Source organism: Phoenix dactylifera, chromosome 18, assembly GCF_051530095.1.
Source record: "Phoenix dactylifera cultivar Ajwa chromosome 18, Ajwa_hap1_PhDact_Kaust_v1.1, whole genome shotgun sequence".
NCBI lineage: Eukaryota > Viridiplantae > Streptophyta > Magnoliopsida > Arecales > Arecaceae > Phoenix > Phoenix dactylifera.
The window spans coordinates 1872520-1944608 of NC_143207.1; the positions used below are offsets into that span (position 1 = coordinate 1872520).

At 42.7% G+C, this 72089-nt stretch overlaps 1 protein-coding gene and 1 pseudogene across 2 annotated transcripts; both read left to right on the forward strand.

Annotated features, from left to right (window-relative positions):
* The first annotated feature begins 18937 nt into the window (after positions 1 to 18937).
* LOC103723605 (TATA-binding related factor (TRF) of subunit 20 of Mediator complex) lies at positions 18938 to 30882 on the forward strand. The gene is made up of 4 exons (XM_008814563.5): positions 18938 to 19295; positions 19493 to 19817; positions 26056 to 26145; positions 30443 to 30882. Exons 1-4 carry the CDS (start codon positions 19282 to 19284, stop codon positions 30665 to 30667), a joined length of 654 nt encoding a protein of 217 aa, XP_008812785.3. The 5' UTR covers positions 18938 to 19281; the 3' UTR covers positions 30668 to 30882.
* A 469-nt stretch (positions 30883 to 31351) lies between these two features.
* On the forward strand, positions 31352 to 54801 carry LOC149750867 (putative ubiquitin-conjugating enzyme E2 16; annotated as a pseudogene). The gene is made up of 8 exons (XR_016399033.1): positions 31352 to 34704; positions 34786 to 34889; positions 34997 to 35100; positions 35326 to 35389; positions 50333 to 50463; positions 50740 to 50794; positions 54352 to 54440; positions 54538 to 54801. The product of XR_016399033.1 is annotated as a putative ubiquitin-conjugating enzyme E2 16 (transcript).
* The last annotated feature ends 17288 nt before the right edge of the window (positions 54802 to 72089 follow it).

A 72089-nucleotide genomic window follows, 5' to 3' on the forward strand; every position in this document is an offset into this window, starting at 1 on the left:
GCATTGCTTGATGAATGATATCCAAAGAAATATCTTTATCTGATTTGGCATTATTTTCAAAAGATTATATCAAGCATAGCATATACTACTGAAAAATATGAAAGATATGCAATAGATCATTTTTTATTTTTCAGAAGATCAAATGGAGTTTTCATCAAAAAATAGATCTAATAGAAACCATATATATGACAAGCAATGATGATAGCTTTTAAAAAAAAATCATTTAAGTAGATAACTATCATACAACATTGCCTTTTTCATTTCATCAAGGATTCTATTAATCCTATTTTACTTATGGTGTTCTTGGTGCAGAAACAATTGTATTCAATATTATTTTCACAGCAAAATTGGTTTTCAAAACTATGCCATGATACTTCTTTATTTTTATAGTTTGCAAACCTTTTTCATCTGAACCCTTTTTGTGAGTTTGTGCCAATGTAAAAAATATTTTAATTTGAGTGCCAAGAACAAAACTAATGTAAGCTTTTGAAAATTTAGTAATGGAAACAACATCTTTAGATTTATAAATCGATTTTTGTTTGTTTCCTTAGTTAACATGCATAGTAAACTTTGACCTTTCAGAAGATACTCTAAGTAAGCCAATGGCAAGGTCTTTTGAGATTAAATACATACTAGCATGAGTTGATTTTATATGCCAAAGATGGTTTCTTTAATCTTGGTATTCATAGTGCATATATTCAAAGGTATACCAAGTACACATTTTCATATCTATGATCGATAAACAATAATGCCATGGATAAAAAACTCTTAATCAAGCATATAGAGAATTCATAGATTTATTGATTAATCATTTAGCAACTTATCCAATAGTGAGTAAGTATACTATAAAATGAAGTGATTTGATTATATTCCCAAAAGTATTTTCTATATCACAAAATTGATCAATACTTGCAATTCATATTTTAATCAAATACTAAAGCAAAAATAATGATGAGATGCAAGGGTTACTGATTTCATTATTATTATTTTTTAATTACTTTTCATAAGTATATTTCAAGTTTCATTTTTTGACGTGTGTCTAGAACACCCATTTGTACGAAAGTTCTATTTGTTCCATAGGTATCTTGGCACACCTACATCTACATCCTCATATTTTCATTTTGGGTACCCAAGCTTGCTTGGGTCCTTGAGAGTTAGGACATATGGTTCCTTTTGGAACCCAAATTTGTTTAATTGTAATAACTTTACCACTTGATTTAATTATGTTAGAACGATAGGTAAAGTTGTTATGCCCATTCTTTTCATGTTTGAAATAAGTTATCTTATTTAATGGTTTGCTTGGTGAATTGATAACCTTTTTCTCTAGAGATTTATTGTTAAGTAAAGGAGTCAAGCCAAGTTTTGATTTATCATAAGCAACATATTGGCTTTCAAACATCGTTTTTAATCTTTCTGAACTTACAATGAATTTGTTAATAAAAGATTTTAATTGGTTAATTTTTTTACTTAAGTTTTGATTTTCTTTAATTAAACTCTGATTTTTTTGAATCAATTGTTCTAAATTTAACCTTAAGCTTTCATTTTCAGAATTTAGATTATCTTGTATCTCATCACTAGAATTTCTTTCTTTTAAAATTTTCAGATTTAGTTTCTTAAGATTTTTATTCTTTATAGCTAATTTTCTACATTCACCATACAAATCATGAAAAGCATTTAATAATTCAACATAAGGAAATTCTTCTTGAGAATCATTTGATGTAAAAGTAGATTCAGATTTTACCTTATCTTCTTGTGCCATAAAGCACAAGTTAGTTACCTTTTGTAGTTTTTTGGAGCTGAACTGCCTCGGAGTTGACTCGGATCGTTTTGGAGTCGACTCGGCTGACTTGGGAGTCGACTCTAGAGCGCTTGGAGTCGACTCGGCTCTCAGAGTCTCCGAAGTTGGTTCTTTGCCTTTTAGTCTTGCTTTCTTCTGAGAGTCGACTCGGACGTAACTAAGAGTCGACTCGCCAACCTTCGGAGTCGACTCGTAACCTTCTGGAGTCGACTCGGTTGCAGGGTCTGAAATACATCGTTCTGTCTTTCTTCTGTCACCCTTAGGAGTCGACTCGGAAATGTCGGGAGTCGACTCGGCAACCATCGGAGTCGACTCGAACCTTTCTGGAGTCGACTCGCTGACAGGGTCTGAAAATCTGAGTCTTTGCCTTTCAGACTGTTTTCCTCTAGGAGTCGACACGGACAAACTGGGAGTCGACTCGGCTGATAAGGGAGATTCTGCAGTCTCACTGTTAGTATGTAATTGAAGCACATGTGAGCTAATCTGAGATTTATCATAAATATTTTTTAAAGTATTCCAGATTTCTTTAGCAGATAAGCATGCAGAAATCTTATTAAATATAGTTTCATGGATAGCACAATATAGTATGTTCATAGCATTATCATTCAATTGTGCTAAGTCTTTTTCATTAACAGTTTGAGAGAGTGTGTGAAGGTCATTTATTATGATATTCCATAAATAATAGTTTTGTGATTGAATAAAAATGCGCATGCGTGCTTTCCAATATGTGTAGTCTATGCCATTAAATAGTGGAGGTCTATCAATTAATTGTCCCTCTTCTAGAAAACTATCTATTTGAGTTGTCATGATCTTTGGCTCTGGATCGTGAGATCAACAATTAACTTTAGAGCACCTGCTCTGATACCACTTGTTGCCCAAGATGACAACCCAAGAGGGGGTTGAATTGGGTTTTCTAAAAATTGTGTTTCCTAATTTTTTACTTTAAATTGAATGTAGCGGAATGATAAGATGTTACTTACTTAAGCTCTAGGTAATTATAAGTAATGCAGTGACAAACTAAGCTAGAGCAATTATACTATGGCTTTAGAACGCAATTGATCCTAAATTAACTTATAGTTGTATGATCAATTTAATCTATGTAAATTGTAAGAATAGAGTGAAAGCTAAGAAAGTTCTAAACAATCTCTTATACTCAATTAGAAAATAAAGCTAGAGATATTACACAGTCAAGTATGTATGTAAGGCATGAAATGCAAGAAATAAGGCATCACAAACACAAAGATATATAGTGGTTCGGTGCACCCCAGCACCTACATCCACTCCCCAAGACCTCTTGGGAATTTCACTATAATCCCTCAGATTACAGTCGGTTGTTTTACAAGCTCACAACCCAACTTGTTGTTTTGCGAGATCACAACGAACTCGGTCGGTTTTCACAGGCTCACCGACTAGAACCAACCGATTGTTTTCACGGGCTCACAATCCAACCCAGTTGGTTTTCCCAAAGGCTCACCAACCACAACCTTACAACGATTGTTTTCCGGGTTCACAATCAACCCAGTTGGTTTTCTCAAAGGCTCACCAACCACAACCTTACAACGTTGGTTTTTTTCTTTGGCTCACCAACAAACCTTAACCCCTTGATTCAATCCCTTGATTGAATCAAGTTACAAGATATTTAGAGCAAGAGTTTAAATCAAGTACAAGCTTCTCAAATAAGCGAATATAGCAAATATAAACAAGTAAAGTAAAGGGAAGAAGCCCTCAAACAAATTTGTAGATGGAGGAACTCGGCTTCTTCTTTACTTGACCCTCTTCTGATTTTGCACGAAGTAGAGGATCACCGAGGCAGCATGATGAGAGCACAAAAGTGCGATCTACACGCAGCTTAAATTAATATTATTGCTAATAAATAATGATAAAAGTGTTGCATTAATATTATATTTTTGTGGGGTGCAGGTGATCGTAAATCAAAGAAAAAAATACGCATTAGGTCCAAAAAGATGCATCACCGCAGGTGACTAGCCAACTGTATGGGTCAATCCCAGTTGCACGCTAGAAGAAGGCTGAGTTCAGCCGTCCAATTCACTGCAACCGATATTTAGTAATCTGTGCATCTCATTTCGATGGAGCCCGCACCCAACCCATCCTCCCGCAAGTGAGTCAGCGTCTCTCACACGTCCGCCCGCCTCCTCCACGGGTAGTTCTATATACACCCCCCTATTGCTCAGGACACCCCCCAAAAACCAAAAAAAAAATACCCAAACTAACCTTTAGTGTAATTACCATATTGCCCTTGAAATTTTCTCATACACCCCCCCTTCCTCCTCCTCCGTTTCGTTTTGAAAAGAAAAAAAAAAACACCCCTCAAACCCCCCTTAAACCCCTCCTCCCCCGTTCCCCCTTCTCCCTCTCGTCGCCGGCATTCTCCCGATCTCCGACCACCTCGCCGGCTTCTCCCGGAACCACCTCGCCGGCTTCTCCCGAAATTTTTTTTTTTTCACGGTTCGTGCTCCGTTCGGCACTGGATCGCCGAACAAAAGGCTTCTGTTCGGCTGAACAGTGCCGAACAGAAGCCTTCTGTTCGGCAACCCTCAACCGAACAGATCTGTTCGGCTGCACAGTGCCGAACAGAAGGCTTCTGTCCGGCACTGTTCAGCCGAACAGAAGCCTTTTGTTCGGCGATCCAGTGCCGAACGGAGCACGAACCGTGAAAAAAAAAAATTTCGGGAGAAGCCGGCGAGGTGGTTCCGGGAGAAGCCGGCGAGGTGGTCGGAGATCGGGAGAATGCCGGCGACGAGAGGGAGAAGGGGGAACGGGGGGGTTTTGGGCGTTGGCGAGGTGTTTTGGAGGGGAAGAGCGGGGTGGGGGGGGGGGGGTTTGGGGGGTGTAGAGAGCAATTTAGGTGAGGGGGTGGGGAGGGTGGGGGGTAATTTAGGAATTTTTAATTTTTTAGGGGTGTCCTTAGCAAATGGGGGGGTGTAGAGAGTATTTAATTTTTTTTTAATTTTGGGGGGGTGTCCTGAGCAATAGGGGGGGTGTATATAGAACCACCCCTCCTCCACTGATTCCTCACATCCCAGCAACCCGTTTCAAGCATCTTCCCACGCGTCTGCCCGCTTCCTCCACAGCGTTCGCGAAGCTATTCTTCCGTGATCAAAGCTCCTTCTTCTTCAGCCGTCCGTGCGATCACCGCCTCCTCCACAGCGTCCGCGGCTTCATTTCTCCATCATCCCAGCCGTGATCAGCGCCCTCCTCCTCCACAGCATCCGTGTGCAGCCTATCCTCCTGCGAGCCACCCGTGAAGCCCCCAGCGATCAGCGCCTCCCAGCAGCCCGCGATCGCCTCCAAGCTTCATCCCCAGCGATCTCCCGGATTTCCAGCATCCGCACGTCGTCCGCATCCCGTGAATCTTCCCAGCGGTCGTCCGGAAGAGATCGCGCTCCCCCACCTATTCCGCTTCACCTCCAATCCGTTCACAAGCCTCCTCCATCGCGTCCGTTCTCAGCCCGGATCCAGCCGCGATTACCTCCCAGCCCCATTCATCCCGATCGTCCGCTCATCCCAGCACTCGTCCACGCCCCATCTCATGCGTTCGATCCAGTGATCCGAATCCAAGCGCCAGCAGTCCAAGCTTCATCTTCAGCTCTCACGCGCTTCCGAATCTTCCTCCCCACCAGCGCATCATCCGAGTCCCAGCGATTTTCGCAGCATCTGAGTCCCAGATTCCAGCGTCCGTTTTGATTTGCTTGAAAGATCATTCAAAATTTGGGGAGGTTTTCATTGTATAAAAAGGAACAGGGGGGATCGGTTCATGTGGCTCATTTTGGGGGGGATCGAAGGAAAGAAAACAGGGGCGTCGGGCTGCTGCAGGGGAAGAAAACAAGAAAGAAGAAGTGAAAAGGAAACAGGGGATGCCCTGTTTCCGAAAATAAAAATAAGAAAAAAAATAGAGAGAGAGAAAAGGGAGGGATGTTGATGTTTGTAATGTCTTGCTAAATCCTTTAGCAAAGGGTGATGGATGAATCCTTGTCATGTTGCTTTCATCAAGTACACTTTGAACTTTAAATCCAATTGTTTTATATCCATTTGTATGTTTTGGGTTCTTGAATATTTATTTTTTTGATAGATCTTGTATGGTTTATATATATTGATGCATGGATTATTTCGATGCTTGATTTGTCGTAGACGTAACCGGCACGATAAATACTTGGATATTTAATTCATGTTTTCAGATTGTATACTCCATGATTAGAACTACTCTATCTTATTAATCTTTAATCAAGAATCACCGAGTTTATTTATTGAAAGTAATATTGTTAAGGAGGATTCCGGATCCCTAGCCTTCTCTATATTCTTGAACTTTGTTTAATTATTTATTAATCCTCTGCTTTTAAATTTTGAAAATTAACTAAAAATTAGATCTACAAATTACGCTAATAATCTATAGATCGTTCCCTGAGGAATCGACCTCGGACTCCCGAGTTATATTACTTGTGCGATTCTCCTGCACTTGGGAGAACAGTTTTATTTTTGCATCACAGCACACGGATGGAGAGGAAGCTTTGGGATTCACTTGGATGCTCTTCTTCTCTCTATTTTACTTTGAATGGCCCTTTTGTGCTTATGGGAGATTTTCCGTGTAATCTCTTTGAAATCTTTTCCCTAAATGTTCTCTCCCACTTCCATACCTTATTCCCTAGCTCTCCCCTTGATTTTATAGCTTTAGAGGGAGTGAGAACAAAAATCTAGCCGTTAGAGACAAAAATAGAGCCGTTGGAATCAAGAAAAAAACTAGCTGTTATGGGGGAATTGAGCCGCCATGCCCCACGTGATCGGCACGCGTATCCAGGAAAGCTACAGCTGCCCTATGATCCAGCACTCCGACCCCGAGTCGGACCTCCTCGGCTCCGCAGCCCGACCCCGGGTCGGCTGCCCTATGATCCAGCACTCCGACCCCGAGTCGGACCTCCTCGGCTCCGCAGCCCGACCCCGGGTCGGCTGCCCTATGATCCAGCACTCCGACCCCGAGTCGGACCTCCTCGGCTCCGCAGCCCGACCCCGGGTCGGCTGCCCTATGATCCAGCACTCCGACCCCGAGTCGGACCTCCTCGGCTTCGCAGCCCGACCCCGGGTCGGCTGCCCTATGATCCAGCATTCCGACCCCGAGTCGGAGATCTTTTGATAACGACAGGCTATTCTCCAGAGGCACGCCGCGGCCTCCTGCTCCACTACTCCCTGCAACGGCTGTACCCGATGCTGCCCACGATCTCCTGTATCAACCGTACAAAGCGGAGCTCCACTACGCCCTGCCATGACCGTACCCAGCGCTGCTCCACGACGCCCCGTAACGGCCATGTCAGTGGCCATTCTATCGTGCCCCACGACGACAAACCCCCCTGAGAGACCTCCCAGCCAGGTATATATGCGGCTGGGGGGAGAAGGGGGGGGGGTAAGCAATACCTCCCAGAGCACTCTCTCCCACTTGTGATTATCATCTCTCCTCCTCCAATCTCCTCTGACTTGACCGTCGGAGGGCCATCACCACCCTGGTGGTGGTGCAAGGCTTGTTTGCAGGTTCCTTGGTGGAAGGTGGAGCGCAACCAGCACCAACCAAGACAACTCAGGCGGAACCCCGTTCACACCGTCGTGTCAATCGTTCTCGGTTTGGACCACCCGCAACAGTTGGCGCTAGAAGGAGGGCCGAATCTCAGAACGATCGTAATGGCACGGCGAGGTGGTCGCGGAGCTTCCAATGCTTCCGGTCGCGGAGCCTCTCGCGCCTCTGGCCGGGAGGCTGCTGCGTCCCCAACACACTCTCAGCAGCATTCCACCGCTTCTCCTCCCATTCAGACGGTCGAACCTGCTCAGTTCGACCAGCTAGCCCAGCAGGTTCGCACCCTCGCGGAGGCAGTGCAGAATCTGCAGGGTGTGATCTCTCGGGTGCCGCAGCGGGCTCAGGAGCCGCTGCTCCCCGAGCACTCGCCTCTTCCTCACAACCCGCGCTCCTTCCTCTCCCATGGAGAGGAGCGCCGGCGCGGGGAGGATTCTCGAGTGCGGTCCATTCTGCCAGGACCTTCTCATCGGAGCTGCGCGGGGTACGAGAGGCGGACCCGGGCGCGTTCTCAGACACCCCAGTCCTCGAGGGGCCCGCACTCCAGTCGGTCCCCCTCGCGCCGCTCCTTGTCTCCCACCCACCGGTCGCGCTCCCTGGACCGGCGGGTGGACGATCTCCACAGACAGCTCCAGGTCCTGAAGGGCCACTCCAAAGATCCCTTCGCCGACTTGGAAATCTCCTCCCAGCCGGCGCTTGCCTCAAGGATCCTGCGAACCCTAAACCCGCCGGGGTTCAAAATGCCGGCGATCGAACCCTACGACGGGGCGGCGGACCCACGGGACCACGTGGAGAGTTTCAGGACTCTTATGCTCCTCCATGGAGCATCGGATCCTCTCCTCTGCAAGGCCTTCCCGGCGACCCTCCGCGGCCCGGCAAGGGCGTGGTTCGCCGGCCTGGAGGCTAATTCCATCCAGTCCTTCCACCAGTTCACCCGTCTCTTCATCAGCCATTTCGCCGTCAGTAGCCGGCGAAGACTGGTCTCCGACTCCCTCTTCGATGTCCGGCAGAACGAGGGAGAGAGCCTGCGGGATTATCTCACCCGCTTCAACAAGGCAACACTGGAGGTCCGGAATTTGAGCCAGGAGGTGGCTCTCTCAGCCCTGAAGCGAGGCTTCCGGAAGGGCAGACTCACCTTCTCCCTGGACAAACGCCTGCCGCGGAGCTTCCCGGAGCTGTTGTCTCGGGCAAACCAATATGCAGACGCCGAGGAGGCAGCCTCCCACCGGAACAAGGAGGCCGCCGAGGCTCCTCTAAAGCCCGGGAAGAAAAGGCGAAAAGAGGCACCCCAGAGGAGGAGCCCGACGCCTCAACGCCGGCGCAGAAGCCCGTCACCAGCAAGGAACCACGGCGCCACACGCCCTCGTTCTCCGCACCGACGCTTCAACCGGTACACCCCACTCCTGGCCCCCCGGGCCCAGATCCTCATGGAGGTCAAGGGGCGGGAGGACCTCCCGGTCCCGAGGCAGATGAAGAAGATCCCTGGGAGGAAGCCTTCTCGGGCGTACTGTGAGTACCACCGAGACCACGGCCACGATACCGAAGACTGCTTCCAGCTTCGGGACGAGATCGAGGCTCTCATTCGCCGAGGGCGTCTCGGTCGATATGTAAACGACCGACGTCCCCCCGCAGACCCGCGTCCAGCCGACCCGGCCCCTCAGGAGCCTCGGGAGCAGAATCGACCCGTTGCGGGAGTGATCCACACCATCACTGGGGGCTGCTCTCGGCCCGTGAGGAACGCAGGGGGCTCGGCGGAAGTATCAGGAGTGGCCGTCGCGAAGAGGCAGCGAGTCGGAAATGTAATCACTTTTTGTGATGAAGATGTAAAGGGGGTTCAGACTCCCCACGATGACGCCATGGTGATCTCTCTCACTATGGCGGACTATGATGTAAGGCGTGTTCTTGTGGATAGTGGAAGCTCAGCTGATATTTTGTATTACGAGGCCTTCCAAAAGATGGGCTTTTCCCGACAATTGTTGCACAAAACATCCACCCCCCTCATAGGATTCACTGGAGACGCTATCTCGGCCGAAGGTGTCATCGAGCTGCCTGTGACTGCGGGCATTGCACCCGCAGAAGCCACGGTGCGGCTCGGGTTCTTGGTCGTCCGTGTCCCCTCGGCCTACAACGCTATCCTCGGACGACCCGGACTGAACGCCCTTCGCGCGGTGGTTTCTACCTACCATTTGCTCATGCGGTTCCCCACAGCGGCCGGGATTGGAGAGGTCCGAGGTGACCAGCCGACCGCACGGCAGTGTTTCCTAGCAACTCTCAAAGGGAAGAAGCCCATGGAGGCCCTAAGCGTCGAGTCACTTGACGCCAGAGACGAAGTGGCCTTGCGGCACGGGGAGCCGGCCGAGGGCGTAATCGAAGTTCCCCTCGAAGAAGGCCGCCCGGACCGCACGGTCCGGGTCGGTGCCAACCTCGACTTGGAAGCTCGGCTCCGGTTAGTGGAATTCCTCCGAGCCAATGCAGATGTGTTTGCCTGGTCGGCGGCCGATGTACCTGGGATCGACCCGGAGGTCGTTTCTCACGCCCTCAACGTCGACCCGACCCACCGACCAGTAAAGCAAAAGAAGAGACACTGTGCCCCGGATCGGATCCGGGTGGTCGACCAGGAGGTAGACAAACTCTTGGAGGCAGGTTTCATAAGAGAGGTGAGCTACCCCGAGTGGCTGGCAAACGTCGTACTTGTCCGGAAGGCGAGCGGGAAGTGGAGGATGTGCGTCGACTACACCGACCTGAACAAGGCGTGCCCCAAGGATAGCTTTCCGCTTCCACGGATAGACCAACTGGTCGACGCGACTTCCGGATATCAGCTACTGTCTTTTATGGACGCCTTCTCCGGCTACAACCAAATAATGATGGCTCCACAGGACGAGGAGAAAACTGCCTTCATAACAGACCGGGGGCTGTACTGTTACAAGGTAATGCCCTTCGGTCTGAAGAACGCTGGCGCCACTTACCAGCGCCTCGTCAATAAAATCTTCAAGGAGCAGATCGGCCGGAATATGGAGGTGTACGTGGACGATATGCTGGTAAAAAGCCGCCATGCAGACCAGCACATTGCAGATCTGGAGGAGACTTTCACCACCTTGCGAAAGTTTCGCATGAAGCTAAACCCAGCGAAGTGCGCTTTTGGTGCTTCGGCCGGGAGGTTCCTCGGTTTCATTGTCAACCAGCGCGGGATCGAGGCCAACCCGGACAAGATCAAAGCCATCCAAGATATGTCCCCTCCGACCAAAGTGAAGGAGGTTCAGGAGCTCGCTGGAAGGGTCGCCGCGCTCGGACGATTTGTGGCAAAGTCGGCCGAACGCTGCCAACCATTCTTCAAGGTGTTGAAGCGCCCAAAAGACTTCCTCTGGACGGCCGAATGTCATGCGGCGTTCGACCAGCTCAAGGAGTACATGGCGTCTCCTCCCCTGCTGTCCAAGCCGCAAGAGGGGGAGATGCTCTACCTTTACCTGGCGGTCTCCCCAACCGCAGTCAGCGCAGTACTGGTTCGGGAAGAGGCAAGACTTCAGAAGCCTGTATACTACATCAGCCGAGTCCTCCGGGATGCCGAGACGCGGTACACGAAGGCTGAGAAGATCGCCTTCGCGCTGCTGACTGCGACCAGGAGGCTTCGCCCCTATTTCCAGGCTCATTCTGTCACCCTTTTGACCGATCAACCACTGCGGCAGATTCTCAGCAATCCAGAGAATGCGGGACGGCTGGTGAAGTGGGCAGTAGAACTTGGTGAGTTCGACATCCGCTACCAGCCCCGACCAGCCATCAAGGCCCAGGTGCTCGCGGACTTTCTCGCTGAGTGCACTGTGCAGGAGGCGGAACCTAAGCCGCCGGAGACACCCAGCCTCGATCTCCCGATCTGGACGCTCCACATTGACGGGTCGTCGAACCCTGAAGGTGGAGGGGCTGGGCTGGTCCTCACCAATCCCGATGGAGTGATAGCCGAGTATGCCTTGAGGTTCGGATTTCCAGTGACCAACAATGAGGCGGAGTACGAGGCCCTAGTCGCGGGACTCAAACTCGCCAAGGAGCTCGGCATCCGGCGTCTGAAAGTCTTCACCGACTCCCAGCTGGTGGTCGGGCAGGTTCGAGGGGAGTTCGAGGCGCGGAGCCCGACCATGCAGAGCTACGTCCGGAAGGTGCAAACACTCATTCCCGACCTCGGCAGTGTTGACATTCAGCAGGTCCCGAGGAGCGAAAATGCCAGGGCCGACAGGTTGTCCCGCCTAGTGGACGCAGACGCGCACAACTTGTCGAGGGCAATCTACCTGGAGACCCTGGATGCCCCGAGCATTGACGGGGCTGGAGCGGTGATGGCAATTGATCCGGAGCCGTCTTGGATGGACCCGCTCGTCGCCTACCTCGCCGAAGGAATCCTCCCTGAAGACGAAGATCAGGCCCGGCGGCTTGTAAAGAAGTCCGCCCACTACGTACTTTATGAAGGGAGGCTGTATCGGACCTCGTTTACCGCCCCCCTCTTAAGGTGCCTCCGCCCCGCGGAAGCGGCCTACGCCCTCGGCGAAGTCCACGAAGGCATCTGCGGATCGCACTTGGGGGCTAGGTCCTTGGCGCATAAGATCATGAGGCAAGGCTACTATTGGCCGACCTTGTTGGAGGACTCGAAGGACCACGTGCGGAAATGCGACGCCTGCCAGCGCCACGCCAACGTCCAGAGAGTCCCCTCTGTCCCCTTGGCGCCAATCACCGCGCCCTGGCCCTTCGCACAGTGGGGAATGGATATCCTCGGACCATTCCCCGTCGCTTCGGCCCAGCGGAAATTTTTGATTGTCGCCATCGACTACTTCACCAAGTGGGTGGAGGCAGAGCCACTGGCCACCATCACGGAGGCACAAGTCCGGAAGTTCGTGAAGAAGAACATCATTGTCCGATTTGGAGTACCTCGGGTCCTCATCTCGGATAACGGTCGACAGTTTGATAACAAGCACTTCCGGGACTTCTGCGAGGAATTCGGGATCGAGCATCGGTTCACATCCGTGTCGCATCCCCAAACCAACGGCGAGGCCGAGGTCACAAATCGGACAATCCTCCAAGGTATCAAAGCGCGGATCGGCCGGACGGGGCAAGCTTGGGTCGAGGAACTCGAGAATGTCCTTTGGGCGTATCGGACCACACAACGGACTCCTACTGGAGAGACGCCTTTCAGCCTAACCTATGGCACGGAAGCCGTTGCCCCCGTGGAGCTCGGACTCCCCTCGCCTCGGGTGGCCGCGCACCGACCCGAGGCCAATTCAGAGCAACTCCGAGGGAACTTGGATCTCTTGGAAGAGGCAAGGGAAATGGCTCAGGTACGGATGGCAATGTATCAGCAGAGGGTGGCCCGATATTACAACTCCAAAGTCCGACCGAAGCTTTTCAGAATTGGAGATCTGGTGCTGAGGCGAGCTAAGGCATCTCAACCTACGGAAGGTGGGAAGCTAGCGCCAAATTGGGAAGGCCCGTATAAAGTTCGTTGGGTAAACCGACCTGGCTCCTACCAGTTGGAAGCCCTAGATGGCCGAGAAATTCCAAGGGGCTGGAATTCCGCTAACCTGCGGATGTATTACCAGTAGAACAACAAGGCCAGAAAGACAATTTAAAAAGGTGCAATACTTTTCATTTCAATAATTTCTGGTTACAGTGGCGTGCTCGTGTGATTACAAGGAATTCCCAGAGGGGAATTAGGGAGTAAAGAAAGTAAAGAAGAGGTGGGGACCCAAACCCTCAACCCAGGGCGGCTGCAGTCCCACCAGAAGTGGGTGCTTCTAACCGGAGGCGCCATCCAGCACCTCACCAAAAAGAGGAGGAGCCGCCGCAGAAGAAGCTCCCGCTGCCCCCAGGGGAACGCCGCCTCCAAAGGATATTCCCATCTTCCCCAGTGGTAGGGAAGAGAAGGGATTCAAGGGGGAAGAGTATATGGAGGCGCGGTCCCGGATTGAGCGTCCGGCGCAGAGCTCAACCGGGAGGCTGAACTTCAAGGAGGGGAGATGTGATCCCGGATGAAACGCCTAGAGCGGAGTTCCGCCGGGGAGACCCTCCTTGTTGATCCCAGATGAAACGGCTAGTTGGCTGAAGTTGTAAGGGGAGCGCCTCCCCTTTCCTTCGACAGGAGTCTCTCAGTCATATGCCAAGGAGGAGGTCCGCGATCCATGGCAACCTGCAGCTCCGGCTTGGCAAATTCCATCGTACCTGCACCTGTATTTATAGCCAAGCTGCGGCTCCCTGGTAGTTCCGATACGGGTGGCTCCAATAAATGCAGGCGCACTGAATCCGGAGCCGTTCCGGCTCCCGAGGCGTATCTCCCCGCGATTTCCTAAGCGTCATTCTCCTTAAATCGCATTCTTTGTGCAGGACGATCCGGGTGACGTATACCCCTAGGTCCACGTGTCTCCGCTCGCGCCCAGGCCGCATCCTCCTCGAAGAACCCGCGTATCGCGGCCGCTCAACTAACACTCCTCACCAGCAGCAACTGGCGATCCGATTTCCCAGGTAACGCATTAATTAGCGTTTAATACCCTTCTCGTGTTCCCCCCAGGCAACGCTTGGAGGAGAGGAGAAACACGGTCGCGGCTGGGCACAGAGAAACCCCGATGGGCGGCGAGCGACAAGTGGCCGACCAACGAGTGGAATGTCCCGAGGCTCGGCCCTCGGATGCCTGGCTAACCCGATGATCATCCCGGGAGCAGACTAGCCGGAAGCCCCGACCGGTCGCCTCGGCTTGCGCCAGCCTTGGCCGACCAACGAGCGGAATTTCCCTGAGGCTTGACAACCCTCAGATGCCTGGCTAACCCGATGATCATCCCGGGAGCAGACTAGCCGGAAGCCCCGACCGGTCGCCTCGGCTTGCGCCAGCCTTGGCCGACCAACGAGCGGAATTTCCCTGAGGCTTGACAACCCTCAGATGCCTGGCTAACCCGATGATCATCCCGGGAGCAGACTAGCCGGAAGCCCCGACCGGTCGCCTCGGCTTGCGCCAGCCTTGGCCGACCAACGAGCGGAATTTCCCTGAGGCTTGACAACCCTCAGATGCCTGGCTAACCCGATGATCATCCCGGGAGCAGACTAGCCGGAAGCCCCGACCGGTCGCCTCGGCTTGCGCCAGCCTAGGCCGACCAACGAGTGGAATCTCCCGAGGCTCGGCCCTCGGATGCCTGGCTAACCCGATGATCATCCCGGGAGCAGACTAGCCGGAAGCCCCGACCGGTCGCCTCGGCTTGCGCCAGCCTTGGCCGACCAACGAGCGGAATTTTCCTGAGGCTTGATAACCCTCAGATGCCTGGCTAACCCGATGATCATCCCGGGAGCAGACTAGCCGGAAGCCCCGACCGGTCGCTTCGGCTTGCGCCAGCCTTGGCCGACCAGCGAGCGGAAGAATTTCCTGAGGCCTAACCCTCGGATGCCTGGCTTAGCGCCGGAAGAATTTCCTGAGGCCTAACCCTCGGATGCCTGGCTTAGCGCCGGAAGAATTTCCTGAGGCCTAACCCTCGGATGCCTGGCTTAGCGCCGGAAGAATTTTCTGAGGCCTAACCCTCGGATGCCTGGCCTAACGCCGGAAGAATTTCTTGAGGCCTAACCCTCGGATGCCTGGCTTAGCGCCGGAAGAATTTCCTGAGGCCTAACCCTCGGATGCCTGGCTTAGCGCCGGAAGAATTTCCTGAGGCCTAACCCTCGGATGCCTGGCTTAGCGCCGGAAGAATTTCCTGAGGCCTAACCCTCGGATGCCTGGCCTAGCGCCGGAAGAATTTCCTGAGGCCTAACCCTCGGATGCCTGGCTTAGCGCCGGAAGAATTTCCTGAGGACTAACCCTCGGATGCCTGGCTTAGCGCCGGAAGAATTTCCTGAGGCCTAACCCTCGGATGCCTGGCCTAGCGCCGGAAGAATTTCCTGAGGCCTAACCCTCGGATGCCTGGCTTAGCGCCGGAAGAATTTCCTGAGGCCTAACCCTCGGATGCCTGGCTTAGCGCCGGAAGAGTTTCCTGAGGCCTAACCCTCGGATGCCTGGCCTAGCGCCGGAAGAGTTTCCTGAGGCCTAACCCTCGGATGCCTGGCTCAGCGCCGGAAGAGTTTCCTGAGGCCTAACCCTCGGATGCCTGGCTTAGCGCCGGAAGAATTTCCTGAGGCCTAACCCTCGGATGCCTGGCTTAGCGCCGGAAGAATTTCCTGAGGCCTAACCCTCGGATGCCTGGCTTAGCGCCGGAAGAATTTCCTGAGGCCTAACCCTCGGATGCCTGGCTTAGCGCCGGAAGAGTTTCCTGAGGTTTAACCCTCGGATGCCTGGCCTAGCGCCGGAAGAACTTCGGGAATCAAAAGTCAGCAAGAAGCAACCAAGAGCTAAAAAAAAAAAAAAAAAAAAATAAAAGGAGGAAGAACGGCTCCGAGAGCGTCAAAGGAAAAGCAAGCGAACGTTTCGGCGGCAACAATGGTAGCGCAAAGGAGAAACTCGAAAATGTCCGTAAAGAAGAAGACGGACGGGGGAGGGCCCCCGATTAAATAGGCGAAAGGGCAAGTGACACCTCGATGACGCCAGAAGACGCCTGGCCGCCGAAGGGTCGCTCGCACCCCAAAGGCGAATCGACACCATTAAGGAAGGATGTCCGCCGAAATCCTCAGGTTGCCAGGTCAGCAGCAACCGCCATACGCCATAAAGAAGGCGGGAAGCTTGAAGCGCGCGCGCCTCTCCGAAGGATGGCGGCAATCTCGAAACATCACTCCCTTCACCTGTTCCCCTTCTGGTTCCAGGCTCGGAAGTGGGGGGCTACTGTTATGGGGGAATTGAGCCGCCATGCCCCACGTGATCGGCACGCGTATCCAGGAAAGCTACAGCTGCCCTATGATCCAGCACTCCGACCCCGAGTCGGACCTCCTCGGCTCCGCAGCCCAACCCCGGGTCGGCTGCCCTATGATCCAGCACTCCGACCCCGAGTCGGACCTCCTCGGCTCCGCAGCCCGACCCCGGGTCGGCTGCCCTATGATCCAGCACTCCGACCCCGAGTCGGACCTCCTCGGCTCCGCAGCCCGACCCCGAGTCGGCTGCCCTATGATCCAGCACTCCGACCCCGAGTCGGACCTCCTCGGCTTCGCAGCCCGACCCCGGGTCGGCTGCCCTATGATCCAGCATTCCGACCCCGAGTCGGAGATCTTTTGATAACGACAGGCTATTCTCCAGAGGCACGCCGCGGCCTCCTGCTCCACTACTCCCTGCAACGGCTGTACCCGATGCTGCCCACGATCTCCTGTATCAACCGTACAAAGCGGAGCTCCACTACGCCCTGCCATGACCGTACCCAGCGCTGCTCCACGACGCCCCGTAACGGCCATGTCAGTGGCCATTCTATCGTGCCCCACGACGACAAACCCCCCTGAGAGACCTCCCAGCCAGGTATATATGCGGCTGGGGGGAGAAGGGGGGGGGGTAAGCAATACCTCCCAGAGCACTCTCTCCCACTTGTGATTATCATCTCTCCTCCTCCAATCTCCTCTGACTTGACCGTCGGAGGGCCATCACCACCCTGGTGGTGGTGCAAGGCTTGTTTGCAGGTTCCTTGGCGGAAGGTGGAGCGCAACCAGCACCAACCAAGACAACTCAGGCGGAACCCCGTTCACACCGTCGTGTCAATCGTTCTCGGTTTGGACCACCAGCAACACTAGCCGTTATGCCTCCCAGCGTGCTGGAGTCGACTCGGCTGAAGTAGGAGTCGACTCGGCTGAAACAGGAGTCACTTGTGAATAGTAGTCTGTCGGCACTGTAGCTGGGAGTCGGCTCCGCACTGTAGCACTGAAGTTGGAGTCGACTCGAGATCACTGTAGCGCTGAAAATCAACTTTCTGTTTTTTTTTTGTTTGTTCTCAGTCGGAGTCGACTCGTAGAGTATCGGAGTCGACTCGAGCACTGTTTCTTGAAACTCTAGAGTGCCAGAGTCGACTCTAAACTTTCTAGAGTCGACTCGAGGACTATTCTTTTGAATCTTTCTTTGAATTTGCTCCTTCAACTTGAATCCTTTGAACTTGAAACTTGGGCCAATGAAGTGAAGCTTTCTTCCAACTTTTTTTGAGAGCTTTTGAGGCCTTCTTGTATTTTTCCAACTTGCTATGTTCCTTGCAAAATAAATTATCTTTCTTCTTGCAACACAAACATTAGTAATTATACTTCAAGGTTTTGTGATCATCAAAATTAATCTTTAACTCAATCTTTGGGTCATCACCCATTCTTTCCATCCTGTCTGAATGGGCACCAAGGAACTTGAGGTTTCAGAAAACTCGATTGGCTAATAGAGAAAGGTGACGAGTCTTAACAACAATGAGGTTGGTGTGCACGGACATGTCACTGATGTTGGATCAGTTGGAAAGATGATGACATGAATCAAAGAAAGAAAGCAGCATGGGTCAAGGTTCTTTGACTTTCAAGAACTTCTACCACCATTACATTATAGTTTGAAGAAGATGGATTGGATAGAGGTGTAGCATTAAGCTATAATAGGAGTGTTTGTGTTGGGCTACAATAAGAGTGCATAAAAAAATTAAGTTACAGTTACTCCTACTATAAAACTACTGGTAGAGTAAAACTAAGATAAGATAAAAAAAATGTATTGGATTGATTATTGAAGGTTACTGTACAAAGTATAATTTTTACTTATTTACACTAACAGATAATAACTACACACTCCAATAGTTGCTCTCACTTTTAGCCTCCATTTTTGGCAGTTCTAGTAACTACATCAGTTATCCTCCATTATGCACGTCAGTTAGCACCTTGCACTACAATTGCCATACCAATGATCATATCTTTTCGGCTTAAGATACAGTTCTGTATTTGAGATCATCCTAGAGACTTGCTTTAGTCACCTCGGTCTATTTCCATGTATTGCAGTTGATCATGGTTGAGTTCGAAGCTTTCAACTTGCTTTTGACTGAATTCTTCTTCTTCGATCTATACCTTTATACTTAGTGAAAGTTGTCTTATCGATCTCTCTCAATCTAGCAAGAATCACGTGATTTTCATCTCCTCTGACTTTATTTAACCTAATCTATATGGCACATGCTTCTGATCATCATCTAGATGGTTGAGATAGAGTGTGAATAGTTATCTAGATCATTTTCTTTATCATTTATGTTAATGAAAATTTGTATTTTTAAATTTGTATTTTTGCATGTAGAATGCCAATAGCACATGACAGGCAGCAATTTATATGAATAAAATAAAAAGTAAAAAATCACCAGCAAATACTAGAGATTAGGTTTGTCAAATAATCATGCTATTTGTGAGTAACTCATGTTTTGACATGGACTTTAGCCCAATTTCAACTCCCTGATTATCAAATGAACTGATTATACTCTTACGATTTTGACTTCAAAACATTGCACTGACAATAGCAGCTAACAAGAACAATAAATATATAATATTTTAATTATTAAATGAAAATATCATATATTTTTTTTATTAAAATCATTTGGAAAGGCAATGACCTCAGTTGTTGGATTAGCTCTGCTAATTATTAATATTTAAACAGTAAAAATGAAGCCGTAGGATTAAAATCCAATGACTCCTATCAATGGAAGAAACCTAAAATCCCCCGAAACGCCGCGGACCAGCCACCGTCCAATCTCTTTTTCCCTCTCCGCGAAGCTCCCACTCCCAGTCTGCACCGCGACCTCCGACTACCCGTCGGATCGTCTCTCTCATACTCCCGTCTCCAGTCTCTGCTGCGAACCCTCCGTCCTTCTCCATCTCCGAAATCTGAGCCCCTTTCCGTGGTCTCGATCGGAAGGATGCCCATCTCCTCCTGCTTCCTTCTCCATCTCACGACCTTCGATGCCTAACATTTCCCACCAAAACGAGCTTTTAAATCTTGTAAGAGGTGAGAGGAGGAAGGATTCGTAGTTGGAATCTATATCCACCCGTAACCATGCCCGTCAAATGGTAAGAGAAAAAATGAACAAAAACCCTTTTCCTCCTCCTCCTATTCCTCTTCCTCCATCTTGATATATACATGATCATACCACTCATGTTGGGGTATTTTTTTTTCCCCCAATTTTTTTCTTAATTTCTTTTTTTGATTCCTTTTCTTTACTTTTTTCTTTAATTTTTCTTATTTTTTTTATAAATTTTTTTATCAGGCTGATGCACTGGCAGCCGCACCAGGGGGCGACGCTGAACAGCCAGATCCTGACGGAGGCGTGCCAGTGCGTGGAGAGCCAGCTGGGAGGCGCCAAGGACGGGCGGTGGAAGACGGCGCTCACCTTTTACCGCCCCATGCTGCGCGACGCGTCGACCCCGGGGGACCTCCCCCGGGATTTCCTGGGCATCGCCCTCCACGACCACCCGGGCAGCTACTTCTTCCTCCTCCGCGCCCACCGCCTCATCCTCCAGGCAGACTCCTCCATCCAGTCCCTCATGGAGAAGCTCCAGTCCTACAAGGCCCGCGTCGTCCTCAACTTCGAGGTTGGATTCTTCTATTCTTTGTTTGCTTCATCAAATTTATATATTCTTCTGTTGATCGATTAGTTCCCTTCTTTCATGCATAAGCTTGGGATTTTGTTGGACTTGTATGCTCAGAGGAATAGAGGTTTCAAAAAAAAAGAAAAAAAAGAATCACTTTTGGTGGTTGGATTGTATGATTGAAAGGGAACGAGCTTCAAAATCTTAATTTTGATGGTGAATTCCTCGGTTTTAGTTAGCGAGTGGGTTTGGACAGGATCATGTCACTTTTTTAATTGAAGCACGATCACTCTCAAGATTCATGTAAACGCACAAGTACAAGGGGAATCGTCAATGCCGACCAATAAACATAATTAAATTGACAGGGACAAGATTGGATGCGTTTCTATATTTTTTTTAGATAATTGTTTCATCTAGATATACAATCTTTTTATGATGTGGTTTTTGCAAACACAAATACAGTATTCTTTCTGGTGCTTGTAGAAGAGGTAGCTTTTTCCTACACCATCATCTTCTTTATATACTAATATTGGCCAGGATGCAGCCTAATAATTTGTTAGGCCGCATTCTTATTTTATTGTAAAGATCATTTCCAATAACAAATTGTATATACTTCTTTTTTTGATTAACATGGTGGCAAGCTACCTTACATTTCATTGAAAAAAATGAAATGAGAAAGAAACAAAGTTTTGCATATACCTCATCCTCATTGACTGATATGCATGCGTACGTTGCCTTGAGGTATTGAATAGCCCGACTTATACAAAAAGTGTTGTAGCTTCAGTTTGAAAGGTCCGAACTTTCCATTTAAATTTTGATATTTAAGAAACCTTTCTTTCTTTCGAGCAAGCTTTTAACTGAAGGCAGAAAAACTGCAAAAAATCTAGACGTGCTCGAGCCTAAAGCCCTTTAAATAGGCTTCGCCCAAATGTTTTCGACCCGGCGGACTAGGCCGGGCTTGGAAAATAGGCCTGTCTAATAAGTGGGCTGGGCTGGGGCCAGCTCGATTTTTTTTTCCCTTTATGTTTGATATATTTGTATATTTAATTGATAATTGTTATTGATTTGTGAACTTAACGGGATAATAGACATATTGTAGGTTATTGCAAATAATTAATTATTTATATTTAGCATTTCAAAATATTTTTAGGTATTTTTTAATATTTAAAAAAATTAAAAAATGGTAATGAAACTCGAGGCCCAGCTCAAAGTTCAAAGCTGGAGTAAGGGCCATGTTCGGGCTTGGAAGGTAGGCCTAAAGGCCAAGTCGGGCTGGTCTTGGGCTTAAGTTCGTTGTGTCGACCTTTGCGCAAAGCTCGGCTTGAGTCGGACCCAACCTAGCCCTGTCTATGAATAAGTCTAATATAATTATATCCAAATTATTCAGTTAATGATTCAAAACAATCTAATGTGTAACCATAAACTAAAGCACTCTTAAGCATGTATATAGACCAATGCAAACAAATGAAACCAATAATTGATTTTATAGAGGATGATACTCCACAAAAATATGTGTGTTTGGCTTATAACAGGACTATGGTGTTATTGAAACCTTGTTTTACTTTTCATTTCATATGAAATAAATCATTTATCTAAAAGGAATTAGCTAAAGGGAGTTAGAGGGCCTTGTCTTAAAGTTCTCTTGTTAGAAGCTTCCCTTCAATGACTTGGATTTAAAAGGAGTTCATGCATCATGTGGCTGAGATAAATGTTTGTTTTGAGTCTTGCAAGTTTGTAAGGGAAAGTTGGTTGAGTGCAAGCTGTTATCACTGGAGTCAATCAAAAAGTCTGAAAATCCTACATAATCCTTTAACACAGGCCACTCAACAGTCAGTGCAAACAATCACTTTTTTAAATTCCTTTCAATTGATGGAAAAGGCTCGTTTATTTGACCTTATGACATGCATGATCATAAATATCTTTGAACTACTTGTGCTTGACTACACATCTAATTATGCTTCTTCTATAGCCATATTTGTCCCAAGGTGGAACGATGTTGTATGAGGAGACTAAAAGTAGTGAAAGCCACCTACATCCATGATGTGCCACATTCTCTCTACTTAGCCCTATCTGATCATTGGTGAAATATTGGTACAAAAACAGTTGAATCATGTGTGCAAGTGTCAGCAAACACTCTGAGCTGATTTCTGCTCATCAGATGTATTGAACTTGAGGTAGGTTTGGGAAAACAAACACCAATTAAAGCTAACTAAACCTCAAGCCAAACAAGCTAAACAGGACTGCTCTTTTCCTAATATAACCTAGAATCATACTTTAATTAGTTAATATGCATTATGGAAATAAAACATACTCATTAGTATAAATTCTTTACTCAAAGTTGCATGACTAGATTCATGTACAAATTCTCTTCGAGCACAGACTGATCATGTACAGAACCTGAAATACAGTTGTTTTTCCATTCTTTACTCAACAGGTTTATATTAAGACTATGTTGGAGTGGTGAAGTCCAAAAAGCATTTGTACTACTAACACTGATAGGAAACTTACTTCAAATCAACAAATTCTATTCCATTTCTCAATAAAAATATGAAATATTCAGCTAGCATACTTTTATCACTTTTACAGATCAAAGTCAATTCCATAGTTTGGGAATTTTATGAAATATAAACAAAATCCAGAATGTCTCATTTAGTCTGTATCCATTAACCACTAACATTTGAAAGTGATTAAAGACCGGTACTTTTCTCAAAACTTCTAGGATTCTACTACCCAAGTTATTCCAAATCTTTCTACAACTTGTAAAACTTGATACAAGTCCTGCAAAAATGCTTCCCAAAGTCCAAATTTTATTGATGCTAGCACCCAAAAGACATGAAGAAATGTGTCCAATATTACATGAACAAACTGGTTTCTACCAGTTTCTACAAAAACTTAACTAGAGTCGCCAAATTCACCAAAAAAATCAACTGAAACCGTGAAAGTAGATTGGGTTTTGGACTACTTTTCGCTCAAAATTCTACCAAGATGCTCTGCTCTTTTGGCCTATCGAATGACATATATGGCATACCGAGCTATCGGATGGCATATATGGCATACTGAACAACCTACAGAAGGATGACTAAGGACCTATCTCTATAAATCTCAGTTTTGGATTCTTTTCACAAACAAAAAACAGCTATTTTTTATTTTTAAACATCACGTGACAAGAAAGCCTCTAATGGTGGTCTGTCGAATGTGGAATTTATGTCAACAAATATTCTGAACTCTCATCATAGCAACAAAAGATCTTTGTGTGAAAAACAGTTGAAATATAACTATTTTTAATGATTCGAGTACCTTTTATAACTACTTATATGATGCACAACCTATGCATATTGTTTTTTCCCCCAACAATCGAACATTACTTGTAGAAGGCTTTGCATGTATACCTTCCATTTACATGACATTTTACATAAAGGAGTTCTTTTTGAAACTGAACTATTAATCGAAATCTTGAAGTCTTATACTAAAAGAATGTCCACTTACACTGATACATATCATGACCCGACTTACCATAGTGCACCAGTATTGAGCTGGTTCATGTCAAATTTGTTGGTACAACATCCAAACATCTATTTCATGCTATTACCAATATAAGTAAACTCCTCAAAATTAGCAAAATTAGCAAAGTGAACCTTTTCCATTTTATCTCCAATATGTGGAGCAATTATCCATCTAAGTCTTCTTATGCGGAAAATATTAACTTCCCAGTATAAGGTTAGGCATGGGATTTTTTACCTTATACTTTTTAAATGGCAATCCCTTGTCTTGCTCTTTAGTGATTTTTGATCCATTTAATAATACAGAATCACCAAAACCAGCAAAATACATCATGTAATGGATGGTCTTGGTAAATTTTCTCTTGGAGCCCTTATTAATGATTGTTATATAATTTTAGGCAATGCAATTTTCTACATAGAGTCTCATTTAACTTTAATCTATTTCCTAAATATGTGATCGGTATTCCTAAACTTCGGAAAACAACTCAGTTAGGTTATAGTCGTTTGATCTGTTTCAATGTCATTTTATCTTTACTAATACTTCTATTTTTGTGAAGAATCTAATGCCAATCCGCATCAACTGGATCCAAATTGCCTTTCCATTGTTAGTTATTAGACTCATTATAATTGTCATGTTTTTCACCAGTTTCATCTTCTATTTAGATGTGACAACTTTATCTTAATTTACAAAGCTCACAAGATCACCTCTTCCTTGGTTTGGCAAACTTCTAGACATCCATCATTCGGTTCTTAACCATTTTCTTTACTTTGTTGATTTGATTATGTGCTTTGATTGGATAAATTTTCTCTAATCAAAATCAGATCATCTCTTGAACTTGTTGATATGATTATAGATCTAGGTTGCATCTGAGTTCAAAGGGTCATATTTGCATCCTTTAACTTTATCTAATAAGGTCCACATTAATGTGTTTCATTGATGAGCTTGGTCCTGTATGTTTCCCGCTGCTTCTTTTCTTTTTTCCTATGGCAGGTTGCCTATACTTCACTACTACACTCTTGTCAGTTTGTGCGGTAGATGCAATCTACTTCATAATAGAAAGGATTAACAGTCTATATCTATTTTTTCTTTTAATATGGAAATTGCTATGTGCTCTAAAATGTAAAATTGGTTGCTAAGCTTGGACCCTTGCAAATAGGCAATGAAAGCAGAAGATCAATCATAGGTAAGTAAATGGAATGATTAATGATTTTTGTCTTGTCTTAGTAATCATTAATAAGCATTATAGCAAACAGCTTAATAGCATTACATAAGAGATTAAGAATAGCTTAAAAAGTAGTGTAGAATACCTAAAAGAATAATAAACTAGGTCAGATTTGAGCTCCATATTAGATCTGGGCTTGTGGTTTAAGGATTTCTTTGTGGTACTTTAGATGGTTAAGAGATTTTTTTAATTAGACTCAAGGGTCTAAATTGCTTTGGGATAGAAATTTATTATACTTTTATATACAATATAGAGCTTTCCTAGTTTTTTTTTTCTTTTCACTTAGGAGAGGTGCATCGCTGCCTACCTATTTGCAAAGTGTATAGGTTGAATAGAAAGTCTGGATTGTTATTCACAACACTTCATCTAATGCAATATGGTTTATCGCTTATGCTGGTGACTATCAACTAGATCTTTTTCCTGTCCCTATAGCTCTCACTAGGTTCGGGTACCCAAAGATCATTCATGCGTTCCATAGAAAGCTAATAATTTGAAAGGATGATCAGATCAATTAGTGCAACTCTATCTTTCTTGGGTCTTCTTGGCCAAAACCATACAATTGGCTAGGCCTTTTAAAAGGAAGGACTTTTTTTTCAAAGAACTAAAAGGAAGGACTTTGAATAAAAAAATGATCTAGATATGATTGTGGAAATATGCTACTTGGTGATGTGTTTAGTCCCACATTGGTTGTGTGCTGGGGAGGCTTGGTACTTATAAAGTGCCAATGAACTCAAGTAATACTTTATGATTAGCCTTTTTGGATGCGGTCTTAAATTGTTAAATGGTATTAAAGCGGACTTGGCCCATGCCCTATATAGTCTAGGTGACACTGTAGCACAAGCATATTTGGAGTTGACCATAGGGTGATTGTGGTGTGGTTTTGTAAGAACCTACGACTTGACCTAAAAGGATTAGCTAGATGATATTATTTGGATTCATTGGCCCTATTTGGACAATCGATGTGGGACTAAACACAACTGTACGGGTTTTCACTTAAGGGTCCAAGTCCAATCGAAACCAATATAAAAACACTAAACCACGATCAACTTATGGTCAGCCTTAAAAAGGACTCTTGCTGCAATGTCTCCTAATTCACATGAGGCATGGGCTAGGTCCATTCTGATAATATGTCAGCCAAAAGGGTTAGTCAGAAAGTATTATTTGAGTTCTTGGCTAGCCTTTTTGGGTGAGGTCTTGGGTCGTTCCAATAATACTCCTAGAAAAGCAAAGATGTTAAAACAAGGTGTGCCTATGATGATGATATATTTAAATTACCTTGGCCAAAGGTAAGAACCATATTATCGATTATGTATCACCAGCTCATCTATAGAGATCTCCAGTATTTTGATAGGTGATCTTCCCTCTTCAAATTACTTTTTTGTTTGCTTATATTGCCACATGTCATTATCCAAAATGCTAACAAAGTGTGTTGACTTGCTAATTTAATTGATAGATATTTCAGTCAAAGTCAAAGAAGACGTGCATTTTTATCTTGCATCCTCTTTTGTAATATTACAGGGATTTCAATACCGACTTGGTGACTTTCAAGTGAGGGTGGGAAAATGTGGTCCTTCCCTCTCTGAGGCTTTGAGGGGAATCATGATGGAGGTGTGAAGTAATTAATTCTTTTCTTATATGTGCTAAGTTTAATTAAGCTTTTGTGATTTTTAGGGAATTATTTCAACACCTGCCTGTCATCCTTAAACTTTCAATCTAGACATGTTGCATGCACGGAGACTGTTGTTCTTTCTTTCTTATGTTAGTGTTTTGTCTACTTTAAGATTCATGTTGCTTTTGCTATGTCATACCTTTGATCATGGTTAAATATGTTGTGAACCTTAGTTAAGGAATTATGAACTACATCTTGGCGTTCTTCATTTTGTGAAGGATAACGACACTAAACAATGAGAGGAATTATACATCATTTCTTCGATAAGCTAGGAATTGTGTTTGCATCTAAATTAATATTATCAATTAGTGGACCCGCAGATTATTTTTAATGCTTCAAAGGAGATTACTTTTATAATGGTCACTATAATCATTCATATAATGTTTTGTAAATAATCAGTGTCTGATGATCTGATCCTTATCAACAACAAAGTAGGTTTTCCTTATAAGGGCTATTTGAGATTGTTTTTGTTTTAAGTCTACATGCGGACCACTTTGAAATGGTGTGCTTCCCTTGTTAACCACCCGACGTAATCTCCCATCTCATTGCTTCTGTTCTTGTGCTTATCCATAGGTGGGTAACTTGAGGTTAAGTTCCCGTGCATGTGAGTTTTGCTTTTTTTTGAGTTGCCAAGCCATCAAGGTTAACATGACTTAAAGCTAATAGAAGTCCTGTAACCTGAAGACTTCACCAAAGCCCATCCAAAAGATAGTTTTATGAGCTTGAAGTAATACAAATCAGGTCAAGCATGCTTGGAATTAAGAAGGCAATGACTTAAAGTGAAGAAAGAGAAAAGTTGGAACTTACTAAAAGATGTATACATGGGGCCATGTTATGTTGTTTGACATGGGGAAGATTTGGACTTGGAGAGAACATGGCAAATCCAGGTTCTGGTTCAATCTATCATTCTGATGGATTGAACAACAAATTTTTAGAGGTCAGAACAAGCATCTGGAATGAGTATTAAGTGCTGCATGACATGAATAACTTTCGAAACAATTTTGAAAATATTTGTGCTTATTGGCTGATAACTACAAGTCTTTGTTATTCAAGGATGTTAACAACATATAAATTAGTTAAATTCAAAGTCTTCCATAAGTCTTTTATCAATCAGTATTGGAAATTAAATGCATCGAATTGCCATCCACCTCATCAAATGCATAATTAAACCCCCTTAAATACTTGGGCCCCTTTGGGCATTGGAGCACCGAAAAGTGCTTCTTTGAAGGATAGAAAATCTTGTGGATGACTTTAAGATGTTTGGTATAAATTGAAACAGATCTACTAAGGGGCTTTTAGGCAAAAACTCTACTTGAGACGTATTAGGAAACATTTTTTTCTGAGTGCTCACCCGAGTGAGCGGGTTCAAGCCGCAGCAATGAAATAGTATCAAAAAAGTTAATTTAGTTGCCATGTCATTTGAGTTGGGTGTTTTCTATGCCATAACCATGCATTTAAAGATTTTGAATTTATTTACATATTATTAATATTAAAATATAAAAATAGTTAACAATATTCTATAATAAGGGTTTCGATAATATGATCATTATTCTAATATAATATAATATAATTATAATAAAATATTATTTCATTATAATAATATTATTGTAATATACTAATATTTCAGAAATGTTGTTATATTTTATAATAAATATGAAACTTTATTATTTATTATATTATCTAGATTACTTATCATAATAAATAATTTATAAATTAAGTATCTTTTGTAATAGCGGTTTTGATAGTATAAAGAGTTAGCATTATGTAATTTTTTGAGACTAAGGCCTTGTTTGGCTGGGAAAAATATGACATAGGAAAATAAATTCTATATCAGATTAACATGTTTGGTACGAGAAGTGGATGAGAGAGGGGGTAAAATAAATGTTGGGTCCCATATCTATTTTTTTTTGAAAGAGAAGGTAAAACAAATACTACTAGAGGGTGATATTTGTTTTTCTATGTTGGATTGCCGAATGAAGGTAATCTGAAAATATCATTTCTTGACGAAAATATCCTCACTTATCTTATGTTAATATTATATGATTAACATTATTTATACTAACATATATATTATATAATATTATATTAATATATTTAAGTATATTAAGATATTTATTAATAAATATTAATTATTAATAAATAATTAATTGATAAATATTAATAATCAATAAATCTAACATAGGATTTATTAATAGGCGATGTTCTTTCATCTCGTTCAAGATTTGGGGAAGGCTGTTAGTACCCCATTTTTCCTCCAAAAGCTCAACGGTCCGTTGTAAGCGGTAAGGTTCGCCGGGCAATGGGCGATTTTCCTCCGTTCGCAATTCCATTACGAGGTCACCTATTAGATTTTGGTACCGTGTAATATTAGATCCCGTCATGGGGACTTGTTGCAGTCGGGGGGGGGGGGGGGTCGGGTCCTTTTTTGTATTTATTTATGTACCAAAACATACTAAAATTTATTTATAATAAGAAATACATTTTTAATATATAAAATTAATTTTAAAATATGTATTAACTCATGTAAATATATTTCAATATTCAAAATAGCTAATATTGACAGCAGTTATATAAGTGGGCCATGAATGACCAATAGATGGACTAAGAAAAAAATGTTATTATTTGAATTGTTTATTCAAGAGTATTGTTAGAAATTTGGCAATATTCCTATATAAGATTGCATCTAACCAAACAAGTAATCCTTTTTCAATGCCATTTTTCAAAGTAATTTTCCCACCAACCAAACGTGGTAAAATTTATTTTTTCCCAAAATCATTTTTTTAGATAAATGATTCTCAAGAATTGTCAGGTTATACTATAACCTAACATAATCCAACTAAACGAACTCTAAAAGTACTTTATCATTTTGGTTACCAAATAGATGTTCAAGTTCCACAGTCCTTCGGAAATGTAGTTACCAGATAATAAATAACTTTTTATTAAATGTTGTATTAGTGAAAGCTCTACTGTCTAAGGAGCTACAAACAAAAGCTCTACTACCTACAGCGATGCCAAACTGGGTCTAATAATGATCTGTGAATGAAATCTTGGCCAGCTGTTATGCAAAGTTGTGCATGGCTGTTCTGAAAGTTCCAATCAGCGCATGCAGAAGATCATGCACACAAGCTTCATACCATTGATATAGGTGGGAATGGTTTTATGCTACCATGAAGTGATAAGTTGGGAATGGTTTTATTATATTTTTCTGTTGATGGGTGAGAATCTTGGGAAAAGGTGGATGCTTGTAATTTAATCTTTGTTTGGTAAGTTGAGAGGGTTGGGACCGGAATGCAAGGCATTAAAATTCTCAGCATTGTTTTCAAATAAAAGATGGTTTCATATTTGGTCTCTAGAGGAACAATTGTAGTTTGGTGCTGCTTTGCTAGAACAAACATGCTAGCAGCTAGTTTTTTTTGTTCTTTCAAGTTTTTCTATTTTTTATTTTTAGAAAACCCTTTGGACATGAACACTATTCTGTTATCAGCTGAAACCTGCCTTAGATATTGAACATTGACTTGTTCTTTTTTTATTGCCATTCGATCTAAGACCAAGCAGATGGCTTGTAGTGTACCGGCCCTTATGAAGCACCTTTGTTTTGACATAGTCAGGGTGAACAGCACCCTCTCTACTATGATGAAGAACCACATCCTTGTTGCCAAAACGACCCTGTTCATTTTTTTTTTAAGTTGCCCTTTCAAATAGGGGATGAGACCTTTTTTTGTGTGGATGGCCTTGTAGTTTCCATCACTAAAAATCTTGTCTAACATGTGGTAGGACTCATTTAACTCAGCTCTGTACTTGTTCCAGTGAATGAGAATGGTGAAAAAAGTCTCAATGTACCTATCTTTTTTACGAGCTACCTCAATCTTGCACATGTTGTGCAAGCGAGAAGACTGTGATCCAGCCAAAACCCATGTTAGCTTCCCTTTCTCATTAAAGATGGGGCCCCACAGAGCTTTTTTTGTATTAGATAATAAGAAACAATGATCAAATCATGCTGGTTCCAAGTGGATGGTATTTTAGTCCAGCATGTGCATGCTGGACTCTGGGCTCCCCCATTATATAGCTGTATATTCATATCGTAATTTTCAATTAGCTAAATTTGATTTTGTTTATAATACATCTTTAGCAAGTTATTTGTTGTTTTTCTTTTTTGGCAAAATTCTAACATTTTCATATCATCACTACAGAATGGTTGTAAAACCTAGCATTTAACTTTCTTGTCCTTTTTTGTAGGTAGAATACCTTCCCTTGTCTTCAATAGAAAAATCCAGGCAAATTCTGGAAGATTTCTTTGACATATGGCAGGACATAGTAAAACAGACGTCACTGCCTGGCCATTTTATTCTTATTGAACCAAATTTTGCAGACTATGGCCTTCAAGACCATTATACTCCTCAACATACAGCGGTACAATATGCAAGTTGCATGGCCCAACTGATGGCTGCTGTAAGAAATTAGTTGTCTTTAAACTAGAGGAGATAAGAGGAAGTTTACCATACCTTCTATTGTTATTTTTGTCAGAGTTCATTGCACCTTTCAATATTGTGCCTTGTATGTGGTTTCTCATAGGGGTTGATAGGCTGGTGGGGGAACGATTATAGGTTTTGGATTTATGCTTATTTTGATAATTTAGTTTGGACTGATATATATTGAAAAAAAATATTTGCTATCCATTCTTTCTTTTCCTTGCTCAGTTATCCTAAATCGGCCCTTGCTGTTGTCCGTTATGATTTACCTTCTCTAATCCAATCAATGGATCACCCACAGCTTTTTGCTTGTGTCTCATATTCACTTCAGCAGCGTTCAGAATATATTCTTACACAAACGCTTTCTTTGTATGATATTTTGTCATGCAGAGTCTTATTCTATTTGTTTTGAGATCTAAATTTAGGTTTGTTTTTTCTTTTATTTCTCACAAGTTTAAGCATGCTTGAGCTTTGCTACAATTCTGAACTTGTCAGTTTTAATCACTCCCAAGTAATTATGCTCTGTTTGGTTGCTTAGGGTATTTTTTGGGTCCCGCATATTCTCTCACTAAATTTTCCTTATACTTTCAATGACTCGTGACAAAATAATAGCCCATCTTTGTGAATTTGACGTTCATTTAACTCGAACCACTATATGGATTCTCTGATTCCTAGGAAGAAAATCCAAGGGGAAGGAGGAAAGAGGGATAAAATTCAGATCTGAGGATCCCTTGCTGGAATTGTATCTCCTATGGGTTGCTCCATCTCTGGGTGATGAAATTACGCCACTTGCATGCTTTGTTTGGGGTCAAGTTGAGATGCAAATAGGGCCTGCCAGCCTGCATGTCAAATGCCTTGGCTTATTTTTGTGGCACCTAACCTGGCCCATTGTATTGAATATTATGCATGTTTGTTTTGGGTATGACAGAAACTACAACAATAAATCCTAGTATGGTCAAACTAATTAGTTGTCTCATGCTCATTGTAAATCACTTCAGGAGTTAATGTCTTACCCAATTGTGAATGGAGCCTCAGAGCAAGGAATAGTGCATGTAGGGGTGGCTAATTTCAGCATGAGACTGGGGCCCTTAAGAGTTAACAAGCTAGCTTGCAATGTTGCATCATGCTGAAATCTGGAATTATGGAGAGAAACTTGTGTTACAATTCTAGTTTAGTTTGCATTTGGTTCCAGAGAAAATCGACGTTAGGTGTCATGTTGAAGGCTAGCTTAAACTACTTGTCATGTTGAAATGGACTTTACACTTGTTAAGCTCCCATCATACTTGTTCTCCTCTACTTTTTAGGTGTCAAAAAGAGTGACATGTATTTTGGGTGCCCGGACGCATGCGCGTGCGAGAGAGAGAGAGAGAGAGAGAGAGAGAGAGAGAGATGTGGATATTCCTCTCTTAGGTGATCTCTTGTTGGGCCTCTCCTTGGTCCCCACTAGAAGATTTCCTCCTCTTTCTCTCTTTTTTTTTTTTTTCTCCTGAGAATATGTACATCGTATCTTCTTTCTTCTATCTTTTTCTTTCTTTCCATTGTTAAGAAGCTTTAACTCAGATATATTCTGATTTGGAGTTTATATGGATCTCCCTACTATGAAGTTTGAAGAATTTGGTTTAAATATGGATTTAATTATTCTTCGAGGTGATAATGCTTAACTATTAAATTCGTTTAACTTGATTCAATCATTGTAGGTCGGGTTAGATTATCTGCCAGGCTTGAATTAAAATTTTTGACTCACTTAATAAATATGCCAGGCTTAAATTGACATATTTTTAATCTATTTTTGTATCCGAGTGAATCTGTATCTAGTCTAACCCCACTTTTAATTGTTCTCTCCTGGAAGGGGGGTATATAAATGCAAAGGAAAAACACACAAGCTGGAGTCTCGCGGCTTAAGTATTTTTTTTAAACTTTTTTTTAATTTTTTTTTTATCTCTGCACAATTGCTTTTTTTTTTTTTTTATTTGGGTAAAACTGCACAAGTGCCTTGAGTACTTTAAACCACAACCAAAAGTGCAAGCTGGTGCGGTTGAAACAATAAGGCACATGCTATATCTGCGCCTATTAGAAAGTATTGGCACATCACTAGCTGCTTGTTAATTGCAGTGTCATTGCCATGCTGGTGCTAGGTAAACAAACCACCAATATAACTAGGGATGTAATAGGTTGTTAGGGCTAAATGAGGTTAAACCCACATAGGTCGCTTTCCAAGCATATGTCCAAAAGATTGATGCTGCGGGTCAAGAGACGAAGGATGGGTTAATGCACCATTACACAGTATATCAATAACATCATATTCAAACCAAACCAATATGGACTTAGATATGTAGACCTACCACCATCAATAATAAAATAGCCTGCAATGATCTATTAGATCTCATATCAGTTGTTTCAATTTTGACATGATCGCTGTTAATGTCTTTGAGCTTAAAATTATAAAAAAATACCAAGCTTTCCTGCAATAATATGATTTGAGGGATTTTCAATGTTCCTTGAATTGAAGAAACATTAGCAAATGTTTGGTATAGCTAATCTGATATTTTTTTTTTGTTAGGAACGCTCCTCAGAGATATATTAAACTAGGCCCTAGAAGGAAAAAGTCTATTTTTATTAGATACCTAAAATATCCCAAGGATTATGTGTTCGTTGGAGAACAAGCCGATGGAAGTGTGATATTATATATTTAGATGATTTTTCTAGCAGAAGCGGAGCTACGTACCGAGGACTTTCCACTTTTATAAAATAGAAGATCTAAATCCTGGCATATCTAGCCAACCGGTTGAGAAATAAGAGATAATTCCTTAGCCTCTTGGGGTGAGTGGAAGCGACAAACCGAGTGGATTGGCTCTAACAAAGCATGATCAAGATGATTTGCAACCACATAAAAGCGTTGGTAGTCGGATCTCTCATCGTCGTTTTGAGATTGAGAGAGAAGCATTCATGGTAGCTCCAAAAATATTGAGGTGTCCCCAATATTTCAAGAGGCTATCTTGCTGCTGTTAGGGAGCAGATTAAAATGAAGGAGGAAGAAATGGGGTTTATGAGAGCAAACTATGTTTCAGGATTTTGTTGACCTTCTGCCTGGGCGTCAAATGATCAATAACAAATGGTTACTTCAGATATAATACAAGGTGGATGGATCCATTGAGGTATGCATCTTGTCGTGTGGCCAAAGGTTATACCCAAAAGGAGGAAATCAATTTTGAGAAAACCTTTCTTCAGTAATTAAATTTACCTCGATGCACCTCATCCTAGCTCTTATCACATATATAGATTTAGATCTCTAAGAAATGGATGTTAAAATTGAATTTTTTGATAGACAACTAGATTAAGAGATCTAGATAGATCAACCCATTGGCTAGTTGGCTAAAATCTAGAAGTGCAAATTATGCAAATTCCAACAACCTATCATGGCCTAAAGTAGTCACACGACGACCAGTTCTTTCTTAATCTGAGGAATAAAGTATTAAATTTGAGGAATAAAACTCCAATCTTCCCACCAGTTCTTTCTTTCTTTCTTTCTCAAAGATTAGACTCTGAATTATAAGAAGGAAATTCCATGTTTCGCAGAATTCCACACTTAATTACTTTTGTGCGATCGTTTGATGTCAATCTTCGTAACACGTGTGCTGCACGTGCTTAGTACGAGTTCACAAAAAAGTGCCACCCGTGTTCGCTTGCCAGCCGGTTGCCAGACAGGCGGCCGCAAAACTCGTGGGAGCAAATACACCATACTAATAAAATAGAAATGCTAATGTAACAAACATGTTTCACAAGCAATCCAACAAACGAATCAAATCGCCCCAAACTTCGGCCACTGGTGGGACCCATCACCCCCACCTCTCGCCGCTCTCCATATCTGCTGGTTCTAAATTTGAGTACATGTGGTTGTCGCTTTAGTTTATTATTTTTCTACCAGCGCATACTCGAAGCGCGAGACAGGCGGCGATCCCTCGATCCCTCCGCCCTCCGCCCTCCGCTCTCACCCGAAGCATGACCAGCTCCTCCGTTCCCTCCAAGAAGGTCTTTCTCTCTCCTAATCTCTCTCTCTCTCTCTCTCTCCCTTTCTCTCTCCCCTTTACTTGTCTCTTTATCGCTCTCCAGGCTTTGAGCAAGATCGCGAGCAATCGCCTCCAGAAGGAGCTGAAGGAATGGCAGGCCAATCCCCCGGTCGGCTTCAAGCAAAAGGCCACCGACAACCTCGAAAGGTCTTCGCCGCCCAGAGCTCCATCTCCACCCACCTTCTTCTTTTTCTTTTTTTCCTCTCTTTTGATCAATTCGGTTTGAAACCCTCTTCTTTTCTTTCGATCACAAGGTGGATCATCGAAGTGGTCGGCGCCCCCGGGACGCTCTACACCAACGAGACCTACAAGCTCCAGGTCGATTTCCCCCGAGCATTACCCCATGGAAGCTCCGCAGGTGATGAGATTCGACCGCTTTTCTCGATCCCTTTTTTTGTCTTTTTGGCACTTGGTTTCGTATATATTGGTGCTGTTATCTGATATATATGCATATATATATATATATATATATATATATATATATATATATATATATATATATATATATATATATATATATATATATATATATATATATATATATATATATATATATATGCATATGCATATGTTTGATGATCAGGTCATCTTTCTTCATCCCGCACCGTTGCATCCTCATGTTTATAGCAATGGACATATTTGTTTAGGTAACCCTCCACTCTGCTATGTTTGTTCCTTTATTAACTTATTTATTTTTTACATAGTCTTTTGCTAATGTTATTATGGTGTATTCATAAATCTTCTTCACGAGATTTATGATATGCTATATTATGTATGGCAGCCCGTGGATATATTTTTAGTTATTGGTGTTCTGGTTCTTAGAAGGATGCTGGGGATTTCTATCGGATACTGTGGTTGCTGAAAAAGCTATGCAGTTGTTAAATGCTTTTTTTTGTCCACATAGTATTATGCATTTAAAGGATGAAAGATTAGTAAACTGGATTGTTCTCTCATTTTTGTTAGACTCGTGCTCTTCTTCTTGGTTATTTTGGGTTAATTATTTTGCATTTGGATCTTGTTATATAAACGCATAACTCAAATAAGAGGATCATCAAAAGGGATGCTTTGCTAAAACAAGATCATGGTTGGGACACCACATATTAGAATCTTAAATGGTGGTAACGAAGTCGTTTAATCATCCTTATATTAGATTGAGGCAAGTATTAGGGTTTGCCATGTTAGCTTGTCCTACTACTACTACTACTTTATATGTGTGGCCCTTTACCCACGCTCCTTCCACTGAAAATTAAAAAAAAATAAAAAATACTTAAGACATTTCACCAATAGGATAGGAGCAAGGTATGCCGTCTCAGTACTGAGCCCTATATTGGTGCGATCTTGTCATTATATCGGTACGCCCGGTACAAAGGCCGGTTCGACATACCAAGTATCGGTACGCCACCTGTACTTTGTACCAGTACTGAACTGTTATGGTACGATATGCTCCGTACCACCTGATTTGTTATGGTATGGCTTACCATGAGCAGGAGAAACCCTTTCCTTTTTTATTCCTACCTCTCTTCCTTCTTTCGTTTTTCTCTCTTATATACAACCAGACCTATTATCTATCTTTCCTTCCTATCTACAACTTTTCCCACATCTATGTAGCTGGGTGGCACTAGGCACTTATCCAATATCTTTCCTTTCTCCAGTACATTACATGATGCTGATTTGTTTTCCAGGGAAGGAATACATTTGCATGTTGTTCCTTGGCTGTTCACTTTTAATAAGGACATTGGGTATTTGTGTCATAGTTGGATTTTGTGATTTAAGTTGAGAACTACCTTACAAGCTAATAGTGCACATAATCCCCATATAGATGGTTGGTTTGAGGTGGTTAATTCCACCGTGGTTATCTTCTAAGATATTTAGCAAGCAAGAGACCAGCTTAGTGCAGTTTGACCTTGCATAAGCTGGTCATTAAACACATTAAGATGAAAAGCTCTTTAGTGCTACCACATACCTCTTGTCCTAGACTTCTCAGTTATGCCATATGTGGGAGTGCACCACTCTGATGCTAATTATTATGTCTACGATATTTATGAAGTTTACAAAGTGGTACTGAAGAAGTTAAAGTTGAGCCATATTTGGTGTAAAGAGGCAACATATGAATGCAGATCAAGTTTGAAAAAAATCATTCCATTTCAGTTTCAGATTTGTCAGGTTTGTGGAGATTCAGTTTCGGCAATTTTGGTGATTTTGAAAGTTTGACACCAAGTTTATAAATTTTAGACCAAAAAGAAATAAGTCTAAAGAAATTGAAAGATTAGAATAAAATAATGAGAAAAGCTAAGAATAGTTAGTACACCATATTTTACAGTATTTTGTGAGACATAGCTTCTTTAGGTCCATAGTTTTGACAACGTTATGTTGACGTTCATTTGAATTTCATTGTAATTCATTAAGTATACTGGTGAAAACATGCCTAGATACATTATTACTTCTTGAAGTTAAAGTGTTAAGAAATACATTAGATTTAATTGCGAAGCTCTTTCTTAAGCTAGTGCACTCAAATATCTTCCTGCATTTTTTAAGTAGAACTCAGAAATGTATTGAATTTTAAACAATTTCTCATTGTTTTGGGGTTAAGTGGCTAAATCAAATACATGGAGCTTTTAAATGCTATTGTAGAATGTATGGTACTTTATTGCTCAGACTAGTCTTTTTTTAGAATACTATTTTAAGGGCCATTTCGGAGGCCTTGAGCCATCTCTCTCTTCTTTTATCTAAAAAGAAAGAAAAACCATGAGATGCTAAGCTCTGATATAAGCATTTGCTACATGTCGGAATGAGGATTAGACTCACTATCACCTGTTAATGTCAATTCTATGTCAGTTATATATATTTAGATTAGTTGAGGAGGAGATTAAGGATATTTTTGATGTCCTGATGTTTTAGACATGATGCAACACTTTTTACAATAGATTATTCAATGCAAAGGCTGCTCATTGACATATAGCATTAGGTAGATGATTGGGAACTAGGAAGATAATGCGAAAACCTGTAACAATGATTTATTGAGGCACGTTTAACAGGGATGAGCTCTACTCACCCATGGGGAGTTGATTCGAGCATTATGCTTTCTTTTTTCTTTTTGCTTGTTTTTAAGCTGTATAATGTGTATTTGAGCTCTGTTATCTTTTAAGTAGGTTAGTTTACCTATCATGTGAAGGGGGTCCACATCCCACTTTAAGTCATCATGTGCATGCGACTAGCACATGATCACTGAATTGGTGGTCCTTGTTTCAATATATTTAAATATTATCTGTCATGATTCACCTGGAAAAGGGGATAATTAAGAGGGATGCTTGGCTGAAAGAAATATGTGTCTAAGGGCTTAAAGAGACATATGTCCAAGCAATAAGGTTTGTTATGATGCCCAAGTATTATGGACACTGCAAAGGTAGAGTAGGGAAGACACCCATTCCCTCTTTCTTCCTTCTCTTTTCTTCTTCTTATTCCTCTTTTCTATGAGAACAGACTACACCTCTCTTTCATACACCCTCTCTTTCCTATCTTCTCTGCCCCTTATATTCTTCATTCCTTTTGGCTGGGTGATAATAAACATCTCTAATGCATGTACTGAGGTATTGCATGCTGGTGGCTGCCAGATTAGTGTAAGCACAATATGTCGTTCTATGATATACTAGTGCTTGGCAAGCTTGGCGCATGTCGAGTCCTAAGCACTGGCATGCAGTTATTACTGTGCTAGTGCCGCAAACTGATTAGACACTGCACTATATTGTGCATGCTGGCTGGTACTTTAGTCCATGCATTTGTGTTCCTCTTCTTATTTATGCAAAATATGGACTGGTCTGATGGGTGGCTGCTGCATTTTTATTCTTTCCCAAGGCATGATTAGGACCTAAACTGCTCTCCCAAACCCTGACCATCCTGCTGCCTTTTCTATTGAAAACCTTCCACTGCCATCTTCTTCCCTCATGCGATTTTCCTTCTTTGCTTCTAGGACTAATTACATACAAGTTCAATCTGATAAAATACTAGCCTGCTTCCCTTATGTTGAACTCATTTCTGCCTTTAAAACCTTTGGTGGCGTTTGGTAGGAGCATAAAACCCGTTTGTAAAAAATAGGTATAGACCTGGAATAGGCTCTGCTCCATTAACCCTTCTTATGCTCATTGTTTGGGCGGAGCCTATTCCATGTCCATCTTGGAATAGCCTTATGCCCACTCTTTATGCCCATTTCACCCTCTTAGGTTGTACTCTTGAATTTAATTTGGAATTATCAAATATATTGTATAAATATTACAATATAACAATCAATATCAGTTATAATATACATTTTATATATACTACTAATATAAAATATTATTATTCTATTACTACAATATTAAATGTTATAATATTGTGATATTATATCATATAATATAATATCTTAATATATCTTGTACATTATAATAATTATTAATAAGATTAATGCAATATAACAATATTTTCATATTATATTTGTTATAGTAAATGTATTACTATCATATGATAATAATTTTTATCAAGGTCGATGGTATTGGTATTTGGATTTATATTGGTTGCTTGGTATGGTACCGTGCCATCCTAACGCACGGCATACCGATAAATGGGAGTTGAAGAGGGAGAAGGAAAGAGATGAAGAGAGAGAGAGAGGGAGGGAGAGAGAGGAAGAGGGAAGGGGAGAAAGAGGCCGAGAGAAGGAGAAATATCAAAACGGGGGTGAAACCATGCCGGTCCTCCGCTGGTATAGTTCGGTACGCTCCGAACCGGACGGTTCAGAATGGTGCCACCTTTCTTGATTTTTTATAATATATTTTTATTATATTACTATGAAGCATTTATATTTCTACAATAATGTTGTACAATACTAATATTATATAATAATATAATATTAATATAATATTATTGTTACACAAAATATTGTTACTTGATATACGTATTTAAAATATTAATGTTATAACACGAAACATATCCATATAATGTATTTTATTTATTATATTTTATAATAATTAATATACTATAATACTATAATATTATAATATGTAATATATATTATGAATCTTTAATATTGAAATTAAATTTTAAATATTAATTAAATCATATGAAATGTACTATAGTAGGAGTTTTTTTTTTTTTTTTTTGCTAAAACGGGCAACTCATACTACTCGGGTACGAACACACCCAACAGAATCTGCATACAAAAGGTCCCGGAATGCTCCAGGCACGTCATCCCCACCAACCCAAAAGGTGCCTCCTGAGTGGCTCGCAACATACGCCGCCACCCAGTCTGCCGCCCCATTCGCCTCACGATATAGATGCATAACCTGAAAGGAAAACCCCTCACTCACCATCAACCATATATCACGGAGTAAAGGGTGAACTCCTCCATCACTATGAGGGCCCTTCCGGATCCAACTAATCACGGTGGCTGAGTTACCCTCCAGGAAGATGGAGCTCGCCTGAAGTACCTGTCGTGCATACCGTAATCCCATCCAAGCCGCCGCAGCTCTGCCCCTGGGACCGAGGTATCGAAGATCTGACAACCCCCTGCTGCCACCATGTTGGAGCTTGGGCCCCTAATAACAAAACCTGCTCCTCCTCTCCTACCTCCATCCAAGACTGAGCCGTCGAAATTGACCTTGAGGAAACTTGGGGGTGGGGGCTCCCAGGTGAAAAACACCGTGTGAGTAGCTGCCGAAGCAGAATGGGGGCCCCAGATGTCCTGAGCTGTCAAAGGTCTATGATCCAGATCTACAGAAAGAAACTCTACTGCCTGAGCCCAAGCCCTCTCCATCACAAATCGTGGGGACAGGCTAGGCTTACCAAAAACACGGGCGTTCCTGGCCATCCATACCTGGTAAGCTGTGCAGGACGCCCTAATAGCCACAGACCTCATCTGGGTGGAGATGGAACACCGCCGGACCTCCTCCAAAAAACTATCCCTCCGGCTCCAGACCGCCTCCTGAATCCCGGATAACCTCCAAGTCCCCCTCGCCCAGACACACTGGAATAGTGCATGATCCACTGACTCATCTGCCTCACAATACTGGCACAAAGGAGGAATGCTAACTCCACGACGGCTCAGCTCCAAGCTCGTCGGCAAACGATCCCATGCTACCTTCCAGAGGAATAATGCAACCCTCTGGTGTAGCCCAAACCTCCATATCCAGCCACAGTCCCTACCCAGGTCTGACTCCTGCTGAAGAACCCGAGCGACATCACCAACCCTGACTCTGGCCCTACAAGTGGTGCTCCAAACCCTAACATCTGGACCTGCCGATCCCGGGATGGGGAGGGCTCGAATCCGCTCTGCTAAGTGCTCTCCGAAGAACTAGCCCAACCTGTCGACATCCCACTCTGCCTCCCCAGGCATAAGGAGGTCGTGCACTTGGAGCCCCACAGGCCCCTCGTCACTGATCATCGTCGGCCACAACCTCAGCGGAAGTGCATCCACCCAAGGGTCCTCCATCACATCAATGCTCCGTCCATCGCCAATCAGCCACCTAGTATGTGCCAGTGCTATAGGTATATACCTCCCAACCTCACGCCATATGAAAGATGCCCTCCGGCCGCCCACCACCTGCCCAGCTGAGCCTGGCCGACCATATCTCGCTATCATGGCCTGACACCAGAGACCATGTGGCTCCAGAACAGTCTGCACTGCACGTCGCGCCAGGAGTGCCTCCCGCCTCGCCAACAGAGACTGCACCCCCAAACCACCCTCCCTCAGAGGAAGGCATACTCTCTCCCAGGCCACCAAGTGTACCCCATGGCCCCTCCCAGAGGAGCCCTACAGAAAACTACACATAAGCCGCTCTATCCCCACCAGCACCGTCTTCGGCACACTAGTATGGGCCATAATATAGACAGGCATGGAGCAGAGAACTGACCTAACGAGCGTCAACCTGCCCATCATAGAGAGTGACGAGGCTCTCCAACCCTCGAGCCTGCTCTGCACCCTCTGTATCAAAGTGGAGCACTCCGCCATCCTCAGCCTCCTCCCTGTGATGGGGACACCAAGGTAGTCCAGTGCCCCCTCCTGCTCCCGTATCTCCAATATCGCCCTGATCTCCCGTCTGACCCTCCGCTCCGTGCTCGGACTGAAGTGTATGGATGACTTTTGGCGATTGATTCTCTGCCCAGACGCCGTACAATACTCCATCAACACCCTCTGGATGGCTCGCGCATCCCTCACCCTCGCCCTAGCCAGAAGCAGGCAATCATCTGCAAAAAGTAAGTGAGAAATAGGGCGAGCACCCGGGGCTGGACTGTAAGCAGCCAGCACCCGGTCCTCGCAGGCTACATGTAAAGCACGGGATAGTACATCAGAGCAGATGATGAATAGGTATGGGGACAAAGGACAGCCCTGACGAAGCCCCATAGTAGCTCGAAAGAAAGGCGAAGGCGTACCATTAACCAAAATGGAGAAGCTAGGCCCCTGCACACAGCCGAGAACCCAGTCAATCCAGATCTGATGGAAGCCAAAACTCTCCAATGCCTGTCTGAGAAACTCCCATCGGATCCGGTCATAAGCACGCTCCATGTCCAGCTTTACTGCCATCAAACATCGCCTCCTCGAAGCTCGCTGTAAGTCTCCCATCATCTCCTGAGCTAGCAAAATATTATCTGATATACTCCTCCCAACCACAAACGCACCCTGCTCCTGACTGATAATAGTAGGCAACAGAGCCTTCATCCTCCCAACCATAAGCCTCGCCACAATTTTATACACTGTGGTACACAAACTAATAGGCCTGTAATGACCGGGCTCCGACGCATCCCGTCGCTTCGGAACCAAAGTAATATAAGTAGCCTGCCAGTCATCTGTCATCACTGCCCTACTGAAGTATAGCTGCACTGCCTCCACCACTGATCTCTGAATAATACTCCAATATCTCTGAAAGAAAAAAGGTGGAAAACCATCCGGTCCTGGGGCCTTGTCCCCTGCTAATGCCCAAACTGCCTCCTGCACTTCTGTATCTAAAACAGGCTGAATCAATGCTTCATTATCAGCCTCCTCAATTCTGGCTGCCGGCCTGGGGAGCTGACCCCGCACATAAGTCCCCCCTGCCTCCGTCCATCTGGATCTGAAAAAGTCAACCATCACCTGTCGCACTGCCGAGTCCTCCTCCACTCGCTGGCTCGCCCCAACTCTCAATGATCGTATCATGTTCCTTTGCCTCCTGATGATCGTCGATTGATGAAAGAAACTAGTGTTTTGGTCCCCCTCCTTGACCCACTGCGACCTCGACTTCTGCCTCCAAAAAATCTCATGCTGATGCAGTAACGAGTGATGAGAGGTCAAGTGACGACGCAGCTCTGCCATCTCCTCCTCCTCAAGCTCTCCATCTCGATCCTCCCTCCCCTGGAGCTCCGCAATCAACCCCTCTGCCTCCTCTAATCTCCTGAAGATGTTGCCCACAACCTCCCGGTTCCATCTGCGAAGGCGTCGTTTAGTAAGCTCCAGTCTGCGCGATACCCTCTGCATAGCATCTCCCTGCACTGGCATGCCCCAGGCCCTCCTAACTACTTCCCAGGATTGGGGGTATGACAACCACAGCTTCTCAAATCGGAATGGGCTATGATGGCTGGAGCTCAACGCTGTGGAAATCAAAAGAGGACAATGATCTGAGGCGATCCGAGCAAGGTGACTGACCTGGTATGATGGGAATCGCTGAATCCAGTCCGGAGATGCTAAAGCCCTATCCAGCCGCTCCCATACTCTCGCTCGTCCAAGCTGGTTGTTACACCAAGTAAATCGCGGCCCAGAGAAGCCAAGGTCCACGAGGCCGGTCTCATCCAAGAACTCTCGGAACTCCCTCCTATCTCCAAAGTCGGAGTAGGCCCTACCACCACGTTTCTCATTGGAGCTAAGAATGCAATTGAAATCACCCACCACCATAGTCGGGATCCCCTGAGTCAACAAACGGGTCAGCTCGCCCCAAAGGACTCTCCTCGTCCGGTAATCAGTACTGGCATAGACCCCACACAGGACCCACGGAGCTACATTTGGTTCCGAGATGACCATCACAACCTGCTGAGTGCAATTGCGAAAGACATCTACAGAGGCCACTCCCCGCTTCCACAACAACAAAATACCTCCAGACAAGCCCTGGGATTCTACTACAAAGGAATCCCAATCAAAAGCTAGGCGCCGCTGCACCCGACGCAAACCTTCTCCAGATACCCGTGTTTCATAAAGAAAACAAATATCAGGGCAATGAAGCTGCACAAATCTCCTGAAGGACGACAAAAATGAAGGCTTGGCCGCCCCCCTACAATTCCAAGCTAAAATCTTCATATAACACAGTGGGATAAGTGTTTGCCCTGTCTGCGTGGGCTTCTCTTTCCCTGTTCATGAGGCTTAACCTCCTCTCCCAAATCCCCACCTTCCTGGATCGCCGCCCGCAGCAAATCAGCCACCTTCCCATGATCCTGGATGGGAGAAGTAGACCCCTGTCCCGTGCCCCCTAGAGAGCTTCTCATCACCACCACCATAGAAGAGGCTGGGGAGAGCCTTACCGGAGCTGCCAGAGGTTTGAGAGCACCGTCCCCGTCCTCCATCTTAAGCTTCCCCTTGTTTTTCTGACACGGCATGGACACCACCTCCCTTTGTGAAGCTTTAGCCGAGCTCAGCTCCTTCCGGTGGTGCAGGCCCTCCAGCACTTCCTTGGCCTGAACCTTGCTGCCATCGCCGGCCACACCCTCACGCTGAGCTAGGGTCTCGCCTGCCACTGCCGTTCCGCTCGCCATGGGCGCTCCGTCCTCCGCACGCTTGGTCCCAACCGTTCCGGCAGCAGGTGGAGCACCGCCCAACGTCGGACGGCTAGGGGGTCTCACCGGCGGCAGGGAGGCACTCCGGAAGTGCCTCCGACCATCCTCCCTCCGGCGTAGGCACGGGTCATCGAAGGAGGGCGATGAGATCGATCGGGGCAACTGAGTCGACTCAGCCCTACCAACTCCCACAGCCCCCTTCCGCTTGGCTGGGCTTCTGGCCCTTTTCAATGGGCTTGGGCCCTGTCCATGGGCCAGCCCAGTAGCAACATCTAGGCCCATTATCCCGTGGCCCGACCCATCAGTGAGAGGCAGGCCTGGGCTTGGCTTGGCCCGTCCCGAGTCGGATCCACCCTGCTGGCCAAGACAAGTGGTCGAGCCCAACCCCTTGATGATTTCCGGTTCAGACCCCAGAACCCCACCAGTTTGGGTCATCTCCGCGTCCGACACCCGTGCTCCCGTCTCCTTCGTCTCCGGCGACCTCCTCCTAGCCAGCTTAGAAGGCTTTTGCCAACCTTCCGTGTTCGTGGGCGACAGAGGGAGATTCGGCGCAGCGATAGGAGACCTCGGCCCCAGATCAGAGGGAGGATCCTGCACCGGTGTTGTTTGAGCGACCTTCTCCACCGAGGCCTTCTTCATCGGCTTGTTCGCCTTCGGTCGCCATATCTTTGTTGTTGTCAGCCACGGGCCGAAGGGAAGCCGACTCCCCAATTCATCACCCTCCTTCGCCTCAGATGACAGCCCCTGGGGGGGCTCCTCCATCCCAGTCCGTTGGGAGCTCTGTTCTCCCTGTTCTCCGGCCGTCGCCGGGGCCGTGGGAGGAAAGGGGCAAGCCCCCTCCCCGTGCCCCAACCGAGCACACTTGTAGCAGAATCCAGGCAGGTTTTCATAACGGAAAACCTGCCAGTGTAGGTCGGTTCCTACCTGGATGAACGTCCCCGGCCTGATCGGCACCCCCGCATCCACCTCGATCTTGACACGGGCAAAACCGAGTTTCCGGCCCTGGTCGGTGACCTTGTCCAGCGCCAAAGGTCGTCCAGCCTTCGCCGCGATACCCCAGATCAGCTCCCTCGTCCAGTACTCCATCGGTAGACTTGGTAGCCGAAGCCAAACTACCGTCCGGCACAGCTTGTTGGTCCCCGGAACGAAGTTCGGCCGCCATCGCTCCATGGTCAGGAGCTGACCAGCCACCAACCAGGGACCGCCTTCCATGGCCGCCTCCCGATCCTTCTCACTCCGGAATCGAAACGCAAAGGTCTCGTCCGCCAGCATGAACTCCTCGACATCGTAGTCGAGTTTTCCAGCAGCTCGCAGCTCCCGGCTAATCCATTCCACCGGTACGCGACGACCCAAGCTCCCCATAATCACCGCAGTATCACGCCACGCCGCCCGGGCCACCTCCATCTTCTCCGGCGAGATCTCCACCACATCCGTGTACCGTCGCTTCAAAGCTTCGAGCTCCGCTGTCGTGATTTGGTGATTGGTCCAGGTCGGAGCCCTCGACGAGCCCTTTACCACATTCGCCCACGTCCGGCCCATCTCCGGCGCCTTCGGATGGGTTTTCTCCCCTTTGTCCCCCGAGCTCGTCTCCTTCTTCTCCAGCTCCACGGGGCCCTTCGTTGCCATCTTCTACAGTGCCCTAATCGGACACCGTGGACCCCCTCCACTCCTCGCGCACCAACCGTTTGGGAAAAGTCCCCACCCACCGCACGAGAATTGACGCACCTAGGCACACATCCCGAGTCACTCACTCTCTCTCCTCCTCACTCACTCTCAGGATCCCAGAACAGTGTTTTTATAGTAGGAGTTTTGCCATTTAAAAAAAATGGACAGTTTATTCCAACTTTTGGCTTATTCTAATATTTTGGATAACCAAACAAATTTGGCATAAACACATGGTATCAAGGTTTGTCGTACTAATAGATACCGTATTGTACCGGATATATTGTACCGTATCAGCCGTACTGTACTAGACCGGTATGCAATCTTGTATCATATGGATACTCGATATGCCTTACTATCTTGTACTATACCGCATACCGATACTATAATAGGATGGTACTGGTATAGAATCCGGTACCAAGGCGGCGAACCTTTCCTGTCATAGCTATGCCACTTAGCATGACTTTCCTCGTTCCCATTTTCCTTGTGCTCTTACCAAACGATACCTTTATTTCTTTGTTGTGAAGTGATTGAGCTTTTCTCAGATCTTGGTTGCTCAAGGTGTTGTCTAAAGTAAAAAATGACTGTTCATATTGGTGTCTGTATATATATATATGTGTGTGTGTATATATATGTATATATATATGTATATATATATATATGTATATATATATGTATATGTATATATATATATATGTATATTTAAATTTTAGACTTGATTAAAGGTTAAGCTTACTCAGAATTCTAATATTTTTCTTCTATTATTTGCTGGATTTGATATTTCTTCTTGAAAAATACATTTAATTGTTCTTTAGCCCATAAATTTATATGCGAGACTTGAAGAAATCTTGAAGCTAATTCTCTTTTTATTTTATTTTCCTCTGCCAATTGCCAGTTTTGATAATATTTGCTTCTTGGAACGTAATATTAAGTATTGTTTAGACATCAAACTTATCATCTGCCTTAGCATTGTGTTTAAAGCTATAGGATGGACCATTGAATCGATGCATAGATAGTGTAACTGGATGATTCAGTCATTCGAAGATCCATACAGAAGATTCATGAATATTCAAAGGTTAAAATAGGATTCATGCTTATAATAATTCATGAGAAAGGATGAGAAGATTCTTGAAGAACACTTCATAGGTTTTGTTGTTAAAGGAACAACTAAAATCCTACTATGATTTTAAATTCATTGTGGAATAATCTGTTCTATCATAAGATGGATCCACCATATTGCTTCATCCAATAGTATTGCAAGTGTCCATTTGTCGTAGCTGATCTTTACCATCTTTTCTTAAGGATTAGGTACTAGTTGATCTTTGCCATTTTTTGTTAATGATTACATAGTGACGTTAAAGTCTAGAAAAGTCAAAAGGATCTTGAGGCAAAATTTTTGCAACATAAGACTTTGATCTGTTGTCGATATTAGTTGGTATTTTGCTTTAAGATTTAGTTATATTAAAAATTTTGGGTTCTTGGACCGCTTAGCTTCAGATCCAAGTGTTTGTTTGAGCTTTTTATACTATTGATTCAAGTGCCGAGCTTGTTCATTTGGACGAAATTATCATCTGAATAATCTTTTATGCAGGCTCTTACATAATTCCCAATTTTTATGACACCATGGTGATGCAAGAACACTTAGGAATGGCCCAAAATGCGATGATGGACCAAAAGGGCTAAGATGGATGCAGAAAACATGATAGATAGAAATTTATTGATTTAAATTTAATTAAAAGCTTGGAGAATTTGTGTTTTAAACTTTAGAAAGGTAACACTTCTAGGGAAAAAGAAGGCCTTTAAAGTTTAGGGCAATCAAAGATCATCCATAAAAGATTTATAACAAAAAACTCAAATTACAAGATTAGTTCTTTCTTCTGCTGAACGTTTGAGGAAAGGAGTGCAGGAGGTCAGAACGTAAGTGGAAAAATTATAATGTAAAGATAGCAGAAATTTGATCATTTAATCAAATAATCTCAGCACAAAATAGGAAAATCTGATATCAGTTTCTTTGTTAACGCAAGAAACTAAGCATAATAAAATTGTATGTTGTGAAAAATCCACTGCAGTTTAATGGAAAAGGAAGAAAAATAAGACAAGGGTAAGATATGATAGATTAGGTGAGGAAAGAAACTAGAGTGGAAGAAGTAGAGAGAAACAGAGCTGTATGGACTAAAGGTATCAAAACGTGGCCCAAGAGATTTTTTTTCCTCAATCATTCAAACCATTCATATACATCAGTTCTCATATTCGCTCAATGAAAACCATCTGGCTACAAATGTTCCCTAACTTTCATCTTTTATTCTTAAAAAATTTACAACTTAGGATTCAATTAAAATCTAATGCATAACTTGGAAACCAAGTAATTTGACCGCAAGATATTAACCCAGAATAGGACCCTTAGAGGCTTCGTCGGAAAAAAAGGAAAACCAAAAGTAGAAGGGCTTTAATTGGTCTTCTATCAGAACAATGGTAATCTGGCATGAGTAGTGCCATGAACAGTAATACCTTTAAAAATAGAATTTCTATTTTTAATAAAGCTTCTCTAAATGACTCTAAACCATTTAAACATCAAATAAACTAAAAATCTGAACTGTTTAAGCAACTTGGAGGCTCTAATCTGCTTAGTGGGTGTGCTGATCATATGAATGTTGGCCAAGTATGCCATCTTATCTTTTGTATTGCATGATTCGGCCCATGTTGCTTTAATTGACAATCGAAAGCCTTCTTGACTGATTCTTTCATCAATAGCATCCTCCATAGGTGTGCATTAATCGATCTTTGGTCAGCAGGACTTCACCTGGTGTTACACCTCTCCTTTTTCTTTTCCAATCATACCCTCTAGCTCTAAAATGACAGTGAGGTCTGCTGATGTGTGTCCTAAAGTAATAAGCGACACTACAAAAGGTAAGCAAGAGTGTCCTGCAGAAGAAACAAGGACATATTTGGATAGATCTAAGGGCCTTTTTGGACCCCATCCACATATGACATCTCCTTAGATGAGAAACACTTTTGGAAAAGGTCTGGATTATTGAGAAAAATTGAGAGATTGGAGAAGCAACAGAACCCATCTTCCTTTTTTTATATGGATATGGAAAATGACATTGTTTTTCGGTTTTTATATCCTATTTTTTAGAGATTGGGTGCATGGCAGTCTCCTTGGAATGCTTAAGCTTCTCGTTTAATACCACCTCTCCTCGACATCTTTGTTCTTTTGAGGAGGCATCACATGGGTGTGATTGTTCATTTTGGGCATCCAAATAAACCCCAAGGTTTTCAAAGAAAAAGAAGATGGAGGGTCTTCCTGAAGTTTCAGAGTTCAGGAGATGGTCGTATGTTACAAGGTTATGTTTAAGAAAAGATAAATGGTTCATTATGGTTCATAGCTAAGATCTGTTTTTCTTTATCTTTCCTTTTTCTTCTTAAATGCTTAGTTGGTACTGCTAAGAAATTTTAGTGGAGCAGCCATGTTGCATTGGCCACCCTTTGCTGATCAAAGAAAAGCCCACCTGAAAAAGGTTCTTATTTGCCTCCTTAGGCTTATGGTTGGTTTATTTTAGTGTTTTCTAGCTCCATTATTTATATGATTTCTTTTTGTGATTTTTAGTTTCTGTTTTTAGATGTACTATGCCTTATTTGGCACCTAGTATGTGATTAATTAGTTTCCTATTGTAGAGTCCTAATTGGACTCAAGTTGATTAATGTGGCCTATTGACCCTGGTCAAAAGCCAGCTGCTGTCTTTCCTACAGACATCCAAAGTGGACTCAAATAAGGGAACTAAAGGTGGCCAACTAGTCCCCTTGAAGTAATGATTTGTGGAATCTTATTTTTCCTATTTTGAGAGTCCAAAAGGATGGGTGTAAAGTATCCAAGTATCCTCAAGAATCCAACATGACAACCTTAATACATGGACATGAGGACATGGCCGTATAAGCACACACAAGGCATTAGGTTGAGTTATTAGCTTTTTATGGGAGAACAAGGTTGGAATTTTGCACCCCAATCTTGTCAATTGCAAATTAAATGAAAAATGCTATGCTAACATGATCTGGACCTGAAAATATTGGTTTGGTGTTTGTTGGGTACAAGACGCTATGCTTGCTTTGCTTGGTTGGCATGCCTTATAGGTGCTAACCTATTTTTTTTTTTCCTCTTTCTTCTCTAGCCTTATGCTTCTTTAGTACTGCTTGGAAGACCCTTATGGAGAGGCTTGATTGTGAACATCACCCCTACCCTTCTCCATTATCTATGACCCAGGTTGAGAAAAAAGGGCAGAAGAAGGAAAGAAAAATGAGATAGAGGAGGGAAAGGAGGAGTTCTTGCTGCTTGCAATTCAACTTAATTATTGGCACATCATTGCGTATTGCAACCTCCAACTACTCTTTCAGATCTTGTGTGCTCAACCATATATAAAGAGGCTCACCAAAGATCCAGGATAACAAAGAAAAATCTACCTAATGAAGATAAGTAGAGCTTTCCAGTGGGGCTTCATGGACCAGCTTCTAGCAATCAAATTTTGGTGGAAATGGTGCTTGTTGACAAACATGAGGTTCCATAGCTTTTATGCATCAGATGGAAGGTGAAGATGGTGACACTGCTAATGGTATTGGAGATGGTACTGATCGATGTTTGTAGTTGCTTGGTGGGACCTATTGCTTTGGTGATAATACTATGAAGGTGGTGGTTTTATAAAGTTAGGAGGTCTCATGAAGTTGGAGAAGTAAAGCCAACAAAATATTCCCTTTTCAATTTGATTTACTTATAGCAACATTTTTAGATAAAAGTCATAGGCAAATGGCAGAATACAAAATGAAAAGTTGGCTTATTTCCTTAGCTGGATGAGTTGTAAATAAATAGTGTGGTACCTTCACTGAAGGAAGCAATAATTTCAAATGTACAATTACATTAAGTTGTGTCATGAGTTTTGGTCTTTTTCCTACTAATCTGTCTAACTCCCTACTTTGCCGCATGTAAATGCTGTCCCTCTCGTGTCCTTACTTGATCATACACCAAAAGGACAAAGAAGTTTAGCCACATGGCCAAGCATGCACCTCCATAGTCCTTAGTTGGCAAGTATTAATGTAAACTCCTATGACATCCTTAGTTGATCCTCCAAACTGGAAATCTAAAGAGTAAATTTGCTGAGTTTTGGTCAACCTTTAGTAACCACCGCTCTAGGAAAATGAGGCGAGAAAATATCATGAAAAATTCAAACAAGACAATGTGTTGGTAATGCTTTAGGTCAAATATGATGGTTATGATTTATACCAATAACATAATATTGGAAGAATTTAAAACTTGACATTTTGAGAATTAACAGTAAGAAAAGTCAAGGGAGAATTTGTTCATTTTGGACTTCAACAAAATGATCTTTTTTATGTCAAACAGATCCACCCCTCCAAAATCGTTCTTGAAATGCAGAAAGTTTAATGAAATTTATTTTTACAGTGGAAAGAAATGTTTCAAGAATGAAAACAGTGGTAACCAAAAGTTGCACGCTACTACTCAATGAAACCAGAATCAAGAAATTTAGAAGGATAGCAAGAAGAATTCATAATGATGTTTTCTCTAAGGAACTACTTGATACTTACCATGCATATGATCTGCCATCCTTGATACTTGATACTTACCATGCATGTGATGAAAATAGCCAACTCAAGTCTCCCACATGCCCAACCTGTATCTGTGGATGACCTAATGCCAAAGAGTGCTACATGGATGCATAGCTCTATCCTAGCTGTTGCTATAAACCTCCAAACCCCAGTAGTCAAAGATATTCTCCAAAGGTGACACGCCCATTTCAGAATCCTTCATAATCTCTCCTCTATGCTAGCTTCCTAGGCATTTATTTTATATTTTTTTTTGATCCCTCTTTCCTGCTTCTACCCCCAGTTATAGTTACAAAGCTCCAAACGAGCATCAGATACGTCTTGCGCCACTTGTGCTAGTAGTGGTCGCATCTATATGAGAGACTAGATGAGATACGTGAAAAATAGTCTTTCCACCTCCCTTTTTCTTTTTTTTATATTTTTTTTTATATTGCAATTTATCGATTATTATATGATGATACACATGATATCCATAGGCATGGGAGTAACAATATGTGCATATTACCTACCAAGGTTTGAAATACAGTGGTACTGGAAGGTACCAGTCATGTCTTGGTACGGTAATTACCGTGGTACACCCCCATATTTACTCTTGTTTTATCATTATGTCTTGGTACATTGTTCCGTAAAGTCTTGGTTTGCTGCCGATACTTCTTAGTATAGGGAATACCTTACCATGGTCTGGTCAGTTTTTCAACCCAACCACAGATGTGATTAGAAATTGGAGAGTGCAACTCAATGGGGATTGAGCTCAGTCATTCCTTTTGCATTTTAGTCCACCTTGCCCCTTTCGAATGAACGAAGGGTTGACTGCAACATAACTAGTGGCTTCCCCTAAAACCGTCCTTTTTAAACAATCCTAAGTCCACTATGTGAACCAAAACAAAGATAGGAAAGCCCACTTTATAGAAATTTACAGTACACTTTAGTTTCTGGATTCTTTCAAAAAACTCAAAAAGGTATTCATTTTTTTAGGCAAATATACAGTAATGGGCGCATACATCCATTGCTTTGCAGCCTAAACATTGTTCCCATGGAACAAAGGACTACCACATCCTTAATCCTTTTGGGGGAAGAATATACGGCTAAACAATACTAACAATTTGGGGACTGAAGAGAATGTAAAACATGTTTGATTTTTTTGGGCATAAGAATGTTCACCTATAAAGAGGGTCCAAATGCTCAAAAATAATGCTAAATCAACACATTGAGATGGATTGGTGAGTGCAGCAGGAAATAAAGTAGTTAAGTTGCAGTAGTTAGAATTTAATGTGAATTAGAGTAAAGCTTTTTCAAGAGTGTGATGATGCATGTGCATAAGATGTGAGGATTAAGCACACAAAACCTTAGATTACTTGACTGCAAATTGTCTAAAGAATTTTTAGAAGTTTCTGAGACTTGGTTGGGAACAATGCTAAAGGTTTCCAAGAATACCTTAGCTGGGACGAAGCTAGGGTTATTCTCATTTGGCAGAATCCGGAGCAAGTCTGGTTGTGAGAGTGGGTCCAGATGTGAATGTGGGGAAGAGGATACTTTAGAAACACTTGGAAGCTCTTAGGAAGCGGGAGTAGGTTCGAAATTTTGAGAAGATTTTGAAGCAGGTGCATTACTTTGGTATAAGGTTCAGGCTGCTGAGGGATATTTTATGAGTTTCATATGTTCGAAGTCTGGTGCATTTTGTATGTATTCAGAAAAAAGGGAATACTGATGAAGGCCTTGAAGTACCCCAATCTTAGAGTAATTAACTAGGGTTCTTGTAAAAAAGGTCTTTGTATGTTTTGAGTGGAAGTGTATCTTGCTTATATGCAAAATGCAAGAAACTTAAGAAAAAAAATTCTTAGTTATTGTATTAACTTACTGCTTGAATCTTTAACTTTAGATGTTTTTTTGATATACTCGAACTAATCAAGTTCCATATCTTGCACATATTCCTGATACAGCTTTCTGTCCTTTCGAATATCATATGATGATACACAAAATGACATTTCTCAAGGCTGCTAAATGTATTTGTGATAGTTGGCATCTAAATATTCTTTTCATCCTATCCTTTTTCTCTAGACAATCATGCCGTTGACATCTATATATTCTTTTTGTGTATGTTGAGTTTCAGCGTATATTATACTGTCTAATCCTAGGTTGGATTTTAGAATTAAATGTCACAGTTCAGTTAGATTAATTCATTAATGAATTATATGAAGTTGCTGTCGAGTGGTTTATTTCAACCAGACAGAATTTAACTACCCAAATCAAACCTGACAGTTCAGTTATATTATACAGTCTAATCCTAGGTTGGATTTTGGAATATTATAGGTTCGAACTGGTTATGCAACCCTATTTCGGCTATTTTCCATTCCCTTTTCATCAATGACAACTGGAACAAAAGAATAGGAGTAGTTTTACGGGTTAACTTAAATCTCACGGTTCAGTTAGATTAATTCATCAATGAAATATATGAAGTTGCTGTGGAGTGTTCTGTTTCAACGAGACAGAACTCAATTACCAAAATTCAACAAATATTCAATTAAGAAGATCTTTTTCTGTAAGTTTTGACATTCTAGTGTTGGCTCTGTGGCAGATATACTGTATGATTCATGGTCGCCAGCAATGACTGTAAGTTCTGTTTGTATTAGCATTCTATCCATGCTATCAAGCTCGACTGTAAAGGTCCTTGCCTATTTCCATGTCTCTTGCATTCCTTGTTCTTTTGTTGCACTCTCTCCGTTCTCGTCATTCTTTTGCTTTTAAACCTGTTTGACTGCAGCAACGCCCTGCTGATAACGACCGCTATGTTAGAAACTGTAAGAACGGTAGGTCTCCTAAGGAGACTAGGTGGTGGTTCCATGATGACAAGGTGTAGGAAGAAAAAGCAGTAGGTGGCAGCCCGTCCTCTTAAATCAAGGGCTCAAGAGCTTACTGTAAACTTGCATGCGGGGTGTTTGTAAGGTCTTATGTGCTGCATCATTACTAATACAGAGAAATAAGTCAATGCAGAGGAAAGCTGATGGATTGGGCTGGCTTTGGTGACTTTCTTGTTGTCAGCTTTATTTATGATGAAATTACTTCTCGTGCTTATCCATGCCTTACTGGATCTGGCCCCATCAGTTGTGAAACTTATGTTGACTGCAATCTGCAACCAATAATAAGCAGTTGATATAATTATTGGGTTTAATCAGAAGAGAAGTGTGATGAGCTAACATCTCAAATAATCTTGTAATGGTAAAACAGGATATCCAAAGCTCCCTGTCCGCCTGGCAACTGATTCATGAAGTCGCCCCATGGATGCTGGAATTCTGTTGGTTAAGCTCCTGTCTGCGGCGGATGCTGGAGCTTATCGTCCGTAGATGCTCCTAAGCAATTACCAGCATGCAGGAAGAATGTTTTTCCCTTTTCTCTCACTTTAGTCTCTTCTCTTTGGTACATGCCTGCCCTAACTCTCTCTTTCTCCGTTTTAAGGGAAGGAGGAGAAAAATAGATCCCGAGCGCACATAATCTGCAGGAAATTTGACCATATAACCGCTATTACGTTAAGGTGTCTCTTAACATGCTGACAACTAAAATCATGAACCATGTATATATTTTCTAAAAAATATTATTTTGAAGATGATTAATAATTTCATTTGAAATATCTTACATTACGTTGGCATGTCATTTGTTAGCTATAAACGGTTCTCAACGCCGCTCGCTTGTGTAGGGCCGATGCTTTAACCTGGTGAAAACTAGGTGTTTACGCACCTTTAAATATCCTAAACATTTATTTATTTTTTTTAATACTTGCATTTGGAAAAGAGTGAGAATGTCCATGTTATTTAATTGGCACCATGGTCTCGGTTCAGGCACCGATGCAGTACGGCTATTAAAATCGGTTCCGACTCAGATTGGGTCCGAACCGATCGGTTCATGGCCTGTACCGATGCAAACCAGCTCGGTTTGTTCGTATCGGTATGGAGTGTTCTTCACGGAAGACAGCGCACTAAGTGCCATGCGCTGTGGCACTTTTGGTACGGTACTGGTTCGGCTCGATTCGGTATCGATATCGGACTGTACTGGTACATCGGTTCGGTCGATATGGTGAATCTTGATTGGTACTAAATAATTGGTGGTTTCCATTTGATTGGTATATTTGAATTAGAAAAATGTGTTTATACCCTTTTTAAGTGCGAATAATATAGGGCTATTTACCTTGACGGTCATCCGTTGTCCCAACCTATCTTTTCCCGCCAACATTGGAATAATGAAAAGATTGCACAATTCTCAGACAAATTTTTGCTTTCAACATAATAGTAACCATGCATAGAAATGTTTACAGATCAAACATAATGCAATCATGAGAGTAATTATTGAAAATTATTTCATGATTTAGTACGATATATGTGGACTTGATCGGATGGCTTGGGTAGCAGTGTTGTGTATGTGACACTTTGTTACGTTAGATCGAGACCTTTGAGGTGCATATTCAAGCAAGGAGGAAAGCACTCTGCAAAAAATAATTTGTAATAAAAAAAAATTAAATCTCCATTTTGGAATCTCTTAGGGAAGCATTTCATTCACAAAAAAAAAGAGAGAAAAATGTGAACTTTTCCCTCAGGAGAGAGCATGTCACAATTAAACATAAAAACACAAAGTTACCCGGAAACCTGTTCGGATATGATCTTCTGGAAACGTTACCCTGTGACAAGAAAGATTTGAAAGCCATTGGACTTATAACAAAAGGCCATTGGATGAAAATCCTACTAATCACAAATTTTAAGGGATTTAAAACACCAAAAATAGAGCGGTCCCACAGACATTAGCTTTTTCAAAAATGTTTTGAATCAAACTATTAATAGAAAATGTAAAAATTCTGAAAACCTCTCTCAATTTGTTTCTTTGGTTCATTACGCCAATGTGTATATCAACCTGAGCATTCATTTAACGAGCCTTCTTTAAAGGAAATATGGTGAACTAAAGTTCTTAAAATAGGCCTTTACCTCAAACTTTTTCTACCCGTAGACAATTGGCTCTATGAACACATGCTGAAAGTACTGCCAATATTGCATATTCATGAATGCTTCAGGCTCAACCTGGAAATATAAAGATTGAGTGCCATGCCTCCGACATGAGATTGCAAGCCGAAGGTTGCAGCAACTGCCGCACATTCATAGAAAGCTCTCTTCACGAGTATGCAAGGCATTTTCAACATAATATCATAAATATGCAGAACTAATAATATGCAATTTTAATTTATTAACTCAACTTACAATGTCTCGCAATTTTAACATTAGTCTAAGGTAATACATCAATTTAAATAAACTCTAATTTAAGATAACTTGTGCCACAATTCTGCTAGCTGCTCTCCTATATCGAAAACTATGGTAGGATCTCTGAATCTATAAAAAAATAAAAAAAAATCATATAATGATCTAGACAACCTAGTAAGTAATGAATACCTTAACTAGACAATCTATATAATAATATAAAATATAATTACAAAATACAATGAATTAGTATAAAGACATAATAAATTTTGGTTCAAAACGCAAATCCATTAAGATCCATATCTTTCAAATCATAAATCCAATTCAAACCAAATCACATTCAACTAAACAACTTTTAACTATGACCACACTTATACCCCATAGCTAGGTCAGAAATACAACTGCACTTATACCCTGCAGAGTGGGCCAGACTACCATACTTATACTTTTCGGAGTAGGCCAGAATACCACACTTATACCCTGTGGAGTAGGCTAGAATACCACATTTATACCCTATGGTGGGGCCAGAATCAATAATAGTCAGGGTTCAAATGCATAATCCCCAATTGGTAGGGTTCAAAATATAATCAGGCTGAGAGTTCAAATTAATACACATCAAAGCTTTTTTTATAAAATAATAGATATATCATAATCCAATCAAAATATGCATATACGATGTAAGAAGAGTAAATTTTTTAATAATAGTCCAAACAATATTACTCCAATTTACATATCTATTTTTTCATTCAAATCACCATCTCATAAAATTCATAAATTACATATAAATTCATTACCAATTTATTCAATATAAAAATAATATTATATAAATGAAGAATCTAGAAAAGGCAGATCATTACTTATCTTGCAAATGCAATCCAACTAATAAATTCAATTAATCTCAAAAATCTTTTCGAGAACCTAATATTTCAAAATTATACTTTTAATTAGAATTTCATCATAATTATTTTAAAATAAAAATTCTAAATTCCAACACCCTCAGAGGGCTGACAATGCTAGAGTGCCTGACTTTTAGGTCCATCCGATCAAGGTGATTTTATCGAATCATGCTCGAATAAGGGCGCAGATAGCTCAACAGAGATCGGAGGTGATCAAATCGAACAGTATTTGGCAAGAATCAGGATGGGAGCTGACGCACCGTCCAACGACCCTGGATCAAAACTCTTCACCTAGATCGATCCAAAATTACTGAAAATTGTACTTAGGGTCTAATCCATTATAGAGAAAAAGTCCAGATAGAAAGAGAAACTTTGTAGAGAGGAGAATAGAGAGAGAAAGGATGAGAAGAGAGAAAAATAGGGAGAGATGAGAGAGAAAATAGAGAGAGGAGAGAGAAAAAAGAGAGAAGAGGGAATAGGAGAGAGGGAAGAAGAGAGAGAAATGCCTCTCTCCTCTCTCTCTTCATGAACGGGGAAGTTGTATTCCCCTTCTCTTTTTTCTTTCTCTCCTTCCCTCTTGGCAGATCCAAGGGGGTGGCGGCCATGGTGGCCCAGCCCCCGCTCGAAAGCGGCCACATGTGGCTACAGCCCTAACCAAACCTGACGACCGGTGGTGGCAAAATCGTGGGAGAAGAAGACCGATATAGGGTACCCCAGTTTCGGATGAATTACTAGTGATTTGTTGGCACAAATCGAAATGAGGCACGACTAGAAGACTGGAAGAAGAAGAGAAGAGGAAAGGCTTTGGTCCTATCTCAATCCGGCGAAGATTCGATGGCTCCTTTTGGCAACAAATCGAGGAAGACGATGGTAGAAGAAGCTTGGGATCGGTAGCTTGATCTTGGGTGAACTCAAAGGAGGAAGAGTCTTTAAATAGATAATTTTGGCCTTATCCGACCGGTCTTTGGGTGGCAATGGGACTCCTATCACCATCGTGATTGAGAGGAAGAAGACTCCTAGCCAAAGTCTTCCTCCCGGTCACTTCTTCTTCCCAATCCTCATGTGCGTCGCTCATGAGTTGGCACAAATGTGGCGGGGCCGATTAAGTGAATTGGGCCTAGTTCACAGGTTTCACATTCTTCCCCCCTAAAAATATTTTTATCCTCAAAATTTTCATAGCTATAGTTCAAAGAGAAGAGGATCAACTCATAACACTTTGCAAATCAAAATTATTGTATTTGACCAGTTTCAAAATAATTTAATTCACCACGCTTTCACTGCTCCCTCTAATTTAAACCTCCAATATTCTCCGAATTTACTAAATGTCAATGAAAAGACCCAAAAGAATCAAATAGATAATGTGCATTTTTTTTTTATTTAGAAATCTTTGAATAAGATGTCTAAATTCTTCACATAACATATTCTATAATTAATATAAATTTATATCCCAACATCCTTAGTGTCTACCCACCTATACTCATCCTATGTCTTATTCTATAACTTATAATTTATCCATTTATGCTCTGATACCATTTTAATTGTCACGTCTCTGACTCGAGATCGCGAGCTGGGGGTCGCGGCAATTGCCGTACACTCATAGAGAGCTCTCCTCACAAGCATGCAAGGCAGCTCAACATGATATCATAAACATGCTGCGGGACAGTTTAAACTAATAATATGCAATCTTTAGTTCATTAACTAACTCAACATATAATGTCTTACAATTCTAACATTAGTCTAAGGTAATACATCAATTTAAATAAACTCGAATGTAAGATAACTTATGCCACAATCCTACTAGTTGCTCACTCATATTAAATACCCAAGAAGGCTAGTTCTTTGAATCTGTAAAAAAATAAAAAAAATTGTATAATTAGCTAGACAACCTAATATATAATAAATACCTTAACTAGATAATTCATGTAATAACATAAATATAATTACAAATTACAATGAATCAGTATAAAGACAATCAATTTCGTTTCAAAACACAAAACTATTAAAATCTATATCTTTGAAATCAACAAAACATATTCAACTAAACAACCTTTAACTATGGCCACACTTATACCTTAACTAGGATACGTCATTTATATTCTTCGAAGTAGGCCAGACTTCTACACTTATATCCTATAAAGTGGGCCAGAATACCACATTTATACACTATGGTTGGGCTAGAATCAATAATAATCAGGGTATCAATGCATAATTTCCAATTGGTAGGGTTCAAAACATAGTCAAAATAAAAGTTCAAATCTGATACACATCAAAGCTCTTTTTATAAAATAATAGATATATCATAATCTAATCAAAATATGCATATACGATATAAGAACAGTCAATAATTTAACAATAGTTTGAACAATATTACTCCAATTTACATTTCCATTTTTTCATTAAATCACCATCTTGTAAAATTTATAAATCACATGTAAATCCATTAACAATTTATTCGATGTAAAGATAATATTATATAAACAAAGAATTTAGAAAAGGCAGATCATTATTTACCTTGCAAATGCAATCTAATTAATAGATTCAATTAATCTCGAAAATTCTTCTTAGAGCCTAATATTCCAAAATTATTCTTTTAATTAGAATTTTATCATAATTATTTTAAAAATAAAAATCTAAATTCTAACGCCCTCACAGGGTTGACCACACTAAAGTGCCAGACTTTCGAGTTTGTCTGGTCAAGATGATTTTATCGAATCATACTCGGACAAGGGCAAAAATGGTTCAACAGAGATTGGGGGTGATCAAATCGAACAGTATTTGGCAAGGACTAGGATGGGGGCTAACACGCCGTCCGACGATCCTAGTTCAGAACTATTCGCCTAGATCGATCCAAAATCATTGAGAATCGTACTTATGGGTCGAATCTACTCTAGAGAGAGAAAGTTTAGAATATACTCAAGATGAGAGTTCAAATCTGATGCACATTAAAGCTTTTTTTATAAAATAATAGATATATCATAATCTAATCAAAATATGCATATAGAATGTAAGAACAGTAAATAATTTAACAATAGTCCGAACAATATTACTCTAATTTATATATCTACTTTTTCATTCAAATCACTATCTCATAAAATTCATAAGTCACATATAAATTCATTAACAATTTATTTGATATAAAAATAATATATATAAATGAATAATTTAGAAAAGGTAAATCATTACTTATCTTGCAAATGCAATCCAATTAATAGATTCAATTAATCTCGAAAATTCTTCTCAGAGCCTAATATTCTAAAATTATACTTTTAATTATAATTTCATCATAATTATTTTAAAAATATAAAACCTAAATTCCAACACTCTCACATGGCTGACCACGCTAGAGTGCCGGACTTTCGAGTCTATCTGATCAAGGTGATTTCATCGAATCATACTCAGACAAGAGCATAGATGGTTCAACAGAGATCAGGGGTGATCAAATCGAACAGTATTTGGCAAGGATCAGGATAGAGGCTGACGCGCTGCCCGATGACCCTGGATGAGGACTCTTTACCTAAGTTGATCCAAAATTATTGAGAATCGTACTTACGAGGTCCAATCTACTCAAGGAAGAAAAAGTCCAGATAGAGAGAGAAACTTTGTAGAGAGAAAAATAAGAGATATAAAGGATGGAAAAGAGAGAAAGAGGTAGAGATGAGAGAGAAAGAAGAGAAGAGGGAAGAAAAGAGAGAAACCTCTCTCTTCTCTCTCTCTTCATGAATAGGAAAGTTATCTTCCCCTTCTCTTTTCCCTTTCTGCCTTCCCCCCGCAGATTTAAAGGGGTGGCGGCCATGGTGGCCCAGCCCCCGCTTAAAGGTGGCCACAGGTGGCCGCAACCCTGGCTAAACCCGATGGCCGGTGGCAGTAGAATTGTGGGAGAAGAAGACCAAAACAGGGCACCATTATTTCAGATGATTTTTCAATGATTCGCTGGCACAAATCGAAGTGAAGCACGACTTGAAGACTGGAAGAAGAAGAGAAGAGGAAAGGCTTTGGTCCTACATCAGTATGGTGAAGATCCGATGGTTCCTTTCGGCGACAAATCTAGGATGATGATTAAGAAGAAGCTTGGGATTGGTAGCTTGATCTTGGGTGAACTCGAAGGAGGAGGAAGGGAGTCTTTAAATAGATAATCCCAGCCTTATTCGACTGCTCTTTGGGTGGCGATGGGACTCCAATCACCATAGCAATCAGGAGGAAGAAGCCTCCTTGGTCGAGTCTTTCTCTCGATCACTTCTTCCTCCCAATCCTCACGTGCGCCGTCGCACGTGAGTTGGCCCAAATGTGGTTGGGCCAAATAAGTGGGCCAGGCCCAGTCCAAAGGTTTCAAATTGAGGCTATTAGACAACACTCATATAAGTGAATTTCTAAACAAATATATTCTAGTAACATTCTTTGAGAAAATGTTGCATTCGTGATAAGCATAAATGAACCACTTTCTATGTTGCTAGCAAACAAAAGTTATTGAATAAAAATAAAGTCATAGAAAACTTCATCAAATTTATGAAATTACTATTTAAAACTTAATGTTAGGTAATAGAAATGTGAAAAGTATACAGGAATCTATACCTAGAAAAGTACATGCATACATGAACACACACATACAGATACTTATCTATCTGTATGTGTTTGTCGTTACAGATATCTACATAGAGTTGGGTTGGGATGACCAAAGCAAGAAGTTACTTGGATGTCTATCCACTCGTCAGTGACTTACTTGATGCTGCAGTTGTATGGCTAGTACTTAGACCTGCAATGTCTCAGCTATTCACAGTGAGGTTGCTATAGTTTGACGAGCACATGAATATGGGCCCTATCAATCAGGGTTCTTGTAGTATAGATTGGCTGCAGTAGGTTCACTATCGGATTAGGATTGCATTTAGATGGGATCTAGACCTTGACAGATTATGAGAGATCCTATGTGATTTATGAGACCGAGTTCGAAAGACCTTGGCTAGGGCATTTTGGAAAAGAATTTTTCCAATCTCAAACTCGAATCAAATAAATTTTGACATATGACAGATGACGAAATTTGACGAGTTATCCATAACCTTCGTCTTGTCGGGATCCATGATAGAGGTACTGTATCATACGCTAACTGCACTTAGAGGTTCATCTATTCCGTTCTGCTGGGTTGCCACTATATGCTGCTAGGTGTCACTAGTGGATTGTGAGACTCGAAGGCATTCACTTGATGATTAGTAAACCCTGAAGAGAAGAGTTAAAATTGTTTCAATCCATTGAAAGGAGTTTCAATGATATTGTGATGGAGATCACAATATATCTCACTACCAGACAGAATAGAACCTATGGGGTCACACACATAAGAGGTTTTCGTTTCGATGATTGGATTGTGATTTAGAATTGCAATAGATCATGATTATCAAATTGATTGATAATTGGTTTAACCCACTAAGAGTTAGTGAGTTAGTGAAGGAGGATTTGCAATTGGATTGCAAATTTGATTGATTCAATTGGACTAAGTCAATTAGGCTTAACCTTATTGGATAAGAATGGAAAGTCCTAATTGATTAGAACTCTTTATTTAATAAGGAACTTAATTCATAAAGTTCAATTTGGATCCTAATTAGATTAGGATTCACATGAGTCAAATTGGAGGACAAATTGGGTCCTAATTGGATTAGGTTTCAATTAATCAAGGGAGACCACATGTTTTCTAATTAGATTAGAAAATCAAAGCATGAAAGAAAGGGAGTATCCCTTCCTTCATGCGGGTGAAGCAAAGAAGGAAACAAGGAGGGGCGTCCGCCCCTCCTCCTTGTCACACACCAAAAGAAAGGAGGGGCGTCCGCCCCTCCTTTTCTTCATGGCCCCCTCATGCCCTCTTGGCTTGCCACATGGCACAAGGAGAGGCCCTGTTGCTTCTCCTTGATTCTCTCCATCCCTTTTAAGTAAGAAGTTGGGAAGAATTTGGAAGGATGAATCAAGGAACCATTTCTCCTGAAATTTTTTCTTGTTTAAACTAGGCATGAGATACCTATAAAAGGAGGGGAGGCATGAGGGCTGAAAAGCATTGGAGATTCATTGATTTTAGCCGCCCCACCCTCTTCCTCCTCTTCTTCCAGCTGTGAGCAAGAAAGAAGAAAAGAAGAGGCACGCCCTCTTCTTCCTCTTACTCCTTCTTCCTCTCAAAGCAATCAAGGAGTTAATTGAAAGAGAGAAGAAATCAGCCATCAGAAGTGATCTCTGCAAGGAAGCTAGCACCCCAGTAAGATCAAGGTGCTTGGAGCGATCTATCTTGTGTGGATACCTATAGAGGCCGGACGATTATGCGGCTTCAAGCGAACTCGAATCCATCAATCATTAGATAGCAGTGAAGATCTACCCGCTCAAAGATAAAGATAGGATCTTTACAATTCTTAATTGTAGATCTGAAATTAATCAAGTTTTAAATTTAAATCTATCCTTTAGATTTCATAATTTTCTGAGTTAGAGAACTCAGAATTTTTTTTTGAAATCTACGTTTCCTAGGACGTTCATGTAATGAACGATCCCGCACGTGTATTTCTGCTGCGATCGTTGCAACGCGTGCGGGGGTAACCCGACACACATATTCCCTATGGCAGGGTCATAACACCGACTAATCTTCTTGCAGTGAGTCCTTCACGATGGTCATATGCCAACGTATCTGCCCCCATTGGCGGGATCCTCAACATAGCCAGGTTGAAGTTTAATTAGTTCTCCATTTTATATTTCAATTTTGAAATATTGTTCATAACTTAATTTCTTTCAATTTATCAGATTCAACTCAACAGCTAGAAACTATGACCACATATTCTCTATGGCAGATTCATAGCACCGACTAATCATCTTGCGGTACCAACATATTAGACCCCATTAGCAGGGTCCTCAACATAGCCTGAATGCGAGCCCAAATCTATTTTGAGTTATTATCTTTTCTCACATTATGTTCCATGTTCCAGATCGAAAGACACGATATCAAATCAATCAAACACTATCTATATCAAAAGCAATACATTCAATCAGAATTATATAATATTCTAAAAATAGACATATTACACCATGCATCAATTTCGTAATCAAGAATAATTTGATTTGTAAAACATATATTTATTGATAAATCTAGAAAAGATGTTATATTACTTATCTTGCGAACGCGATCCACAATAGATCTAATTAATCTTGCAAATCTTTCGTAGAACCTAATATCCAAAAATCATGTTCTTCTTCTAAAATTCATCATAATATATGAAACCTAAATTCTAACACCCTCCCATGGCTGACCACACAGAAGTGCCCGACACTCTGGATCAGAGCCCTTCACCAGGGTTAGTCTAACATCACTGTGAACAGAGAGAGAAAGTTTAACATGAGAGAGAAACTTTGTAGAGAAAAAACTAAGAGGGAGAGGAGAGAGAAAAGGAGAGAGAGGAAGAGAGAACAAGGTCTCTCTCTAGCCAAAGGAAGAAGAAGGGAGAGGGAGAGGGTGGTTACAGGTGGTGCCCGGAGTCATGGACCCACGGCCACCACTGTGGACGGTGGCCGACGGCAACCGGCCGCCGGTAGCGAGGAAAAAACCCTCCTAAAATAGGGGTTCGGTCTCCGCCCCCTTAACAAATTAAACCGAGACATCCTGATGATGGGTGCTCCAGCCACGGTTGCAAACCATCGTGAGGGACTGGCGGAGACCTCAGCAACCATATCCGACGACATTATCAACCAGAAAGAACGAATGAAATCGAAAAATCCAAAGAAAATAGGAGAAATATAGCATCTGGTTCTTCACAAAAATTAGGAGATTATCGGCCGGATCCAAGGCTTTGAGAAGTCCGAAAGAAGGAGGAGAAGATAGATCAAGGATAGTTGGGACCTTACCTAATTGGAATCCGACTCGGAGTCGGATTCTGTTCGACCAACTCGGGAGGAAGAAGACTCCATTGGGAGTCTTCTTCTCAGGCACGTGCGTAGCGCGTGCCATTTTTTTTTTTGGGCCAAAGCAGACTTCTGGGCCGGTCAAATGGACCTAGCCTAGTTCGCTTCCAAGCTTTAAAAGGCCTAGGTATTACTTATAAGATGGTCAATGCATAACTTAGAAGTATCACTACCACGTAACAATATATACCCAAGATGATGCTGGGGGAGGAATGGAATAAGATACTCTCCTCTTTCCCTTAAAAACAAAACTTAAAATGAGTATTAGGTAGGTCAAATGCATATTCTAAGTTCACGCATGGAGGTATGATTGAGATGCATATGGAAAGAGATTGAAAACAAGAGAGAGAGAGAGAGAGAGAGAGAGAGGAAGAGAAAGAAAGAGAGCATAGCCTGGATGGGCATTTCATGGAACCCTTGAGTGTATTCTTAGAGTGTAGCTCTTCTAGCTCCACCACCTCCCTGTGACATAGCACGACTCTCTCGAGGCCTCCCGTTAGTTAAGAGTTGAAATAGAGAACAAGTGATTGATCATCTCTAGCAAGAGGGGAGTAGTGGAGGGCTATTTATAGAGGTTTAAGGGGGTAGAAACGAACTTTTATTACTTTAATTCCGAAGAGGCAGGATGCCATAGAGTCAAGTCACTATCGCCCCATTAGTCTCTACACCACCTTTTACAAGATCATAGCCAAGATCCTAGTAAGGAGAGTCAGAGATGTACTGGCTGAGTTGGTTAGCCCTAAGCAGGGGCATTTATCGGGGGATGGAGCATCTCTGATAATGTACTGATTGTCCAGGAGTTTATATGTGATCTCAAGCAGGCTTCACGCAGGAGGAGACTGATGGGCATCAAGTTGGATATGGAGAGAGCATATGACAGAATGGATTGGCACTTTCTGGCGCACTCTCTAGAGATTTTGGCTTTCATCACTAGTGGATCAGATGGTCATGAGCTATATCCGGGCACCCTCCTATGCCATTCTGGTGAATGGCTCACCTATGCGATTTTTCGAGTCCTCAGTAGGTATGCGATATGGATGCTCGTTGTCTCCTTTGCTGTTCATCCTATGCTCGGACACTTTATCTAGAGCCCTCCATAGTGCTACTGAGACCCATGAGTTGGAGCCTTATAGATCGAGGGCAAGTACATCCCAGATCTTCCACTTGTTATTTGCTGATGATTGCCTTCTGATGGTTAGGGCGAGTCGGAGGTCGGCACGGGCACTCCGAAGACTAATTATGGAGTATTGCAGTGCATCCGGGCAGCGTATTAACTTGGCCAAATCGGCCATATGCTACAGCTCGAAGATTGAAGCTTAGGTGAAAGGTGCCATATTAGAGATCTTGGGGATTAGCGAGTAGGATGGCAACATGCGGTACCTAGGGATTCCCATCACCGGCCGACGACTATGCAAGATTGATTGCTCTAGGGTGGAGATGACGTTTCGGCAGTGACTGTAGGGGTGGCAGGCGAGTACCCTCTCTATGATGGGTAGGGTCGCTTTGGCCAGGTCATTGTTAAGCTCGATACCCTTATACTTGCTCCCAAACACCATTGTTCCAATTGCTTTACTAAGGCCATTGGAGTAACTGCTTCAGAGTTTTATTTGGGGCGGGCATGCAAGCAGAGGTGGCACCCACCTGCTCACTTGGGAAGTCCTCTGTCAGCCAACAAGGAGTGGGGGTCTCGGCATCCACTCCCTCCTCACCAGGCGGGAGGTGTTGGCAGTTAGGCATGTGGTCAGATTCATTTTAGAGCCAGATGGGTTATGAAGCAGGTTGATGAGAGCCAAGTATGCGTGTCGGTGATTTATTTAGACCGGGGCGTCAGTGCTCTTACATCTAGCGCGAGATGTGTGCACGAGCCCTGCTGGTGCTCCCCTATATCTTGTGGGTAGTGGGGGACGACCGTAGGATTGATGTGATCAAGGATAGATGGATGGCCAGACTGCTGTTATCTAGATGGCTTACTATGTTTGACTCTGTTGCGACAGCCGGTAGCAGAGTTTGTGATCTTCTAGTTTCGGAAGAGAGCAGATGGGATGCTGATTAGATCCACCTTTATTTCGGCGACGCCCTAGCAGAGAGGATATTGGCTACTCTCCTACCCTTAGAGAGGATAGTGGATAGGAGGGTATGGATCCTGATAGAGAGGAAGGGAGTTACAGTTGGTGATCTCCAGGCTATAATAGACTCAAGGCCCACCCATCAGCTGGAGGGCTATTGGATCTGGCGGTTACGAGTCCATCCATGGGTCGCCTTTTTTCTTTGGAGGGTGGCATGGGGTATTCCACCCCCTAGAGGGGTCTTGCCTCTGAGGGGGATCAACATACTTGTCGATTGTGAGGGATGCCCGGGGGAGGAGAAGACCATTAACCATATGTTGTTTACTTTCCTGCGAGCGATTTAGGTTTGGGGCCTCGCCTTGGCCTACCGACAGAGTTTCACTTCTTCGAAGATTTTTCTGAGCTAGTTGAGAGACTCAGCTCGAAGACCTGACATGGTGGAGAGGAGAGTGGTATGGGCATATGTGGCATATCATATATGGCTGGACATGAACGCGAGGATTTTCGATGGCGGAGGGTTCTACCCGAGATCAGTGGTGGACAAAACATTTGCTCATGTAGCTGAGCTGGTTAGCTCGGCAGCTCAGAGTTTATCTGGAGCTGACAGGGACATCTGGGGCTCCTCTTTGGCTCCTAGAGCGCCTAGGTATGCGATGATACCAATAGTATCCTGGGCGCCCCCACCTTCTAGTTTTCTCTCAAGGTAAATTTCGATGGTAGTATCTCAGAGGGCGGCAGCAGATGTAGTGTGAGTTTTGTGATTAGAGATCAGGACTCCAAGCTGATTGCAGCTGGATGCCGGCGTATTTTTGACGAGTCAGTCCCAGTGGCGGAGCTGGGTGCAGCGTGGGAGGGCCTCGTCCATGCCAGAGTGCTCTTGGGTGTGCGGCGAATCCTTCTTGAGGGCAACACGGCTACAGTGATCGACTGGATCTAGAGCGGGCATACCAGGACAGATTTGCACCTCTTAATTCGTGATATTTGCCATCTTCTAGAGGAGTCTGATTCTTTCCGTATTTTGCATGTGCTTCGAAAAGCGAACAGTGCGGCAGACTGGATCGCTTTCTTTGCAGCACACCACTCTAAAGCTGTCACATGGGGGGTATTGGAGCATCTGCCATTAACACTAGAGCGTATTCTGTACTGTGACTATTTCGGACGTACTCATAACCGTATGTAGTGAGATGCCGATGCACCAAAAAAAAAAGAAGCCCAGCTTATCAGCAATTCAAGTTAAAAATCAAGGACATCTGAAGCATGTGGGATAAGAAGGTTCTAATGCCAGAACTTGGAATCTGAGGGTCTGGACACCAAAACTTTGGTATCTGAACATCCGAACATCTAACCTCTAGCATCTGAGATACTAAATGCCAATACATAGTTTTGAGAGATTGAGAATGACTCCTAGTGTAACAAATTTCAAAATTTTAATACGACCACAGATGCCAATTTGCCGATTGGAGTCTGAAGCTATGGATGCTGAACGTTGGTATACCAAAATTTTCTTAGACCATTCTGTTGCCCAGATAGACAACCCAAGAGGGGGGGGGGTGAATTGGGTTTTAAAATAATTTGAATAATTAATACGATGTGGTTGACTAATTAAAAACTATTGCAAGTTATTTAATTAATGCTAAGTGCTGTGAGTGATGTGAGGAAAAGAAGAAGAGAGACAATCCAACACAAACACAAGGTTTTATAGTGGTTCGGAGCTAACCCTTGCTCCTACGTCCACTCCCCAAGTCTCACTTGGGAATTCACTATAACCCCCTTGGATTACAGCCGGTTGTTTTCCAAGCTCACAACCAAACTTGTTGTTTTACGAGCTCACAACGAACTCGGTCGGTTTTCCCAGGCTCACCGACTAGAACCGCCCCGATTGTTTTCCCGGGATCACAATCAAACCCTTACACACGTTGGTTTTAACTCGGCTCACCAACCAACCTCAATCCCCTTGATTCAATCCCCGATTGAACTAAGTAAATACAAGTTGTAGAAAGAAAACAGAAAATGAGCTTCTCAAAAAGCAGATGAAAACAATATGAACAATAAATGAAGTTAAGAAGCCTCAAACGCTTTTAGATTGGAGATGAGGAATGGCTTCTTAAACTTCTGGTCTCCTCTTGAAAGAGTAGTCGACTTGAATGCAGGAGAAGGAGGCTTTAATTGCTGGAAAGATGTAGTTGGAAGCAATAAATGCAGATCTTCCTCTTTTTCGTTGAAGAGCACGTTGCAGAGCTTGAATGCTTGATTAGTTGGAGTGGAATGGTTGTTCTCTACCTTGCTACAGTCCTCTGTGGCTATTTAAGCCAACCCCCATGGAAACTAGCCGTTAGAGTGCTTTTTCTGCCCGTTCTGAACACTCTGCGCAGCCTGACAATATGACCGTTGGTGGGTTGGAGTCGACTCGCGCGATCAGGAGTCGACTCGGCTGTAGCGGGAGTCGACTCAAGCTTTTCCGGAGTCGACTCGGCAATTGTTCCAAATTTGAATTAAAGTTGCCTTCACGACTGGGAGTCGACTCGTCTTGACCTGGAGTCGACTCGTCAACTTCTGGAGCTGACTTGGCAATTTTGGAGTCGGCTCATCCACTGAAGTCCGTGGATCCAATTTTGAATTTTGTCCACTCGAGTCGACTCGACTGTCCTGGGAGTCGACTCGAATCTCAGAGCCCGAACTCCCGATCCTCTGTCTTTTGGCTCGTCCAGTCTTGAAGTCGACTCGAACTTCCTTGGAGTCGACTCGGCTCTCAGTTTCCGAAAGATGGTCTTCTGCCTTTTGACGTGAAGCTGTCTTGGAGTCGACTCGAGCTGTCTGGGAGTCGACTCGAATCTCAGAGGCAGTAACTTGGTTTTCTGTCTGTCTTGGGGTCGCGGTGTCTTGGAGTCGACTCGCGTATTGCGGGAGTCGACTCGAATCTCAGAGTCCATAAAATGCTCTCTAACTTTTTCTTTGTGTACCGCTGAGAGTCGACTCTTGCTTTCTCTGGAGTCGACTTGCCACCTATCGGAGTCGACTCGCGTTCCACTGGAGTCGACTCGAATCTCAGACCCGAAAACTGTTCTCTGACTTTTCTGTCTGTGACTGCTTGGAGTCGACTCTTACTTCCTTGGAGTCGACTCGGTGAACATCGGAGTCGACTCGCGCACTTCGGGAGTCGACTCGCTGACAGGTTCTGAGTTGAAGCTTTCTGTCCTTCTGTCTGTTCTCAGTCGGAGTCGACTCGTACTTATCTGGAGTCGACTCGAGCTCGTGCCAGTGAACTTGATACGCTTGGAGTCGATTCGTGATACTCGGGAGTCGACTCGAGTCTCAGACATTGGTTCAAACAGACTCCTTAACTTATCCAAAAATTATGAACCAAGTCTTGGGACACTTAGACAGGATTTTCACTGAAATACTCAATTGAATTCATTAGTAATCAAAAGATATACTCAAATGCTTTGAGCTCATCAAAATCAAATGGGGTTTTAATCAATCACTCCACAATCTCCCCCTTTTTGATGATGACAAAACTTTGAGTATATGTAAAATGAATTGCTCAATAAATAATAAAATAAAATCCATAAATGAATTCAAATGTCTGGTAATTCAATTTATCCAAGCTTGAAAGGAGTGAAACAATAAATTTCGGAGTTAAAGCTCCCCCATTCATTTGGAATTATATAAGCCTTCATATTATGCAATCAATTGTTTGGCTTATATGTCATTAATGATTTAGTTTGATTAAAATTCAGATTCTCCCCCTCAACATATGCATTCAACTATGTTTTGATTCTCTGAATTTCTTTTTAATGCTTTGAAGTTTTTGAACTGAATTTTTTGTATTTAGAGGGAAAATCTGTCAATTTGTTCTTGTGTAGGATTCAGCTAATCTCCGAATATCCCTTGAATAGATTCTGGAGGTTACTCCATTAGGAGCCCCAAAAGAGAGATAATGAGCCTCGAGGTACCGAATCCACTTAGAACAAATTTGTGTGTTTTTAAGAGTTTTATGTTTTTATTGATTTCCATTGATTTCTTTTACATATTTCGCCCCTTTTACATACTTTATACATATTTCTCCCCTTTTTTTTTACATATTTTATTTCTCCCCCTTTTTGTCATCATATCAAAAAGGAGGCAATCACACACAATCAATGGCACAACCAATCATCAAATGGCACATAATTGAAGATAAAATATCTACTCATTGTATTGATA

Coding starts and splice junctions, on each gene's coding strand:
- LOC103723605 (XM_008814563.5), top strand. Junction 19,818..26,055: donor GCGTCGTCCTCAACTTCGAG/GTTGGATTCTTC, acceptor GTAATATTACAG/GGATTTCAATACCGACTTGG. Junction 26,146..30,442: donor TGAGGGGAATCATGATGGAG/GTGTGAAGTAAT, acceptor CCTTTTTTGTAG/GTAGAATACCTTCCCTTGTC.